Here is a 72,089-nt window from a genome sequence, read left to right as displayed (position 1 = left end):
TGGGGCAGCCCCACAGAACAAGCCTTGTTCCATCTTCAAAACACTAGGGATGGGGGAGATTTCACCAGAACCCCATGGGCATGGGAGCACTTACAGACCCTCTACTGCAGCATGGAATCTTTCTTCTATGTATTTTTTTTTTAACTTTGTGTGATATTTTTCTTCATAGACCACAATAATAACAGTTGTGTGAGCTTCTAGAGACTGTCTGGCCAAGTGTGTGACATGCAGTTGGTGTTAACTAATAGCTGATGAGCAGATAAGTCAAGATGCTCAGCTCCTAAAAAATAAGAGACACAGTGTGAAGGCAGTGGGGAAAAGTGGTTTAGAAACAAATTCCGAACATCCAGGCTGGGGAGGGGTGGGGGACAGAGGAGAGGAGGACTAGAAAGCGAAGGCTAGGCATGTCCATCCTCTCTACTAAGCCCTTTTCATTAGGTTTATCCACACAGAGCTCATGTTGCCCACTTGAGTAGATACTGATCATGGATTTTGGGCCACTGGAAATACACAACTCAATATCATTCATTAACTGAACACACTGGGTAAGAAAAACACAGGATATTGGGGATTCCTTGGAAAAACAGAGTTTTGCCTGTAGTGCCCACACACAGCCCATTTCCAAGAACGGCCCTGGTCCCATGTCCAGAGTGCAGACCCACAGTCTGAGACTCTGAGGGCGGTTGCCACAGGTGGGTGTGTTGACAAATCATGGCTGCTTGAGAACATTGGGAGATCTTGCTACAGACGTCCGTGGGTCCTTACCTTGGGAACGCTGGACACAGCGCACACAGCCCACCAACCCCAGACCCCTGGTGGTATCACGCTGTAAGCACAGAACTCTTACTCGCCTTATAATCCTCTCCATAATCCTCTCCAGTTCTCAAAACACATCATCAGCTTGATTTTCTCCTCGGCTGTGCCAGCATGAGCCAACCTGTTTCTTCCTACACCGTCTGGGCCTTCGGGCCCTACCAGGTGGCACCACTGCAGAGGGGCAGTATTGAATGGGACACGTAGGTATGTGGTTACCTGCCCAAGGGAGGGTGGCTGACCATCTGGGACACTATGCCCAGGCACACTCCCTGCCACACAGGCTGGCCCTGAGCCATGGCATTTAGGCCAAGGGGAAGGCCCCTGGCTGGCATTTGTCACACGTCTCCCCTTGTCTAATGTGCAGAATTCAGGAAATACTTTTTGAAGGCAGGATTGCCATGTAGCCAGCTGTCCGCCAGGGTTCATCCCAGGGCCCAACCCCACTGTGTGCTTCTTTACAGCTCATCATAAACCGGTCAGGACAAAAGGAGTTGCCAGCGGGGGACGCGAGCCGGGGCCTAAATGACTGGCAGCGAGCCGGGACTCACACTGGATTGCAGCCTGATTAGGCTTGCGGGGCCCGAGGGGATGAGAGTTAGCTGGGGCGGTGGAAGCGGCTTCCCTGCCACTGCCGTCGTCTCAGGTGTCAGTGTCTGGTGCCTGAGCACCAGTTCACAGTTTCTTTACAACCACGGGGTGGGAGTTCTGGAGGGCTGCCTGGGGAAGCAGCTCAACCACAAGAACGGGCAGCCCAGAGGGCAGGTGGGGACTTAGCTTGCCTGATAGAATTCTTTGTAGAAAATTCCTTTATAGAACTATAGTTTTCCTTAAAAATTTTGTTCTTCTTGAATTAGATGTTCTTCTTAAAAATACAGAAATAGGCCAGGCATGGTGGCTCAGGCTTGTAATCCCAGTAATTTGGGAGGCCTAGGCAGGCGGATCAGGAGGTCAGTAGTTCAAGACCAGCCTGGCCAACATAGTGAAACCCTGACTCTACTAAAAATACAGAAAGATTAGCTGAGCATGGTGGCGGGCACCTGTAGTCCAAGCTACTCGGGAGGCTGAGGCAGGAGAATCTCTTGAAGCTTGGAGGCAGAGGTTGCAGTGAGCTGAGATCTTGCCACTGAACTCCAGCCTGGGAGACAGTGGGAGACTCCATCTCAAAAACAAGACAAAACAAAACAAAATACAGAATAGTATATAGGTGCATCCAGTAAAAAAAGGATACATGCCCCTTTCCTCTGAGAAATTTAATTATCTAGAGAAGAGTTTGATGTCTCTCTCTCTCCCTAGATATATATTTATACACACACACAATGAGCCTATATTTTATATGTATGCATGTCTATATATACATGTATCTATTTATATTCATTTATACATATGCATACGATTTTTCATACGTTATTTTTATTCAAAACTTAAGCAATAACCTTCAATGCTTGTCTTTACAAGATGTTCTCCCTTCATCATATCAAATACCTTTCCAGTCTGTCTTTCTATGGCTTTCCAGCAAATCCTTTCCAAAGACGGTGGAGAAGTTTCCAGCAGGAGCAGCTGCTGAGAGACCCACACTGCACATACAGGCCTTGCCGCCCGCTGAGCGAGAAGAAGCGGCACAGTGGCTTCTCAAGGGACCACTGAAAAGTGGCGGTCATTGCACCGTAGCTGGAAACGAAGGGGGAAAATGCCTCAGTCTCACCTGCTGACACTCGCTGAAATTTTAGAAGCCACGTGCTGCGATAGCGGCTGGAGCGAAGGGACTGCAAATAGGTCACGTCACCCAGGAGGGCATTATCTCGCTTGAGGACAAAGTTCAAATTGTACGGATGTTTGTGGTCGTGGGAGCAAAGGCACAAAATTTTCTTTGGAGATTTTTGGACATAATTTACTGTCACTGTGTCTTTATCTGTATAAACAAAAATAATTGATAGAAAAAATACCTAGAAAATTCCAGCAGCATCAGCACTTTCTGCCCCTCATCCAGGCACAGGAGACAAAGAGGTACTGGGCCCTCAGCTGTCCAATCACAGCCCAGCTTTCTTGGCTGTCCAATCACAGCCGTACTTGGCACTCAGCCGTCCAATCACAGGCCGGCTTCCTTGGCTGTCAAGTCACAGTCGTACTTGGCTCTCAGCTGTCCAATCATAGCCTGGCTTCCTCCACTGCTCACTGCACTCAGCTGGATCTTTTCCACCCAAAGAGCCACTTGCTCCAGTTTGCGGGGCTGGCGGAAAAGGCTGCTGAGCTGCAGACCTGGTGAGGTGCTGCTCTGTCACCCGTGTGTAGATGCGGTGTGGACAGCGTGTGTACCTGCCCATACTCCCTATCATCCCATCTCTGCTCTAATTTTGGGGTTGCACTTCTATCCATGGGAATTTGAATTGCATTCTCTGTTTTGCTTAGTTGTTCACTGTCTGTTTCCTCCACAAGAACTAGGCTTCTGTGAGAATGGAGACCCCCGGCCCTTTTATCAGTGTGGTACCCCAGTACCTTAGGAAGCATACCTCGCCCAGGGTAGACGCTCAATAAATAGTGTGGACGACTATAGAAGTGGGTGCTGTATCCCAGGCTGCAGAGGGCTCATGGGAAAGGAAAAGCACCTATGAACTTGGAAAACAAAAAGGGTGTGTGTGTGCATGCGTGTGTGCATGTGTGAGAGTGTGTGTGCACAGTGCACACGAGTGTGTTCTGAACCAGGACCTCCATGATCCCCCTGACTATGAGAGTGGGACAGGCCAAATTCTCTGTACTCGGGCTCACCTAGCGTTGCCGCCCTGATAAAGAGTGGAAGACGGTGATCAATCACAGAGCTGCTGCTCTCCGTCACTCTGGTGCAAAATGAGGGTGCCTTAGCCCAATCAGATGCTGTTGTTCAGGGGCCCTGCAGGCCCTTGACGGTCTTGGCTGGGTGGTCAGGCCACTCACATGTCCCAGGTGGAGACGTGGGCTGAGAAAAAGACCCAGAATCCCAGGACATCACCAGCAGCTTCAATCACGTGGTGGAGGCTGGGAGGATTCACAAATGGTGTGAGGATGGGAGTATTTCCAGCCAGCCTTGCTTTCCAGACCCCTCAATGGGTCTGCCCTCTCTGATAAGTAATGGAATTTAGCTAAGGGTCTTGGCTGAGGGCCTGACACAGCCAACTTGCCCCAAAGCTTTTTCTCTGATTGGCTCTCTGGGTTCGCCTTGGCCGAGGAAGGAGCCGGAGCCCTGAATGCCGGCTCAGCTCAGGAGGTGGCCTGTCTAGCCAGGGGAAGGCAGAGTGGTCAGCCCCTGCCAAGATTTAAGATGCTTTGGAACATTTGCTAAGAGAAACCACTTTCTCAAGCCATAGTTGTGCTAATACAAATTGTTCTTCCCTTAAACACACACACACACAGCATGAGTGCATTTATTTCCAAAGTGTGAAATTCCGTAAAGTAGAGAAGAACTCGTTCTACTCCCTGTAGATACCTTCATCTTTATGCGGATAAAATGGTATAAGATACATTCGAATTTATTTGGTGTTGCTTTTATTAACAAAGATTTCAGATGTAAATGTCAAGAAAATTGACATTAATTTGCTTACACGAGTACATTCCTTAAAAAAGTAAACCATTGAGTAGACTTCCCTTATATTAATCTTTGACTTTTTAGCCAGAAGTTTGCTGGTTTAAAACGTGATTCTACAGCACGAAGAACGCATGGCGCCTGCGGTGAACCCAGTGGTAGCAAAACAGTGCCATCTAGTGGCTGGTGAAGCCTCGGTTCTCCAGAACACGCATGCTCTGAGCTTTGTAGCACCCAGGGTATCTGTCATTTTAACGTCCAATGAGTGACCTGCAGATTCGAGCAGATCCACAGAATCACTTCATTTCTCAAGCTGATAGAGCCCAGATGTTAATTTTAAGGATTGAAGTGGCTATTGACACCTTTTAAATCCTTTACACGTACATGTCTTTGGCCTTTGGGAGGTCAGCCCTGGGCCAGGTCATGGCTCCAGTACACACACACACAGCTCATAACCCCAAAACCAGCTCTGAGAGCCAAACCAGCTCTGGGTTTCTAGAGATTGCATTCTCTTCCCTCAGGCAACTCCACGTCTGGGGGAATGTGTAGGCTGCGGGAAGGCAGCCTTAGGGGTCAGATAAGATAAGAGCGTCCCTTTGTTTATGACGAGACCACTGGGGGACCATGTCTAAGACCTGCCCTGGTCACAGGAACACTGAGGGGTGCTAGAAGCTACCTCCTCTAAGAGAAGCACTTTATTCTACTACAGAGCAAAGGCAGAGAGTGAAATATACTGGTCATTTTTTTAAAATCCCTTTGAACATAGATTAAAAGGAGGAACTGGGAGGAAAGGGGAGAAAAAGCAGATGTTAACTGAAGCCATGGTTTCAGAAATTCAATCCCAGTAGAAGTGCTGGAGGGACAGGGAGGGTGTGGCTCGGAAGGAGGGAAACAGACCAGGTTTATTTGTGCACAAAGGGAAGCTCCTCAGGAGACACAGGCTGGTGAAGGGAAGGGGAAGAGCAGCCTCTGGAAACAGCCCCCAGAGCCAGAGAGCGAGTCCTAGAGGATGGGGCTGGTGAGTTGAAGAAACCAAGGGAGAAAGACCAGCAGACAGTGCAATAAAACATCAGGAATGTCTTCTTTTTTTTTTTTTTGAGACAGAGTCTCGCTCCGTCGCCCAGGCTGGAGTGCAGTGGTGCGATCTCGGCTCACTGCCAGCTCCGCCTCCCGGGTTCGCGCCATTCTCCTGCCTCAGCCTGCAGAGTAGCTGGGACTACAGGCACCCGCCACCGTGCCCGGCTAATTTTTTGTATTTTTTAGTAGAGACAGGGTTTCACCGTGTTAGCCAGGACGGTCTCAATCCTCTGACCTCGTGATCCGCCCGCCTCGGCCTCCCAAAGTGCTGGGATTACAGGTGTGAGCCACCGCACCCAGCCAGGAAGGTCTTCTAATACCAAAATACAGGTCATCCGTGGGAATTAATGACAGGCCAGAATTGAAGTAAACTAAAGTGTTGCCAAAAAATAAAAATAAGGTCCAAGTTGATTGATTGATAACATGGTTAGTATGAAGAAGTCCACGTTATGCTAATTTCTTTACGTATTATTCCAATTTGTATTGTCTCTGAAAGTCAAAATATCATCTTAGTCAATTAACATTTATTGGTGATAACATTTATTGGTGAAGTTGAACCATATATGTATCTTGAAGTTAACATTTTTGCTATATATCAGGTGCTCGCGCCAGGCTCTGCTGAGCTCTGAGGTGCTTGGTGCTGGCTGGCCGTGTTTTCCACAAGGAGATGCATGAAAGGGTTTTGGAGGAAGGTCATTCGGGAGAGAAGGAAGCTGGGGCAGTGTGTGTGGCCGCTGGCCGGAGGGTGTGTATTCTGGGTGGTGTTGAAAATGACACAGATGAGGGCTTAGGGTGGGAACCCTGAGATTCCCACAAATCCCATCTAAGGCCCCGAGGGGTGTCAGAGGCCCAAAGAGGCAAGACTGTGTGTCTAAGAGATGCTGATGAGGCGAGATGAAGGGTCCTCTCGGAGGTGAGCATGGCTCACATGAGACCCTCTTCCCTTCAGGAGAGACTTCACCATTCTGGCTTTATCTGGCAAACACTTGGGGCTTAGAAAATGGAAAAAGCAAACCCACAAACAAAGTACAGGCCAATGTTTCTGAGATAAGAGACCTGGCTGCTGTCCCTGCACTGAGGATAAAGATCGCGGACGGAACACTCCAGCCACGTCCTTTCTTGCCTGCCTGGTGGGTTGCCTATCATAGGACAGCTGAAAATCACCTTTGAACAAACCCACACTGTTGGATTTCAGGAACCGTGTTTCACAGTCCTTTCTGCTGCCCCAGTAATGCAGATGGACCTAGTGAAGCTCTTCACCAAAATGCGTGTGTACTTGGCCCAGCGCCACGCTCTGGCTTGTCGGGATCAAGGCCTGGAGGCTGGAAGGGGTAGACTGGACCCGAGGCCAGGCCAGGGCATTGCTTAACAGAACAAATACTGATTTAATGGAGGGGAGACAAACAGCAACTCACTTTGGTGTTTTTGGCAGTGCAGAATTATAAGCTAGTGGCATGTCACGTCGCTGTAGGACTCTTAGCTACGTTACCAATAAGCGTCACACAGCATTTGTTTAAACTGTCCCCTGGATGTGTGGCAGAGCCGGTGTTTTACTGAGCTCCCCATATGCACATCCCATTACCAGAGGTGCACAGTGACTTATCTGAACTTACATGAATTTTAAAATGTATTTACACATTAAATGAAAAGGAGAACACTAGGACAAATATCCCCACAATATTCCATACGATAATTCTCTAAATGCTCCCAATGAATGTGATCATTCATATTTGGTTTTTGTTCTTCCTGAGCTATGTGAATAGTGGACTTAACTCTCCTTTTCCTCATATGGACACATGGTACTCTCAGGGAAAGTCTTGTTGAATAGTGCAAACAAAGTTACCTAAGGTCAAACAAAGAGTATGAAAGTCCAAGTCCGGTGAATGACTGGAATAAAGACTCCCTTTAATAAGGGATGCTAATTTAAATTGAAATTATTTCTGTCTTTCTGTACAGGAAAAAGTAACTTTTTTCATAAATAAACCAAATTGGCTCGGCATGATGGCTCACGCCTGTAATCCCACCACTTTGGGAGGCTGAACCAGGCAGATCACCTAAGCTCAGGAGTTCGAGACCAGCCTGGCCAACATGGTAAAACCTCATCTCTACTAAAAATACAAAAATTAGCCAGGTGTGGTGGCACATGCCTGTAGTCCCACTACTCGAGAGGCTGAGGCTGGAGGATCACTTGAACCCGGGAGGCAGAGGTTGCAGTGTGCTGAGATCACGTCATTGCACTGCAGCCTGGGTGACAGAGCAAGACTGTCTCAAAAAAGAAAATGTTGGGGAAAATATTTTCACATACTTCAGAAGCTGTTGTGGACTTTATACTCACAATCGTCATGTATGAGTGGCATTTTGGTACCGCATTCCTGCATTCCTGGTGGGCTGGCTCTCCATGCAGCACAGCACACACACAAGGTCTCTGTTCTCTATTTTTTGAAAAAGTTGGCAATTTTATGTAGCTTTGGCTACATCTCAAGAACAGCTCTCCTCATTTTTGTTTTTCTAAATAGCAAGTTAGATTTCTAATTTTATTCTCCCCAAATGTGTGCTTTCTTTTAAGAAAACATGTGGGATGTAATCCCAGCACTTTGGGAGGCCGAGGCGGGTGGATCTCCTGAGGTCAGGAGTTCAAGACCAGCTTGGCCAACGTGGCGAAACCCCGTCTCTACTAAAAACACAAAAAATTAGCCAAGTGTGGTGGCAGGCACCTGCAATCCGAGCTACTCCAGAAGCTGAGGCACAAGAATTGCTTGAACCTGGGAGGTGGAGGTTGCAATGAGCCAAGATCATGCCACTACACTCTAGCCTGGGTGAGAGAGCAAGACTTTGTCTCACAAAAAAAAAAAAAAAAAAAAAAACAAAGAAAAAAGAAAAAGAAAAAGTGTAGGCCAGGCACGGTGGCTCGAGCCTGTAATCGCAGCACTTTGGGAGGCCAAGGCAGGCATATTACCTGAGGTCGGGAGTTTAAGACCAGCCGGACCAACATGGAGAAACTCTGTCTCTACTAAAAATACAAAATTAGCCAGATGTGGTGGTGCATGCCTGTAATCCCAGCTACTCAGGTGGCTGAGGCAGGAGAATCACTTGAACCCCAGAAGCAGAGGTTGCAGTGAGCCGAGATAGTGCCATTGCACTCCAGCCTGGGCAACAAGAGTGAAACTCCATCTCAAAAATAAGTAAAATAAAAAGAAAATACGTGGGATACGTACTTTCCTAATTAACGACACTGAATAAAACCCAATGCATTTTGTCTTTGCCTTTCAGTCATCACTGCTCAATTTAAAGACTGATCATTACAGTCTCCCACATAGAAGCAGGTCAGAGGACTTCACCATTCAAGCCCCTCTTTCCTGGGGCAGAATTGAGGAAGCCGGGGTCACTGTCCCACTGGGCTCCAGCAATCTCCAGGCCTCTGCAAGGGAAGAGCTATGCCAGGCACTCCTCTCTGCTTATTCCCTCGGACAGCTAGTGAAAGATGGGTGCCGTTGCCATGGCAACCCTTCCCCGCCAATGCGCTGCTATGAAGATACAGAATGTCTAGTCTAAAAATACTCTTTTGCCCTGACTTCTCTTCAATGCCCCATTCACTTAACTGTCTTCTTTAACCAAACAACATTGTTGGGCTTCTCATCCACATCCCAGTGTTTGAGGACGGGAGCCACATCCTGGTCTCTTTAACCCTGGGCCACCTGGAAGAGAAGGCAGGCAGGCCAGGCTGAGAGCAATGCTCTGTCTTTTTAAATACAGCTTTTATTTTGAAATAGTTGTAGATTTACGGAAAAGTTGCAAATGTAGTACAGAGAGTCCCCTTGAAAGGTACCAACCTATAGACCCAACGCATTTACCCCGTAGGCCCTGTGCCAGCTTCCCCAAATGCTGAGCATCTCACAGAGCCACGGCACATTCGTACAGCTAGGAAGTAACGCTGCCGTGTGACAGTCAGTGGGGGGACAGCCTTTATTTGGGTTCCTCCAGGTTTCCCACGAGGGTTCTTTTTTCTGTGCCAGGATCCTGTCCTGGATTCCCTGTTGGACTCAGTCATTGTATCTTCTGGCTGCTCTGTGACAGCTTTTCATTTTGCTTGTTTTTCATGACCTGGACCCTTTTGAAGAGCACTGTAGTTTGTAGGCTGTTCCTTAATTTTGGCCTGTTTGCTGTTTTCTCATGATTAGGCTGGGGCTGTGGGTTTGCGGAGGACAGCTCCCTGGTGAGGCGCTTTCTTGTCCCGTCATATGGCGGATACAGGAGAGGGACAGGCCTCCTCACCAGCGATGTTAACCTTGATCCCGTGGGCACTGTGGTGCCGGCCACATCTCTCCACTGCAAACCCACCGCCTTCCCTTTCCACACGCGGTTCTGCGGGAGCCAGTGCCCAGGGAGCCAGCAGTCAAGAAGAGGGCAGCTAATCTCCACCCTGAGGAATGTCTATGTGTACACTGTAATTCTTCCATAAAAATACCTGTCCCTTCTCCCCGATGTATTTATTACTCAATCATTGATCTGCATCAGCATGGGCTCGTATATTTACTTTACACTTTGGGTCACCATCCAACGCCACATTATTTCTTTATTAAGATGGTAAGACACGGGGCTTATTCTAGCCCCCACTGCGTAGCTGTCACTCCTTTCTCTGGCAGCCAGAAGCCTGGTTCCCACTAGGTATGACCGCTTCCTTATGTGTTCAATCTTCTACACGTGTACAGCCATTTCAGAATTGTTGAAATACCGTTTTCAGTCTACTTTCCTTTTTAAAAAATGTCTTTCCCCACTATGTCCTTAGCTGTGGGTAGTTCCACACAGTTCAAAACAATACATGCATTGTTTTCTTTATGTTTGAATTAACATAGGAACCAAATCTTGAGTAATTCCCTGAAAAGCCTGACTTTAGTTATGACTGGCATTGGCCTTTCCTCCCCTAGCCTGGGCTGCTGTCATTCACACATGTGGCTTCCCCTTTCCCGAGTGGGCGAATGGTTCCCCCCATTCCTCCTCCTTGTTTTCTTGAAGGCAGTTCCAGCAGCATCGTCTGGGTCCTAGGCGTCTCCCTCTGTGGGTGTGGACCCTGCTTCTGTGGGTAGAGTCGTGTTAGGAGACAGGCAGGAGTGAGGGTGTCACCTCTGTCTGGGGCCACACCCATCTTATTCGGCCTCCTCAGTTCTGTCGTGTGGCCAAGGGGCAGCCTGCTTTCCAGCCACCTTCTGGGTCCCAAGTTCTCCAGGCTGGGGACACTACTGTCTCCCAAACACATCCAGGCAATTTTGAACACAAGTATGTGAGCTAGCAGACAGTCTAACTCTTTCTCTCTTTGCTGTGGATCTCCCCTTTAGGGCCAGATTTTGGAACCAGACTCTGACAATGTGAAGTTCTTCATGTGACACATATGAAGCATTGAGGGCCCAGGAAGTTTAAGTTCATGAAAAACCTCAGAGGGCTGAGCAGCACATGTCTGCTTAGGAAGAAGCTGAGCTGGCCTTGAACCAACCAGAACTTGATGAAGGGAGATGAGTCCCTTTCTTGGAGGACAGCAATTTCTAATCTTGGCAGCAAAATCTAAATTTCATCTTGAAATCTTTGAAAGATACCAACCCATATTCCCAAAAAGTTAGCTTAAAATTAGAGTTGCCTATATTACTAGAATATTTATAATCTGGATCCATTGGCTCTGGTTGTCCGACCTGCCTGGAGTGCAGCCGGCAGCTTTTAGCCATTGAACGTGGCGTGGTCTACCACTTGTAGCCATGGTGTCTCAACTTGCATTTTCTTCCCTAAACCTTGGTTTGGGATCCAGTGCTAAGAGTCACCCTCAAAAAAAAGACAAGAGGTGTTTAGAATAGTCTTAGAAGCCACAGCTAAATCTAAATTTGGTTACTTGATTCTCCTTGGGCTGTTGCTTTTATTAACGTGGACACTACACTGTGGGACAAGAAGGGCGCCTTCTCCTGAGGGTTCCAAAGAGCTTCTTGTTTCTTGAATGTTCATAAGCTGTTTACAATGTGAATCTTAGGGCTCTAAGCGGGGGCTCCCTGGCTGAAAGCACATATCTGTGTTGGTCCTCAGCAGTAGAGGAATATTCATAATGTGAGTTGTTTTGTATAAAACCAATTAACAAACGCTGGGACCAGCTGCTTTTCATCACTTTCTTTATATCCAGAGAAAAGCTTTTTTTTTTTTTTTTTAAAAAAAAAAAGCACCTCTCTGGATGAGAATGGAACATCCCTGGGGCCTGGTTCACAGGATATCTGTAACCGTGCTGTTGAAAGGAGAAGGCCCGCCCCCAGGAAGGCAAGCGCCTGTGTTCCAGGGTGTTTATCTGACACTTTCCTTCTTGGAGGGAATCCCTCTCTCACTGACATCATCTGTTTGTCTGGGAGAGACCGGACTTCATCCCCCCGAGGCCCTGCTAGCTTGGGACGTGGCTTCCCAGGCTGTGTTTCACAGCGCTTGTCATTGCCCTCCCTGTAGCCACAGCCGGACAGGTGCCCTCGCCAAGCACAGGCAGTGCTGTGCCTCCCTGCACACAGCATCATCTCTAGGACTAAGGAGGGGTGGGCAGAGCTTGTCTTTGGGAAGATGGTTTGCACTGAGCCAGGTGCCATAGAGTTTACAAAATTAAATGAAATCCTCCCTGCCTCAAGGACCCCAGGGCTCGCAGTCTGGAATCCTCTTGGGAACCGCATGCTTCTGCCCCTGGTTTCAGCCCCTGAGTGCAGTCACCACACACCCTGGCCCACCAGAGCTTGGTCTGCTCCTGACCCTGTTCCTGCCCCTGCTCCCTCTGCCCACTTGGCCTCAGCCTGTGGAGGGTTTTCCTGAGTCTGTGTGGCCGGCCGCCTAGGGGGAGTCCCAAAAGGGGCCACTGCATTTAAATCACAAGCAAGAGGCTGCTTCTCCTGCGATCCCTCGCTGGGGGGCTGTGCCTGCCTATGGGGGCCCCTAGGCCTTGAGTGGCCTGCAGGGACCCCCCACGTGTGCTGGTGCTGGGTTCTGAGTTACTGCCGTGGGTGGAGCCCTTCCCACTGGGTGTCTAAAGGGTGAAGGCGCGAAGCTGTGGGGTGGAGATTGCAGCAAGCTCAGGTTGCCCAGAGTGGACGCTCATCTTCCCGCATGGGGGGTGCACAGGGCCTCGTCCCCAGTCTTCTAGGCCCTGGTGCTACCTCAGACGCGGCTACTCTGTGTGCTGTAGCCTGGCTTGTGTGGGCAGAAGGGGCTGGAATGACCCGGCTCTTCAGTGCTGTTGGGGCCATTCCTCCCCCACATCCTCTCTCCTGTGCTTTGAAACGTCGGAGACGGGGAAGGGAGGAGGAGAGGAAAGGATGGCACTCACCTGGCCTGCTTCTGGGCTAGGGGAACGCTACATGAGAGGGGCTTGAGGGAACAGTGTAAAGCCCTGGAGGGGACAAGGGGACCGCCCACCATGCAGGGGACTTCCTGGTGGGAAGAAGGCAGGCACGTGGGGAGGAGCCCGCCACGCCCAGGAGGTGAAGGGGGTCCTTGGTGGAGGAGGGCTGAGGATGCACTGGATGCTCTGGAGGGTCCCTTGTCGGTCCAGGTGTGGCCACTGCCCGGCCATCTCTAGCTGTTCTCATCCAGGTATCTCAAAATGTGACTGCACAGCAAATAGGACAGAAACATTAACTTGCCTTCACTTACAAGTATTGATCCAGACCGCGTGAGTCAGCCTGGGCTGCCAAAACAAGTACCACAGATGGGACGGCTTACACCACAGACCTGTCCCACAGGACATGGGGCAGCTTACACCACAGACCTATCCCACAGGGCTGGAGGCTGGAACTCGCAAGCCTGAAAGACCAGACAGGGCCCCCCCGAAGGCTTCATTCAACATAACCACCTCTGTAAAGCCCCTGTCTCCAAACACTGCCACATCCTGAGGAACTGGGGGCTAGGACTTAACTCGGTGAATTTGGGGAGATAGGAATCAGCCCGTGGCATAGACTTAGGTCATTTCTCCCCAAACCTTAAGGCAACCATCTGAGGGGTCTTTAACACCCCCCCAAGGCTCACTTAATAGACATTAGACCTTTCTTGGAGGCACAGGTAGGAGTCCCTTGACGTGGAAGCTGTGCTTAGGGAACAGACTTTGCTCTTAAAGTCTCCAAATGGGAATGAAACTCCCACCCAGCAGTGATTTTGCTGACTCTGCTGCAGTGATCTGAAAATTTGGAGGTGAAGATCTCTTCTCTGCTAAGGTTCGGTATACATATCTGACGACATTCCCTAAGGGAAAGGATGAGTGTCTTTACCCGTGTGATTGTTACCTGCATTTGCTGTTGCTTTTGGAGGCTGGTAGGCAGCCACAACTCACCTCAGGCGAGCTTCATCTCCGGGCTGTGTGCCCCTTGTCTGCAGAGTGAGGGGAGGGGCTGAGACTCCTCCCAGGGCCGGGGTCTCCTGGGTTCTGCTTCACACGGGGATGATGACTCTCACCTGCTGGGCATGCCACTGACTTGCCACTGACAAGCCACATCCACAGTGTGAAATCCCTGTTTTTTTGTTTGTTTGTTTCTGATTTTGTTGAGAAAATGGGGCAGTGGGAAAGCTGTGCTCTTTTCATGAACAGGGTCACTGTGGGGCCCATGGCAGAGCTCTCCCTCCGCTCTCTCCTCCGCAGCTCTCTACGGCGTTCTGTTTGAGAAGCGCAAGGAAGCTGCCTTTGCCAATTACCGCCTGTGGGAGGCCCTGGGCTTCGTCACTGCCTTCGGGTACAGCACATTTTTGTGCTTGCGCGTCAAGCTCTACATTCTGCTGGGGGTCCTGAGCCTGACCATGGCGGCGTATGGGCCTGTGGAGTGCATGGAGTCCCAGAACCCGATGAGACCCCACGCTCCAGGACAGGCGAACCAGGCAGAGGATGAAGAAATACAAACAAAAATGTGAGAACAGCGAGGTCCGAGGAGGATGAACTCAGAAAGCACCAGCCAGAGAGTTTTCTTAGAAGATGCCTCAGGACATAGAGCGGCTCCTCATCACCACCTCAGCACAATTTGGCCATTCTGAAGAGATCATATTATTTCACTCTTTATGTATTTTTTCTATTCTAACAAATTTTTAGTCCACCATCTTATCAACAGAGATCAAGTGTATACATGAAGGTATCAGTTAATTTAATTTTAGATACAAAAGAAAAAGGTCTAACGTACAATCAGCCAATTAGAATTTGCCTGAAATCATAGATTCACCCTAGTTTTATTGCTGTAGTTGTTTTTAAGAATTGGAAGCCTGCTTAAAAAATGAAGTCGAATCCCATAATTTTACAAATGGGCAAACTTTTAAACTTCTAACTCTACTTGGATTAAAACCTCATACATTTTACAAAGGGGTCCTGACAAGTCAGTTGACCCAACTTCACAGAGTCAGGGGGTGACAAAGCCAGACTGGGGCTGAGGATTCCTGAAACGTGTAGGGTCTGTGTTTCTAAATAAAGACAGTTATTTAACGGACTCATCTCCTGCCTGAGTACTGTTGTGCTAAATACTCACATGGACACACACATACGCTTCATCACATCAGTGCTTTAGTGTGCTGTGGCCTTCTCAGACCTTCCAGAGCATTTCAGATGGAGATGCTACACGTGTCTTTTAACATGGAAAATGGTGCCGGGCATGGGTTGGGTGATATTTGCCCGTCTCACAGTCATCGTCTGGTCCCTTGGCACCTGGTCTCCTCTCTCCCTTGTTCTTCCTAGCAGCGCTGCCACCTGCCCATCTCCAAGGCTTCTTTCTTGTCCAATGTGCTCTGGTCCTCTGTCCCTCCCCAGCCCTTCCCAGACCCTTCCCTCCCCAGCACCCTTTCCAACACCCCTCTTCACTGGCCCCCTTCAGTCCTCCACCCACACCTCCCTCCCGGACCCTCCCCAGCATGTGTGCCTGGAGCTTTGTTTCTCTTTTGTTCCTTTAACCTTAAGCTGCTTCCTTCTCCTTCCCCTTCCCCTTCCTCTTCGTCCCCTTCCTCTTTGGTTCACACTGAGGCTTCCTCTAGACATTCTAGGTCCTGTCTGTGGCTCTCCCACCTGCATGTTGTTGTTCATTTATTGTTTGTACGAGCATCTCCTCCTCCTGGAACTTCAACTTTCTAGCATCTAGTACACAGCACTAGCAGGTGCTTCATATGTGTGGAAGGAAATGGGCCTCTCCGTGAAATTTCAAATGCTTCCTTCACTCACCCTCATTCATTAGGCCACTGGCCACCTCTGACCATGGCAGGCGGAGCAAATGCCACCCGGCCCTGGCCCCTTTCTCCTTCCAGTCAGTGACAGCCAGTGCCCAGACAGACGATGATCAAAGGCAGAGAAAAGTACAGCTGCCACAAGCTAATGCTTCCTGGCCTCTTGAATGTCACCTCTCAAGCTGCCCCACGCCGAGCTGCGCATTTTCTCTCACCTGTTAGAATTCCCCCAATAGCCAGTGTCTCTGACCACCAGCAGCCTTCTTCTTGTCACCCAGGCTCACATGCCCTTCATGTGGGACGTGCTGCCCTCTCCCCAGCCTGACTGATCAGGGAGCAGGCCCTGCCATCCCTCCTCCTGTCTTTGGATCCTCCGCCTCTGTTCCATCCCCTCACAGTTGCTTCCTGGTTGACTGTCCTCCATGCAGGGCTTGTCCTCTCCTCCATCTGGGCTATCAAGAGAGGGATTTTGCTAAAGCACAGGACACTTCACCCTCCAGCGTCCATCTAAAAAGCACAATCTTACCCCCTGGCCGGGACAGTCCAGGCCTCTGTGAGTTAATCCCAGCTGCCTCTCTAGCCTTCTGTCCATTTCACCAGACTTCTGTATCCAATGCTTCTGTTAAATACTGAAGTCCTTCCCTTGTGGGCCCTTCGCTCATGCTGTTCCTGTGTCTCTATCCAAACCACGTTTATCCTCCCAGACCCAATGGAATGCCGTTAACTCTTTGCAGGCTTCAACCATCTTCCTAAAGCTGGGCCTCTGCACTCTCTAATCCCTGCCCTGCTTTGCCCTCCCCTTTCCCGCCATGCGCCATGGGCTGCCTGGCGCCATCCCTGTCTGTGGGATCCATGGCCGTCTTGCCCAGCTCCATGCCTGTTTGTGGGATCCATGATGGTCTTTGAAGCTCGCACAATAGGGTCACGTCAAAAGGAGTCAAGACTGGCTAGGGTATTTGTGTAGAGGGAGTTCATCGAGGGTGAGGTGACATGTCACATCCCCTCCATTTGGAGGTCTAGGATTTTGTGAATTGATGATGGGCACTCCTGGTGCTCCTCAGGATAAGTCTTATTTGGAACTGGTCTTTGGTTTCTCAGTCTGCTCAGAGCATTTTGAACCCTGTAGACCCTAAGTCAGTAGGAACTCCTTAGACCTTCGGGGGTAGTGAGGCCTTTGCAGAATGCCTTGGAGACAATGAACTAGGCCTGCTCGTGAGGTGTGGGAGGCACTAAGGAGTGAGTCCTGGGCCTGAGGCTGGAGGGGAGGACCCAGAGCTGAGAGGAGTTGGGGAGTGCGTGTGCACGTGTCCAAACCAGTGTGCGTCTGTGTGGCTCCAGCCGGCCATTCAGAAGTGAGGTGGAGCAGGGCAGCCTCTCCAAGTGCTCCTAGGACAGAGAGCTTGCTAGTTTAGAAGAGCCCAGTTGAGGTTGCAGGATCAACAGAATTCTGTGTGCAGTCCCTGGGTTCAGAGCCCAAGACAGAGGGGAGTGTGAGAAGCAATCTTGATTGTTATTTTAATTGTTTTAAAGGAAGGCTGGGAGCAGCCCTCATCGATCTTCTACCCTGGACGTTTCCTAGTGCTTGGGTGGCTACTAGACATGGGAGTGAGCTGCAGAGTGGACTGACCTGGCTTAAAAGAGGGTGGGAGTGGCCAGTGCTGTTGTGGGAGGTACTCAGTCTCTGAGACTGGATTTCAATGCTGGGAATCCCCTGGCCCATGGGTATCTTTCTGACAGTTTGTGGTAGACACTCAAACATGAGGAGCATGTAGAGAGGCCCCATCTTGAACTCCAGGCTCCAAGACCAACCTTACCCCAGGGACAGGGAGCAAGGATTTATTTCCATTTCAGAAGTGAGGTGGAGCAGGGCAGCCTCTCCAAGTGCTCCTGGGACAGAGAGCTTGCTAGTTTAGAGAGGCCACTTCAGGTTGCAGGATCATCATAATTCTGCTCAGAGACTGAGCCATGATCGTGTTCTGCTGCTGCTGCTGCTTACAGGAAAGTGCCAGGCTCTGTGTGACAGGAGCCCAAGCCTCCTCTGAGTCACTGGAGGGATTCAATTGAGCTTGACAGAGGGTCTGTGTGACAGGAGCCCGAGCCTCCTCTGAGTCACTGGAGGGGTTCCATCAAGCTCGACGGAGGGTCTGGTTGTTGGGAGCAGCCAGCTGGAGCTACGCAGACGTCCTCAACACACAGCACTACCCCACTGCTATGCACCTGACCAGCAGCTTATCTGGACAGCCAGGCTCTCCCTGAAGGTTGCCAGTGGCATTGGAGACTTTTCTGATTTCTTCATCCTTTGTGTTTTGGAACTGAAGCATTTGTGGCTGTGCCCAAGTGCCCTGGTGAGAGCCGAGAGAAAGAGAGCAAACCAGATTCTTATCTCTTCCTGGTCCCGGGGGGAAGGATGTATGGCTGGGTCCCTGGGTCATATCAGTATTGCCAGCCCAGCATGTGCTTAGTTGGAAAGTTAAACAGTAATGGGACTTCAAAGCAAATTTTTGGTTTTTTGGGTCTCCAGATAGCATTGATTTCAATCGGATCACCTAACACTACAGAAAAAATAGTTTCTCTCTCCAGTTTTTGCATGACTGCTAATGCATCCAGGTTACTTTGATCACAAAACCTTTCTAACCAGTTTCCAGGTTAAGGGTCCAATTTATGAAACTCTTAATAGGAGCCTCACTTTCCATTGTGTCAAAGCAAATTAGTTAACCTCACTCTTTTTTAGTATTCAGTGTGTAAAATGGGAATATTCCTACTTCACAAAGAAAAATTAAAATAGTGTGTATCATAAAATGCTATCAAGATCTATACAACGGAACAATAAGAACAGCCATCCCCTAGACTGAGCTTAAAATGCAGTGCTTTTCTGTCAATCCCTGAACTGCAGTGTGCTCTTCTAAGCTTTCATAACATTTCATTCATCAGTCTTAAGTTTCCATGGCCCAACTCCCAGGACTCAGAGACAAATACGCCCTGTTTTTACTTGATCAGAGATTTAATGAAGGCAACAATTTTAAAAAATATAATGTATGCCACAATATATTACACAAAATTTTCTAAAAACTAAAGATCTATTTATAAGAAAGCCCTTAAATATAGAAATGAAAACATTAAGACCATATAATGAAGAGACAGGGAGGGTGCCGCTGACCCAGGCCTATGGCTGCTCTGCAGTAGCCATCACATTCTAAGATTAGCCCTGAGCTTGCTGGCAGCCACGGCAGAAAAATAAATGCAAATTATAAAATAGTCAGTTTTGATAAAAAGAGGCCTGCCAGCATCAAGAAAGAGATTTGTTTTCTAGGTCCCAAAATGTAAGGGGATTTTCATGTGGGTCCCTAGCCAAAAAACATGGAGCGAGTGTAGTGGACACTCTTCTCTGATGGGTTGTTATGGCTGTTTGGTGATTGTGATCTTTGATAACAGCAATGATCTCATTGGAACGTCATTCTCTGAACGTGTGTGAGCAAGGTCTGTAATGAGACCAGGAGTGTGCACCCTCCTGAGATGAGAGCCGTCCACGCCTGGGCTTGGGGTCTCTGTAGCACCCGCCTAGCCTGGGTCTGTTTAGTCAGTGAGTCATCGCTACCTTACCCCAGTGAAAGCCATGATGCCGAGATAGGTAACCCACAGGAGAGCTCCAGAGCACTGAGGTGTCTGGCCTTTGTCAAGGTACCTGAGTCTGTTCCAGCTTCATGGCCAAATAACAAACAGACATTACTTGTTTGTCCCAAGTTCATTTCCAGGCCCAAGTAAAAACTACCTGAGTCCCCAGGGCCCCACTCCAGTCCCTCTGGAATGTTCTTTCTCTCCGAAGTTCCCGGCCCACCTTCTCCTAGCGTCCCGAGGGCAGATCACACCAGCTGAAAGAAGATCTGAGTCTAGGGAAGGAATCAGGAAACTTGTCTTCCTTCCTCCTTCCCCCTTTCCTCCCATGGGGTCAGCACCCTGGAAGGCAGGAAATCCAGAAGGAAGCACGTGTGTGGTGGGAATGGTGCTTGAGAGAGCTGTGGGTGCCACGGGGCCAGCCACGCTCCTTCCCCCAAGACCGCCTGCCCAGGCCACTGCAGGGCCAGACCATCACACAAAGGAGCAGCGGCTGGAGACGTGGTGCCCTGGTGGACAGGGGCTGTCACCGTGGCCTCAAGGAACGTGCGTGGACAGAGAACAGTCTCCTATGGGGAAAGACAGATGCCGCCGTGGGTTTCCCCTGGTGACTATAAAGCCTCGATCCTACCCATGTTGCAAATGTCCCACTCTCTGCTCCCTCCTGTGCCTGACTCACTATCCCTGTCCGGAGTGCATCGGTCTGACTCGCAACGCGACACTCCCTCCCTGAGTCCCTGACTCCCTCCCTTTCCTTAGTCATTCTGTTTGCAAAAATAAGACAAAACAAAAATCTACAGAGGTGTTCGACCAGACTGCTTTGGAAGGTAAAGTCTCACACCGGGAACGCAAAGCAAGTTATTTATCTCCCATGATGCCTCCGTCTGCCTGTCCTGATGCGTGTGGGCAATAGGAAGCCTCCTTCCTTAGGAAATAGTTCTTTCCTGCCCATTGCTGGCAGTGCAGGGTTTGCTTCATCTCCAGCCATGGCCTAAAAGGGCACCAATGACAGGGTAGGCCTTTGAAAATATGGCCCTGAAACCCAGAGGGTTTACCTGTTCAACTTGGAAGTGTGCCCGTGGGCACCAATGTGTGTGTGGGCACATCCGATGAGCTGCACAGTCCACACACTCAGCTCCGAGGAGCGCACAGCGGCCTTGAAGAGAAGCAGATTCAGGAACATCACATTCAATACTGAGCCATGCATCTCACTCCGCCTCCAAGTGCAGGAGAAAGCCCCACCCATCATGCCTGTCCCTCCTTCCCAGGCCTTCCCGCCAGGCCAGCCCCCTTTGAGGGCCCTCCCCTCACTCCTCCCTCACCTGCCCAGTCCTGCAGAAGACAATTGTGATTTCTGTTTTTGCAGCAACCTTTCCTGAGACCTCATCTGTCTGTTCGACTTCCATCCTTAACCCTGACAAATTCCAAGCAGGTCTCAACCTCATCATGCAAGAAAATTATCTAATAAGCAAATTAGGATATTTATTCATCCATCCAACAAATATGTACTTAATGTGAAGCATTTGCTAAGTGCCACACATTGACTTAGATATAGTGAATCAAGCAGGCATTAAACAGCAATGTTTTGTTCTCAGTAAGTTTCTATTCTACAGAAAAAAATGTAAAATCGGTTTGTGGGCGGCCAGAGGAAGGAAGAGCAATGGAATAGGGTGAGGGCTTGAGGACAGGCACGGGGCAGCTGTGTGCAGGGCGGAAACGCCGCTTCCTCTGACAAGGTGGTGGGAGAGGCTGGAGCACCCAGTGGGAAAGCCAGGGAGGTAAAGGGGGGCTGGGGTCTGAGAGGAGGCCCACGGAGGGGACCCAGATCGCACAGGGCCCAGCACCGAGGTAAGGCCCTTAAGCTTTATTCTGAGCCACATGGGAACCCATATCCATTTCCTGGGCTGTCGTAACAAAGCACCACAAATTTGGGTGGCAAAAACAGCAGGAATTCGTTCATTTTCTCACAGCTTAGAGGCCAGAAGTCTATCAAGATGGCAGTAGGGCCAGACCCTTCTGAAAACCCTAAGGGAGGGTCCTTCCTGGCTCTTCAGCTTCCGGAGCTGTGGGCCATCCCCAGTGTTCCTTGGCCCGTAGATGGACCACTCCAATCTCTGCCACCATCTCCATGCGGCCTCTTCCTCATGTGTCTGTATCTTTGCTCATCCTTCTCCTCTCTGTGTCTCTGTGTCTAGTTCCTCTAAGAAGAGGAAATTCATGTCACTGGTGTCCATAGAAGGACACCAGTTGTATTGGATTAACCACATCTGCAACAGCCCCATTTCCAAAGGTCACACTCTGAGGTTCTGGGAAGACATGAATTTTGGGGGACACTGTTGATCCCAGTACAGAAGCCACTGGAAGGCCTTGATCAGAGGAGTGGCATGAAGTGACTTCTTTATAAAAAGATCGTTCTGGCTACAAGATGGAGAAGACACCATCAGCCCAGGAGTAAGACAAAAGGCTAAGTTAAGAAGCTCTCAAATCGCCCCAGCAAGAAACAACAGCAGCTTGTACCAGTGTGGTCATGGTGGCAGGATAGGTGCTGAGAAGTCAGATTTTGGATGTTCTTTAAAGGCAGAGTCTAGGGAGAGGCCAGTGTAGAGAAAGACAGTCAAGGAAAGCTCCAGGCCTTTGGCCTAACAAAGACCTGGAAGAATGAATTGGTCATTTACTCAGACTGAGGAAGCCTCAGAGAGTAGCAGGTTTGTGGGGTAAAAAAATCAAGGTTTGGTTCTGGGTAAGTTAATTTCTACATGTGAGCAGACATTCAAGTGGTTTTGTTGAGGGGCAGTTAGATCCATAGGACTGGCATCAACTGGAGATTCCATCTGGAGAGATAGGAAATTGGAAGTCAGGAGACCAGCTGTGATGAGTGAAGATGGAGGAGAGCAAAGCATGGTCATCGGAATCCTTGGGCCTTCCCGGCTTTAGAGGTCCAGAAGACGGGGAGGAGCCAGAAACACAACCAGTGAGATAAACGAAGACCCAAGAGTTTGTGCTAGCCCAGGGCCCAGCTAGAGGTGATCCCGGAAAGATTGACTTGGCGACAGCGTCGGTTGCTGCTGGAGTGTCTGCTTAGACACGAACTGAGGGCGAATCATGGGTCTAGCAGGGATCATGTCACTGGTGTCCACGGCCAGAGCAGCTCAATGGAGTTTTGGGGATGAAGACCTGAATCAAATGGCCTAAAGAGACCAGATAAAAAGTGTGGCTGATGAGGGTGCCTGGCCCCTCCTGGAGGGTTTCCCAGAAAGGAGGCAGCAGCTGGAGTGCAATGTGGAGGTCAAGGGTCCTGACCCAGGGAGAAATTTGGGGATTGGGAAGGACTGGGCATTACAATCATTGTAGCTCAAATTACTCACATGATATTTACGAAGAACACTAGAATAATCATGCAGGTTAGTGGCTTGTTCGAGCCACACGGCTGGCTTGTGGAAGACATAGGACTGGAATCTGCTTTCATAACTGCTGGCCCAGATGCTTTTCTACTAAGACGCTAGTTAATAGTAATAACTCCAAATGCTCTTCTTCACCTGCAATGTGTGCACTTGAGTTTTGAAACTTGTTATTGAATTATAACACAGATACAGAAAATACACAATTCCTCCCCACCCTTATCCTTCGGGACACAGTCCAAGACCCCCAGTAGATGCCTGAAACCACAGAGAGTACCAAGCCCTGTATGCACTATGATATTTCTCAGCCATGCACCCCTATGACAAAGTTTAGTTTAAAAACTAGGCAGGATAGATCTGGCAAGATGGCCGAATAGGAACAGCTCTGGTCTGCAGCTCCCAGTGAGACCAATGCAGAAGGTGAGTGATTTCTGCATTTCCAACTTAGGTACCCTGTTCATCTCATTGGGGCTGGTTAGGCAGTGGGTGTAGCCCACAGAGGGTGAGCGGAAACATGGTGGGGTGTCACCTCACCCAGAAAGTGCAAGGAGTGGGGGGCCTCCCTATCCCAGCCAAGGGAAGCCATGAGGGACTGTGTTACTGGTCCAGATACTATGCTTCTCCCATGGCTTTTGTAATCCGCAGGCCAGGAAACTCCCTTGTGTGTCTGCACCACCAGAGCCTTGGGTTCCAAGCACAAAAATGGGCAGCTGTTCAGGCAGACACTGAACTAGCTGCAGGAGGTTTTTTTTTTCATACCCCAGTGGCAATTGGAACCTCAGTGAGATAGAACTGTTCACTCCCCTGGAAAGGGGGCTGAAGCCAGGGAGCCAAGTGGTCTCATTTAGTGGGTCCCACTCCCACAGAGCCCAGCAAGCTAAGAACCACTGGCTTCAAATTCTCGCTGGCAGCACAGCAGTGTGAAGTTGACCTAGGACATTGGAGCTTGGTGTGGGGAAGGGCATCCGCCATTACTGAGGCTTCAGGAGGTGGTTTTCCCCTCACAGTGCTAACAACTGAGTGGAACTCAACACAGTGCAGCAAAGTGGCTGTGGCCAGACTGCCTCTCTAGGTTGCTCTTCACTGGGTAGGGCATCTCTTAAAGAAAGGCAGCAGTCTCAGTCAGGGATTTATAGATAAAACTCTCATCTCCCTGGGACAGAGCAACTGGAAGAAGGGGTGGCTGTGGGCGTGGCTTCAGCGGACTTAAACGTTCCTGCCTGCTGGCTCTGAAGAAAGCAGCAGATCCTGACAAGGAGGTTCTCCAAGCACAGTGCTCGAGCTCCACTAAGGGACAGACTGCCTCCTCAAGTGGGTTCCTGACCCTCATGCCTCCTGACTGGGAGAGACCTCCCGACAGTGGTTGACAGACACCTCATACAGGAGAGCTCTGGCTGGCATCAGGCCGGTGCCCCTCTGGGATGAAGCTTCCAGAGGAAGGAGCAGGCAGCAATCTTTGCTATTCTGCAGCCTGTGCTGGTGATACCCAGGCAAAGGGGGACTGGAGTGGACCTCCAGCAAATTGCAGCAGACCTGCAGAAGAGGAGTCTGACTGTTAGAAGAAAAACTAACAAACAGAAAGCAACAACAACTTCAACACAAAAACTCCATCCGAAAGTCATCAGCCTCAAAGATCAAAGGTAGATAAATCCATGAAGATGAGAAAAAACAGAACAAAAATGCTGAAAATTCCAAAAACCAGAATGCCTCTCTTCTTCTCCCAATGATCACACTTCCTCTTCAGCAAGGGCACAAAACTGGATGGAGAATGAGTTTGACTAACTGACAGAAGTAGGCTTCAGTAGGTGGATAATAACAAACTCCTCTGAGCTAAAGGTTCATGTTCTATCCCAATGCAAGGAAACTAAGAACCTTCACAAAAGGTTACACGAACTGCTAATTAAAATAACCAGTTTAGAGAGGAACATAAATGACCTGATGGAGCTGAAAAACACAGCATGAGAACTTCATGAAGCATACACAAGTATCAATAGCTGAATTGATCAAACAGAAGAAAGGATATCAGAGATTGAAGATCAACTTAATAAAATAAGGCCAGAAGACAAGATTAGAGAAAAGAATGAAAAGGAACAAAAAAAGCCTCCAAGAAATATGGGACTACATGAACAGATCAAGCCCACAATTAATTGGGGTCCCTGAAAGTGATGGGGAGAATGGAACCAAGTTGGAAAACACACTTCAAGATATGATCCAGGAGAACTTCCCCAACCTAGCAAGACAGGCAAACATTCACATTCAGAAAATACAAAAAACACCACTAAGATACTCCTCGAGAAGAGCAACAACAAAACACATAATTGTCAGATTCTCCAAATTTGAAACAAAGGAAAAAATATTAAGGGCAGCCAGAGAGAAAAGTCAGGTTACCTACAAAGGGAAGCCCATCAGACTAACAGTGGATATCTCTGCAGAAACCATACAAGCCAGAAAAGAGTGGGGGCCAATATTCAACATTCTTAAAGAAAAGAATTTTCAACCCATAATTTCATATCCAGCCAAACTAAGTTTCATAATGAATAAAATCCTTTACAGACAAGCAAATGCTGAGGGATTTTGTCACCACCAGGCCTGCCTTACAAGAGCTCCTGAAGGAAGCACTAAATATGGAAAGAAAAAACCATTAGCAGCCACTGCAAAAAACACACCAAAATATAAAGACCAACGACACCAGAACAAATTGCATCAACTAATGTGCAAAATAACCAGCTAACATCATGATGACAGGATCAAATTCACACATAACAATATTAACCTTAAAAGTAAATGGGCTAAATGCTCCAATTAAAAGACACAGACTGGCAAATTGGATAAAGAGTCAAGACCCATCAGTGTGCTGTATTCAGGAGACACATCTCACATGCAAAGAAGTGTGAGATAATAAAGGGATGGAGGAATATTTACCAAGCCAATGGAAAGCAAAAAAAGCAGGGTTCCAATCCTAGTCTCTGATAAAACAGACTTTAAACTAACAAAGATCAAAAAAGACAAAGAAAGGCATTAGATAATGGTAAAGGGATCAATGCAACAAGAAGAGCTAACTATCGTAAATATATATGAACCCAATACAGGGGCACCCAGATTTATAAAGCAAATTCTTAGAGAAATACAAACAGACATAGACTCCCAAACAAAAATAGTGGGAAACTTTAACACCTCATTGTCAATATTAGGCAGATCAATGAGACAGAAAATTAACAAGGATATTCAGGACTTGAACTCAGCTCGGGATGAAGCAGACTTAATAGACATCTATGGAACTCTGCACCCCAAATCAACAGAATATACATTCTTCTCAGCACCACAGAGCATTTATTCTAAAATCAACTGCATAATTGGAAGTAAAAAACTCTTTAGCAAATGCAAAAGAACTGAAATCATAGCAAACAGCCTCTTAAACCACAGTGCAATCAAATTAGAACTCAGGATTAAGAAACTCACTCAAAACCTCACAACTACATGGAAATTGAACAACGTGCTCCTAAATGACTACTGGGTAAATAATAAAATTAAGGCAGAAATAACAAAGTTCTTTGAAACAAATGAGAACAAAGAGACAACGTACAAGAATCTATGGGACACAGCTAAAGCAGTGTTATGAGAAAAATTTATAATACTAAATGCCCACATCAGAAAGCAGGAAGGATCTAAAATTGACACACTAACATCACAATTAAAGGAACTAGAGAAGCAAGAGCAAAATATTCAAAAGCTAGCAGAAGACAAGAAATAACTAAGATTAGAGCAGAACTGAAGGAGAGAGAGACAAGAAAAACCCTTAAAAAATCAATGAATCCAGGAGCGGGTTTTTTGAAAAGATTAACAAAATAGACCACTAGCCAGACTGGGAAAGAAGAAAAGACAGAAGAATGAAATAGACACAATAAAAAATGATAAAGGGGATATCACCACTGATCCTTAGATAATATTATAAACACCTCTACACAAATAAACTAGAAAATCTAGAAGAAATCGATAAATTCCTGGACACATACATCCTCCCAAGGCTAAACCAGGAAGAATTTGAATCTATAAATAGACCAATAACAAGTTCTGAAAATGAGGCAGTAATTAATAGCCTACCAACCAAAAAAAGCCCAGGACCAGACAGATTCACAGCTGAATTCTACCAGAGGTACAAAGAGGAACTGGTACCATTCCTTCTGAAACTATTCCAAACAATAGAAAAAGAGAGACTCCTCCCTAACTAATTTTATGAGGCCAGCATCATCCTGATTCTAAAAGCTGACAGAGACACAACAAAAAAAGAAAATTTCAGGCCAATATCCCTGATGAACATCAATGCAAAAACCCTCAATAAAATATTGGCAAACTGAATCCAGTAGCATATCAAAAAGCTTATTCACCATGATCAAGTGGGCTTTATCGCTGGGATACAAGACTGGTTTAACATTCGCAAATCAATAAATGTCATCCAGCATATAAACAGAATGAATGACAAAAACCACATGATTATCTCAATAGATGCAGAAAAGGCCTTTGATAAAATTCAACACCCCTTCATGCTAGAAACTCTTAATAAATAGTATTGATGGACCATATCTCAAAATAATAAGAGCTATTTATAACAAACCCATAGCCAATATCATAGTGAATGGGCAAAAGCTGGAAGCATTCCCTTTGAAAACTGGCACAAGAAAAGGATGCTCTCTCTCACCACTCCTATTCAACATAGTATTGGAAGTTCTGGCTAGAGCAATCAGGCAAGAGAAAGAAATAAAGGGTATTCAAATAGGAAGAGAGGAAGTCAAATTGTCTCTGTTTGCAGATGACATGATTGCATATTTAGAAAACCCCACTGTCTCAGCCCAAAAACTTCTTAAGCTGATAAACAAATTCAGCAAAGCCTCAGGATACAAAATCAATGTGCAAAAATCACGAGCATTCCTACACACCAATAATGGACACGCAGAGAGCTAAATCATAAGTGAACTCCCATTCAAAATTGCTATGAAGAAAATAAACACCTAGGAATCCAACTTACAAGGGATGTGAAGGACCTCTTCAAGGAGAACTACAAACCACTGCTCAAAGAAATAAGAGAGGACACAAAGAAATGGAAAAAAATTCCATTCTCATGGGTAGGAAAAATCAATATCGTGAAAATGGCCATACTGCACAAAGTGATTTATAGATTCAATGCTATTCCCATCAAGCTACCATTGACTTTCTTCACAGAACTAAAAACAATTTTAAATTTAATATGGAACCAAAAAAGAGCCCGTATAGCCAAGACAATCCTAAGCAAAAAGAACAAAGCTGGAGGCATCATGCTACCTGACTTCAAACTATACTGCAAGGCTACAGTAACCAAAACAGCATGATACTGGTACCAAAACAGATATATAGACCAATGGAACAGAACAGAGGCATCAGATTTAACACCACAGATCTACAACCATCTGATCTTTGACAAACCTGCCAAAAACAAGCAATGTGGAAAGGATTCTCTATTTAATAAACGTTGCTGGGAAAACTGGCTAGCCATATGCAGAAAACAGAAACTGGATCCCTTCCTTACACCATATACAAAAATTAACTCCAGATGGATTAAAGACTTAAATATAAAACCCAAAAGAATAAAAACCCTAGAAGAAAACCTAGGCAGTACCATTCAGGACATAAGCATGGGCAAAGACTTTATGATGAAAACACCAAAAGCAATTGCAACAAAAGCCAGAATTGACAAATGGGATCTAATCAAACTAAAGAGCTTCTGCTCAGCAAAAGAAGCTATCATCAGAGTGAACAGGCAACCTATAGAATACTAGAAAATTTTTGCAATCTATCCATCTGGCAAAGGTCTAATATCAAGTATTTACAAGGAACATAAACAAATTTACAAGAAAAAAACAACCCCATCAAAAAGTGGGTGAAGGATATGAACAGACACTTCTCAAAAGGAGACATTTATGTGGTCAAGAAACATGAAAAAAAGCTCATCATCGCTGGTTATTAGAGAAATGCAAATCAAAACCACAATGAGATATCTCATTTGCCATTGCCAGTTAGAAAGGTGCTCATTAAAATGTCTGGAAACAACAGGTGCTGGCAAGGATTCAGAGAAATAGGAACGCTTTTACACTATTGGTGAGAGTGTAAATTAGTTCAACCATTGTGGAAGACAGTGTGGCAATTCCTCAAGGATCTAGAACCAGAAATATCATTTGACCCAGCAATGGGTTATTGGGTATATACCCAAAAAGTTATAAATTATTCTACTATACAGGCACATGCACACAAAGGCCCATTGCCAAGCCTTTCTATGTCTGATAACCCGGAATTGCATGGAGAACTCAAGCCAAAGATGGGAGAGGGGCCCCATGCATGCTTCTGTCCCAGGACCAGCCCTTTCTGAAGAGCACAGGGGCTGGGGTCACTAGGAGCAGTGGTATGCATTGGGACCGCTGGGGGCACCTGGTTGTTAGTCCTTAATGTTTATTGCAGCACTATGTACAATAGCAAAGACTTGGGACCAACCCAAATGTCCATCAGTTATACACTGGATAAAGAAAATGTGGCATATATTCACCATGGAATACTATGCAACCATAAAAAAATGGGTTAATGTCCTTTGCAGGGACATGAATGAAGTTGGAAACCATCATCCTTAGCAAACTAACACAGGAAAAGAAAACCAAATACTGCATGTTTTCACTCATAAGTGGGAGTTGAACAAGGAGAACACATGGACACAGGGAGGGGAACTTCACACTAGGGCTTGTCTGGAGGTAGGGGGAAAGGGGAGGGAGAGCATTAGGACAAATACCTAATGCATGCGGGGCTTAAAACCTAGATGATGGGTTGATGAGTGCAGCAAACCACCATGGCACATGTATAGCTATGTAAAAAACCTGCACGTCCAGCACACGTATCCCAGAACTTAAAGTAAAATAATAAATAATAAATAATAAAAAACTAGGCATAGTAAGAGGTTAACAATAAAACTGATAATAAAATGGAACAATTATAACAATACACGGTGATAAGAGTTAAGTGACTGTGGTCTCTCTCGGCCTTACAATATCTTATTCTGCTGCACTTATGTGTATTCAGACCACAGAAAGCAAAACCATGAATTAGGGGGGCACTACCGTGCACATGTAGAGATTGAAGCATTTTACACAGAACACACTTATGTAACCAGCACCCAGACCAAGTCATGGAACACGAGGAGCACCAGCCGAGACCCTGGGGACCCATCGCCACCACTTCCCCAAGGCAACAGCTTCCAAAACTGGAGGCTCATTTTATGCACTTAATTCAATGTGTCTGTGTCTTGATTAGCATTTATTATGAAAGTATCATGTTCTTTATAGTCCTTCAAACGGTACTGAAGTAGAGATGGTAGTAAAAGTCCATTCTCAGCTAATATTTACTATCTCCCCCAGTGAATCAGGTACTGTGCTCGTTGTGGGGTTATTAAGGAATGCTAACTGGAAAAATATCTAGGGTTTGGCTACCAGCTTGGGAAGATCTTTGGGAAGCACAGAAGACCGCCCCCCGTGAGTTCCCTTAAGCCACGCTGTTTTTTAGTCTTTCTCTCTCAGTGGTTTTTCTTCCATCAACCACCTGGGATGCGAGTCTTGATGCTCACTGGAGGGATAGGATAGGGGTGTCATAAAATGGAGAAAATTCTACATATTGGTATAGAGTTTTCTTGCACTTTGCCAAAATTATAGATGTAAACATCATAATGAATCTAACCTCCTCTTGATTCCACAGGAGGGCACGTAAAATAAGTGTCTTCTGTTGCCAACAGTGGGAAGCCGGGGATAGATTTATGCCATAATAGTGGGCATTTGTGAGGTCCACACAACAGAACATAGACAGCCCCCAAGCACGTTGACTGCAGCATGAAGCCAGGGCAGGAGGAGACGCTGGACCAACACTGTGGTGGGATCCAGCCCTCCTCTGGGTTGGGTCTCTGACATCAAAGTCCAGAATCTGTTTGGTCAGTCCCTAAGAGGTGCAAAGCCCATCTCCAAGCCTTTCTATGTCCAGTAACCAGGAGTCACATGGAGAACTGAAGCCAAGGAGAGAACTGAGCCCCATGTGAAATCAGGGAAATAATCAAAAGGAACAACAAATGGTTTGGGGGAATGTGTTTGCTTCTAGTGCTCACTTCAGAAAAAAAATACATTTTTATAAAAAATGCACACCGCATATTTTTCTTGCTGAAGTGCCCTTAGCAGTCTCCTCTTGTCTTGATAGCTTTGCCCTTCTTCTGCCAGATACCCAAGCAGAGAGTCAGCATGAAGTCTCGGAGGTGCAGGTGTAACACCTCCAGTGGAAGGGACAGATGAAACATGGTTGAGTAAATGCAGGATTTACAAATCGCCACACCAGTGATCTGAGCCCAGGTGCTCTTGCTTGTGCCGGGATTGCCTTCCCTGGGAGTGCAGGAAACCCAGATAAAATAACCCCACCCCCCCACCCTTCCTCACACGCTCAGGAAGACAGTCCTGGTGGAAGAACCTCATTTCATTTCATTTTTAGAAAATTTACCACAACATGTGCTGGGAGGAAAACAATAAATAACTAACAGTGTATGAACATGTCAAACGGAAAAAGAAAAATGCCTTTCAGATTATGTATTATGAATTACTGGGTTTTTTGTTTTTGTTTTTGTTTTTTGAGATGGAGTCTTGCTCTGTCACCCAGGCTGGAGTGCAGTGGCGTGATCTCAGCTCACTGCAAGCTCCGCCTCCCGGGTTCACACTATTCTCCTTCCTCAGCCCCCCAAGCAGCTGTGACCACAGGTGCCCACCACCACGCCTGGCTAATTTTTTGTATTTTTAGTAAAGACGGGGTTTCACCATGTTGGCCAGGCTGCTCTCGATCTCCTGACCTCATGACCTACCTGCATTTGCAGATAAGGAAATTAGCCATGTTTCCCTGTGCTTGACAGAACTTGGGCAACATCTTCAGTGGCTTGTTGTGCAGTTTTATAGAGTTATGAGAAGCAACTGATTGTTTCTGGAAGATGATGGTGACGCCTGTAATTGAATAGATGGCAATAAAGCATTCAAATGTCATCCACAGAGGCAGCCACTTGCCGGACCCAACACAGCCTGAGGGTAGGGAGTCTACCCCTCTGAGATGCCAGGCAAGGCCTCTTCAGTTCCTGCAGTGCTAAACCGCAGGGATGGCGGGCACATGGTGGGAGCTGGAGGGAGGGGTCCAACTGGAATCTCTGGTGCAAACGTGGCTTAAACAAAAAGATACACATTCCTTTTGGAAACTCAACTGTTTTTGTGTAGAAATAAAATATTTTAAGATTCCATGTGGGTAAAGTGACACGAGACTCCAGGAAGAATAGGCGCCTCCCCACCAGGCACCCACCAGGCCTGCCCCCAGTGCATTGCCCTGGGAGGCCTCAGGCATGGGGACTGGCAAGAGGCCTGCTGGGGCGGAGAGAGAACTCTGAAGCTTGGAGGAGGAAGGAAGGTGTGATGAAGCCTGGGTCCGTGTCCCTAAGGGGTCCTGACGCTCTGGGCTCCGCCCTGAGTCTATGACTGGCCTCCCCTTTGTGAGGAGAGCAGGCCCTGCATCATCGGGCAACCAGCGCTCCCTCCAGCCTCCGCTCATTTCAGCTGGGCACTGCAGCTGCTGCACAGAGACCCACAGAAGCCACCCTCAGAACCAGCGCCTGATGAGAAGAACCACATAAACTGGTTCCGAGGCTGGCCTCTGTGGGTCTCTGTGCAGCAGCGGCAGCGCCCAGCTGAAATGAGTGGAGGCTGGATGGAGCGCTGGTTGCCGATGATGCAGGGCCTGCTCTCCTCACAAAGGGGAGGCCAGTCATAGACTCAGGGCGGAGCCCAGAGCGTCAGGACCCCTTAGGGACACGGACCCAGGCTTCATCACACCTTCCTTCCTCCTCCAAGCTTCAGAGTTCTCTCTCCGCCCCAGCAGGCCTCTTGCCAGTCCCGATGCCAGGCCCAGACCTGTGTTCCTCCACACAAAGCCAGGCACTGGGGTAAGCCTAGAAGGCGACACGCAGGATGGGAGGGTGGCCCGGAGCACGCCTCTGCCCCAGGACCAGCCCCTTCCCGAGAGCACAGGGGCTGGGGTTGCTAGGAGCAGTGAGTGTGCATTGGGACCCCCGGGGGCAATTGGTAGTCAGCCCTTCATACTCCTTCAAAGGAAAAGCAGTCCGGGGTTGTATGAAGTCACATACTTTTCAATCCAAAAAGTTTGTATGGAGTCCAGTGCCTTCTGAGTGCTGAGGTGCCAGTTATATAAGAGTGCACGAAGCAGATCCAATTCTGAGACTAAAGTTACCAAAGGAGGGGAGTGTAAGTTAAATGCATCCCATAGTGGGTACAGGAAATTCAACTGAATTCAACGAAAAGCAATTGAATGGCCGCTGTGTTCCGGGAACTGTGACAGATGCTAGGGTTATGAGACTGAATGGGATCATCTATGAAACACACATGGCTGTAATTTAGGGCTGAGCATAATTGTTTCCACAGGGTAAGTGTGAAGTGGTATGGACCCCACAGGGGGAAAAGAAAATCCCCCCAGTTGGGGAAAGGAAGGGCTTCAAGCGGGAGTGGGCATTTATGCTGGGCTGTCTGTGCTTTAAGCATTGAATGTGCTAACAAGGTAAAATGTGAACAAAAAGCGTGGACTCCCAGATAGTTTTGCAAGCTCTCTTGGACGGAAGAAAGCACCAAAACTAGGAGCTGTTGCCTAAGGAGGCTGCTGGTCCCTGGGAGTCATTCTCTCCTACTGTATCCTGTTGTCCATCAGTCTTCTGGGAAAACCAGTGGGCCCTGATCTAGGGATCAGGATTCCCACAGTAATGGAATACATTGTTTTTGGCTGACTTCCTTGCTGTGGGACCCCATACACCCGGGAATATCATCAAGGTATGGGAAAGAAGGGCCCTTTCTTCCTTCCTATGCCAGAAGAGGCTATAGCCAGGGCTGAACCAGACTGAAAGAGTTCATTAAACTCCATAATTATAATAATAACCTACTAATATTTTGACTGTGGCAGCTAGAAAATCAGGTGGCTCATGCTCATTGAATGCTGTCCATGCCCTGATGACATTGACTGGTGTTCTAACCCTTGAAGAGGGAAGAGCTGTGCTGGCTTCAAAGTGTCTGTCTGTTGGCTGCATGGTGGAAGATGCCATATGTGTTTCCTTGTTCTAATTCACCTACATTGCCTGCTGTTGTAAGCTGTGATGTGATAATGACTCTGTTGAGTCTCCAGGATCTCAGAGTTTATGTCCTCTGAGCTTGGGACTGGGTCCTTCACCAGTGATCGTGAGATTCTGGGCAGGGCCTTCCCTACCTATGGAAACAGGCACAAGGGCCTGCACTGTCTGGGCGTGCACTCCCACCTCCCTTCCAGGATACTGGTTGGGGGAATAGCTCAGATGTGCTCTAGTTTCCTTCTGGCAGCTTCTATGTGAAGGTCTGACCACACTCTCCTGGGATTCCCAGTCAGGGACTCTTTCTATAGTAGGCCTCATTGACAAAAGAGCCACTTTCAGTGTCTGCAGTTCAAAGGGCTCAACCCTCTCTGTGGCCCCCAACCTTGTTAAGGACCTGCTCACAGAACCCCTCCCAGGGACCACACCTGAAACACAGGCTCCCACCTCAGGAAGCTTTTGGCAATGCAAGTTGGAGATCATGACGTTGCTGATATAATCAGAAAGTTCCTTGGTAGTTTACATATTATTAGCAAAATCACACTTGTACCCACTTCAGAGACAATCATGACTCAACAGTGTGACTTCCCAGTGAGGCTGAAAACCCTCACTGAGGCCCTGAAAGCCCAAATACAGTTTTTCGACATTTTGAGATTATGTTGAATGACTTGTTTTCAGATAAAGCTTGTAGGCCCGGAGAGCTGTTTTAGTTGGGCTGTTCTGTCTATGCTCAAGACTGGGTTGGTTAAATTGACAGGTGTTCCAGATTCTGCCCCAAATAAGTGGCAAATATTGTTAGATAATTCATAATTTCACATTATATTTTTGTTCTAATATATTTGTATATTTGTATAGTACATTTGGATCATATTACACGCTTTGCCTTCTTAATCTGAGTACTGTGAACTTAATTTTATCTTCTCTAGATAATTTAAATTATTGAGTTTAAGCTTTGGCTAAAGCTGGGTTCCTGTCCCTAAGGGATCCTGATGCTGTGGGCCCCGCCCTGAGCCCATGACTGGCCTCTCCTTTGTGAGGAGATAGGCCCTGCATCATCAGGCAACCAGCACTTCCTCCAGCCTCCGCGCATTTCAACTGGGTTCTGTAGCTGCTACACAGAGATCCATGGAAGCCACCCTCGCAACCAATGCCTGATGAAAAGGCTGCTGGATGCTTTCAGGGCCTAGCCAGGACCCAGCCTCTGCAATCAAGTGCCCCAGACCACTGTGGTTTTATGTTATTTGTATCTTTCATGAATTTTATTATGCTAGCAGTCATTCTTGTCGGGTTCTAGCACCATCTCACCAATTTCCTACTAGCACATCTGATGTATTATAGGCTAGAAGTCCAAATATCCAAAGGCATATTTTATATTATATAAATGATCGTGTATATATATACACCCAGATGTGATACACACACATGTACATGCAACACACACACTGATTTAAGCACTGAGTGTAAAAGTGTAGGACTCACTCTATTTGGTAAAATGTCAGGTTTTGTGATGTTTGTTTTCACCGGGAGTAGATATTCCACCGAATTTTGGGTTCAGAGCCAAGAGGGTTAAGTCAGCCATAAACCTCCTTGGCTTCTGACCTAAATAACAGATGTTGTAACAATGGAGGAAGAATTTTTAGGCAGATATGAGCAATGGAATGGGAATTGTGTGTCTACTACTTGCACTCAGTATGGTTTTTCAATGGTTGAAATGAAAACAATGTACTGGCTGGGCAAGGTGGCTAATGCCTGTAATCCTAGCACTTTAGGAGGCCGAGGCAGTTGGATTACCTGAGGTCAGGAGTTTGAGAACAGCCTGACTGACATGGTGATACCCCGCCTCTATTAAAAATACAAAAGAAAAAATTAGCCAGGCATGGTGATGCACACCTGTAACCCAAGCTAGCTGGGAGGCTGAGGCAGCAGAATCGCTTGAACCAGGGAGGGGGAGGTTGCAGTGAGCGGAGTGTGCCACTGCACTCCAGTGCGGGGGACAAAAGTGAAAATCCATCTCACACACACACACACACACACACATACACACAAAGAAAACAATATACAATATGTTTTATTTTATTAATGTAAAGGAAAAGATCTAGACTCTTGTGCCCCTCCCTCCCCGCACTTTGGTGTGTTGGTTCATTCATTTATTCCACAAACATGAGGGAACCATTTCCAGGAACATAGATTAAAAGGACACCTGTGGCCTTGTATTTCAGCCAGCAAGGCAGCCAATGGACATTTCCCAAATCACACAGGCCCCAGGACCAAAAAGTGCAGTGAGGGAGAGCGTTTGGAATGGAGGCTCAGCCAGAGACCCGGGAGGGCAGCACGGGCATTTCCATGATCCCTTCTGCAGTGCACAACACTGCAGGGCTCAACAGCACCCAGTAGGGAAAGCCTGCAGCTCAGCTCATCGTCAGCCAGACCCAGTTCCTCCCTGGGTGTGCTGGGAGAACACAGGGTGAGGTCGTGGTGCACCAGTGCCCTTCCTGTTCCTGCACGAGTTCGCCTTCCAAGAGCTACTCAATACAAATGAGTGTCATTTTCCGTTTATTTTCATTATTTTATTTTATTAACTGAAAAATAATTGTATATATTCATAGGGTACCTAGTGAAGTTTTGTTACATATATTGTATAGTGATTTGATCAGAGTAATTAACATATCTATTGTCTCAAATATTTATCATTTCCTGTGGTGGGGGTGTTTAATATCCTCCTTCCAGCTATTTGAAACTATTATATATTACACTACTGTTAACCCTGGTCACCCTGCAGTGGCATAGAACTCTAGGACTCCTTCCTCCTGTGTGGATGTGACTTTGTGTGCTTTAACATATGTCTCCCTATGCCCCCTCCTCCTAACCTTCCCAGCCTCTAGTATCCTCTGTTGTGCTTGTTACTTCAATTAGATTCACTGTTTTTTTAGCTTCCACATAAGAGTAAGAACATTCGGTGTTTAACTTTCTGTTCTCAGCTTATTTCACTTACATAATGTTCTCCAGTTCCATCCCTAATGCCATGAATGACAGGATTTTATTCTGCTTTGTGGCTGAATAGTGTTAAAGTGAACTAAATATGGCCTGAGAAGGGCTCTGTACTTCTATATTTGAGTCCTTCTGGATGAATCGTAACCCAACTTAACAGGTGGACAAGATTGAAACCCCAACTTAGTAGTATGCACCTGTAACAATCACTGAGTCTTGGCCAATCCCTGCAGCCGTACTTCAACCACTCATACAGTGCTGAGTGTTCAAACCGTGTTCAAATAAGGCAAACAGCAACCTGTAACCAGTCCAGCTGTTTCTGTACCTCACTCCCGATTTCTATATGTCACTTTACTTTTTATATCTCTAAATTTGTTCTGACGATGAGGCACCTCTGGAGTCTCTCTGAATCTGCTGTGATTCTGGGGGCTGTACGACTCATGAATCATTCACTGCTCATTAAACTATTTTAAATTTAATTTGGCTGAAGTATTTCATTGTTAAAAGAAAACCCTTAGATAAATTAAATTTAACAGAGTTTAACTAAGCAAGAACTCTTCACAAATTTGGCAGTCCCCAAACCAGAACAGGTTCAAAGACCCCACACTGTCTCTAGGTGGGCGAGAATTCATGGAGAGAAAAAGGAAAGTGAGGCGCGGAAAATGGAAGTGAGGTACAGAACCTGCTGGTTGTTACAACATGGCGTTTGCATTTTTTGAACACAGTTTCAGCAGTTGGCTGCCTGTGATTGGCTGATTAGTAGTGTTCTAATCACTACTTGGTGATTAGTACAACAGTAAGTTATAGTCTGTTTACCCTCCCATTAGCTGACAGCTCACTGTCTACGAAGAATCCTTTAGACCCAACTTATAAAGAGGCAGTGTTAGGCTAAACTCAATTTAATAGAGTAGATACCACATTTCCTGTATCCAGTAACACAACAGTGAACCCAGAGAAAAGACGATGGTGAACCCAGAGATAATTCAACAGTGAACTCAAAAAAATAAAAATAAAAAGTGACAGTGAACCCAGAGAATAGAGGATGGGGCACCCAGAGAAAATGTGACAGTGAACCCAAAGAATTGACAACAATAAATGCAGAGAAAAGATGAAGGTGGACGCAGAAAAAAGACAACGGTGAACCCAGAGAAAACATGACAGTGCACCCGACAAAATACGACAGTGAACCGAGAAAACAGACAGTGAACCCGATGAAAAGACGATGGTGAACCCAGAGAAAAGATGACGGTGAACCAACAGAAAATACAATAGTGAACCCAGAAACAATATGACAATGAGTCCAGAGAAAAGACAACAGTGCACCCCAAAAAAAGACGATGGTGAACCAAGAAAAAATTTGACAGTGAGCCCAGAGAAAAGATGACAGTGAACCCAGAGAAAAGACAAAGGTGCACTCAGAGAAAATACAACAACCAACCCAGAGAAACAACGATGAGGAACCCAGAGAAAAGACAACGGTGCACCCAGAGAAAAGACAATGGTGAACAGAGAGAAAAAACAACAAAATGCAGAGAAAAGATGACAGTGAACCCAGAGAAAAGACGACGGTGCACCAACAGAAAATACAAGAGTGAACCCAGAGAAAAGACGATGGTGAACCCAGAGAAAATACATTACACCCAGAGAAAATATGGCAGTGAACCTCAAAAAAAGACGATGGTGCACCCAGAGAAAAGACGATGGTACACACAGAGAAAAGTCGATGGTGCACACAGAGAAAAGTCGATGGTGCACACAGAGAAAAGTCGACAGTGCACCCAGAGAAGGGATGACGGTGCACTGAGAGAAAAGATGACAGTGCACCCAGAGAAAATACAAAAGTGAACCCAGAAAAAATATGACAATGAACCGAGAGGAAATACAAGAGTGGACCTAGAGAAAAGATGACAGTGCACCCAGAGAAAAGACGATGGCAAAACCAGAGAAAAGGCAACAGTGAAACCAGAGAAAAGATGAAAATAAACCAAAACAAAAGACGATGGTGAACCCAGAGAAAAGATGACAGTGAACCCAGAGAAAAGACAACAGGGCACCAAGGGAAAAGACGACAGTGAGACCAGAGAAAAGATGACAGCAAACAAGGAGAAAACACCACAATGAACAAAGAGAAAAGATGATGGTGAACCCGGAGAAAAGACAACAGTGAAACGATACAAATTCAACAGGGAAACAAAAGAAAAGGTGGTGAATGCAGAGAAATAGAGAACCCAGAGAAAAGAGGATGGTGAAACCAGAGAAAAACGATGGTTCACTGAGAAAAGGGATGACAGTGAACTCAGAAATAATACAACAGAGAAATGCAGAGAAAGATGATGGCACACCCAAAGAAAAGAAGACAGGGATCCCGAAGAAAAGTTGATAGTGAACATGGAGAAAAGATGAGAGTGAACCCAGAGGAAAGATGACAGTGAATCCAGAGAAAAGACAACAGTGAACCCAGAAAAAAGACAATGGTGAACTGAGAGAAAAAAAGACAGTGAACTCAGAGAAAAGACAATGGTGCATCAAGAGAAAAGAAGACAGTGCACGTGGAAAAAAGATGACGGTGAAACGAGAGAAAAGATGACAGTGAACCCATAGAAAAGACGACGATGAACCCAGAGAAAAGACAACGGTGAACCCAGAGAAAAGATGACATAGAGAATAGACGACGGTGAACACAGAAAAAAAGACTAAAGTGAACACAGAGAAATAACAACAGTGATCCCAAAGACAAAAGTGAAACCAGAGAAAAGCCTACAGTGCACGCAGAGAAAAGACGATGGTGAACCCAGAAAAAATACGAAGGTGAAACCAGAGAAAAGATAACAGGGAACCCAGAGAAAGGATAACGGTTCACCCAGAGAAAATACAAGAGTGAACCCAGAGAAAAGACGATAATGAACCAAGAGAAATGACGAGAGTGAACCCAGAGAAAAGAAGACAGTTTACCCAGAGAAAAGACAATGGTTCACCCAAGAAAAGACAAGAGTGAACCAACAGAAAAGACGATGATGCACACAGAGAAAAGATGACAGTGCACACAGAGAAAAGACAACAGTGAACACAGAGAAAACATGACAGAGCACCCAGGAAAAGACGACAGTGAACCCAGAGAAAAGACAACTGTGCACCCAGAGAAATGACAGTAAGCCCAGAAAAAATACAACAGAGAAACAAAGAGAAAGATAGTTAATCTAGAGAAAAGATGACAGTGAACCCAGAGAAAATAAGACAGTGAGTCCAGAGAAGGGACAATGGAGAACCAAAGACAAGACAAAAGTGAAACCAAAGAAAAGGCAACAGTGCACCCAGAGAAAAGATGACAGTGCACCCAGAGAAAATACAACAGTGAATCCAGAGAAAATACAAGAGTGAACCCAGAGCACTCCCTGGGCAAAGTCAATTAAAAACCATCTAGAAAGGATTCACCATTCTAGATGCCATTAAAAACATTCATGATTCATGGGAGGAGAAACAATATCAACATTAACAGGAGTTTAGAAGTTGATTTCATTCCTCATGAATGATTTTGAGGGGTTCAAGCCTTCAGTGCAGGAAGTAACTGTAGATGAGGTGGAAATAATTAAAGAGCTAGAATTAGAAGTGGGGCCTAAAAATGTGACTGAATTGCTGCAATCTCAGGATAAAATTTGAACAGATTAGGAGTGGCTTCTTATGACTGAGCAAAGAAAGGGGTTTCTTGAGATAGAATTGACTCCTGGTGAAGATGCTGTGAACATTATTGATATGACAACAAATGATTTAGAATATTCCATAAACTTAATTGATGAGGCAGTGGGTAGGGTTTGAGGGGATTGACTCCAATTTTAAAAGAAGTTGCACTGTGGGTAAAATGCTATCAAACAGCATCGCATGCTACAGAGAAACCTTTCATGAGAGGAAGATTCAATCAATGCAGTAAACTTCATTGTGGTCTTATTTCAGATATTGCCACAGTCACCCCAGCCTTCAGCAACCTCCACCCTGATCAGTCAGCAGCCATCAACATCCAGGCAAGGCCCTCCACCAGCAAAACCATTATAACTTACTGAGGGCTCAGATGATCATTAGCGTTTTTTAAAGCAATACAGTATTTTTAAATTAAGATATGTTCATGTTTGAGACATAATGCTATTATACACTTAATAGACTACAGTATAATACAAACCAAACTTTTATAGGCACTGGGGAAACAAAATATTTGTGTGACTTGCTCTGTTGCAATATGAGCTTTATTGTGGTGGCCGGGAACCAAATCCACAGTATCCCCAAGGCCTGTCTGTAAGGTGAGGCAGCAGCCCAGGAGCTGGTGCAGCCTGCTAGGTGCTCTGTGTTCCCAGCAAGCAAGGACACTTGGGAAGTGATACAAAGACAGAAAAGTTTTGGTCATTTGAGAATCAACTCATAATAAAAAATAAATAATGAAATATGGTTAATTGAAGTAAGTTGATTACAAATTGAAAATGATATTCAGAAGAAAAAAGTTATATACAAAGATGGTATATGTGTACAAAGATGGTATATGATACAAAAGAATATAATGACACATTTAATTTTATTCCTTTTAATAAATGATGAATGTAGTTTTATTCCTTCCATTGCCTACTTCTAAAGTATAGATATAAACTTGTGTCTATCTGCAGATGCAGATAAGAAACCTGGGAAACCACAAGAAAGCCAAGTAACCTGGGAAAAAATGGGCATTAAGCCACGAGCAAAAAATAACAGTCGATCCTGTTGGTGACACCTGACAGCAGAGATGGCTGAGGACCTCCAAGCGTAAGTCCAGAGAGCTGCCCTGCAGCCCCACCCTGCCTTTCCAGGATGAGCCTTCTCCAGGAAGCCACTGCTTATTCGGAAAGTGAAGAATGCCTGTGTTTCCAACACCAACCCCAGCTCTGCTGACGTCTCAGAACGGCAGGACCACGCGTGACTGAACACGTGTGGTTGAGTCTCAGGGGAGACTCAAATATACAAGGCGAGAAGCCAGGCAGGGCCAGCGTCTCCCTCAGGCACATGAGGGCCCACAATACTTTTAGGAACACACAAAAATGTTTTAATTTCTCTTAAAAATCAGAAGGAAACAAATGAACTCTTAGGTATAAGAAAATGTTTCAATATACACGATTGGTATGTTCACCTTTATACAAATGCAGTAACGAAACTTAAGTGTTTAAACTTTTTAATGGAAAAAAGATCCCACAAAGGCAATGAAAGTCACGATGTGGCCTGATCCCAGGTTGCAAAAAACTAAAACTTTTGTGAACAACGTTCATTAGAAATGCAAGAGTTCTAATGTAGCATGTCAAGTTTAACCATAAAAGGTTGAGTACGATGTCCAGTAGCTTGAGTTTAAAATGCCGGAGGAGGAATAACCAGTGAGTAACACAAGTCCCGCTGTCACACCCACACCCACCGCAAGACGAACCACAGGATTTCTGTTTTTCTCTTTAAAGCAGGGAAAGAAGTAAAAACGACGACAAAATAAAATTGTAGTAATGATTCTCGGAAAGTATAAAAGTTAGTATGGAATAATGAGGAAATGGTTAATGCTGTAGAGTAGGTTCAAAGTGGAGGTAAGAAGTAGGTGATAATCTGAATTGTTTGGTTGTGTCTCTTGTATAAAGTGTTTGTTCAAAAGAATCAGCCATGCTAAACCTATAATTGCAGTATTCATTAAGACAATTTAATTAGAATCAATCTCTAAGTGCTCAAGCAAAGGTTGTTTCAAAGGTGAATTTGATAAACTGAGAATCAAACAGAGTCCTCATTTTTGGGCGTCAGCCTCCATGTTGAAATCCCTTTCACTTTAACACCAATAATCAGAGTTCACCAGGCCCCTCTCCATGTTCTCACCTCTTCGTTTGCTCCAGAGCCTCTGAGGCTCCACTCTCCACTTTAGCTGCTGGGGAACGAAGGTGAAGGTGACTGAGCTCCATCCTCAATGTGTTCTCTAGATGGGGACAGGCAGGTCTCCAGGTCATTGGGATACAGTGTGAGGAGGACCAGAGGGGTGCAGGGTTCAGGGAGCACTTGGGGGCCTTAGTCTGGGGGTGGGGCAGGGTGAGCCAAGGAAGGTTTGCAGAAGGAACAATGAGTCGGAGGAAGCAGGATTGACCTAAGGGAGGGCCTTCTGCTTGATGTCGGCCATGGGGAGCAGGAGAGAAGGGGCGGGAGGGGCTGCGCCTGATGGCCATGAAACTTGGGGGCCCATGCTCTGAGAGGGACCTGTGCTCCTTAGGAAAACATGGAGCCCCCCAGGACTCCCCGCTCAGAGAGAGGAGGGCCCCACCCGAGACTCCCTTCAGGAGCAGCACCTGGGTGGAATGGACGGGACGACTCTGTCCTGGTCCCTTCTCATCCATCCCCACAGCATCCCTGAGCCATGCAGGGGATGAAGTGTCACCCACTTAGGGAAAAGGAAGCGGGGGACAGCTGAGGGTTTTTTCCAAGGTGGCAGTAGACAGTGGCTCAGATGGGTGTGACTCACCTCATCTTCCAGCCCTTTATACTCTGTTGTTTTATGATTGTCTTAATGCTACCTTTTTGACCAAGTAAACATGCTTGTGTACAATTTTCAAATAAATGTTTGCAAATAGGTGGATAGAGACCCCCCTCCTCAATATTAATGTAATAAATACAATCAGATCGTACATGTAATGAGAAGCCTTCAGGAGATTGTTAAGAACTAAAAGTAAATTCTGGCTTTTTGTAAATCAGTATGAAATGTTGTTTTAATAAGCTTGTACTGATTTCCAATATTGCAGAATGTATATTCCACGAAGGGCTTCCCGCCGAATGCGCACACTGAATTAGTCTTATTTGGATGACAGATTTTACACCCGTCACTACTGGAGGGTGTACTGCAGATGATATTTAATGAAAACTTCCAGTCAGGCAGGTGATCTGATGCCTGAGCACAGCTTCCTGATAAAATTCCATGTTTGTTTCTTCCCCGATCTCCCCCAGATAATGAGAAGTGCATTTTTTCAGTACAGCCGTGTATCGTTTTGTTTGCTTCAGTGACAATTTTTAGTATAAGCTGATTCAAAACAATCAAAGCAATAGGCAAGTCCATTTTTTCAGCCAAACTCAAAGTGGCTTTTTAATAATGGATTTATTTTGCCAGTTATGCCTGACAAACAGCCTCCCATTGCTTTAGCATTCATCTGAAAACAAAAGGCCTCGATCCACTGTAATCATAGTAGAATTCCGTTTTTTTCCTTCAAAGCCAGATAGCACATGGCTCTAGAGTTACTGTAAATAGCATTACCAAAATATTGAGGGCTACGATGATGTATGCACAATATTGTTTAAGGTTAAAATAATCCCTGGCACTAAAATATGGTATTTTATTTCATAAAAACATGAATACATACTGGAAAAAGATTAAATAACTATGCATCTTCTGATAAGATTTTCAAGAAATTATCTCTTTCCAAAATCATGTTTGGGGGCATCTACATTTCAGTATAAAAATTAGGTGAATGCCAATCTGCTTTTGTATTTCTAGGTGGCCTGCAAAACAACAAAAGAAGTAAGTAACTGGTTATTATTTTTATATTGGGATTAAAAAAATCTCGAGTTTCAGGAGGTGACATGCTCCCCAGGCCGCGAGAGGCCATGATAACTGCACTATTGGAGCCCTGACTCGGACGCCCCTTGGGTGTCCTTGGAGTGACTAGAATTGTCTCCCTCTTGTCCCAGCGAGGATAGGGGTGTCGGTGACCAGAGGGGAACCGGCCAGGCTGAGCTTCTGTAATTCTGGAGGAATGAGCCGCGCCTGGGGTGACCACACAGGGAAGAGGGGCTCAGCGCTTTGTGAATCAGCTGGTCCAAGGGCACTTGCTCTGCAGAGACCTCCTGGTCCATCACAAGGCAGAAATGGCCCCTGTGATGATCAGAGAGGGTGCAGCCTTGCTGGGGGCACTGGAAATCGTTCTTCTGTGAGCCTCCTGTTCTCTGACGGGTGCTGCTCTAACCAAGTTTCCTAAATAGAGGAGAGAATGTCTTTTCCTTTGCAATTTCTAGATGACTTGGGTAGTCCTAAAGTTTTGGTGGCTCTCCAAGATCATTTAGGGCAGCTAATATGTTATTAGTTTTTCTCCGTTTTAGCAAAAATCTGCAATTGGCATTTCCCATGTGACACTGCGTGTTGAGGGCTCATCTGCTTCTCGTCCAGGACGACGTTTCCAGCTTCATCTTTGATCTTAACCCTCCCGGAGGCATGCTTGGTTTCCTGACAGCCGCTGCAATACAGTCTTGATGGTGCCACCCGGGTACTCCCTCTTCTTGAACTGGGCTGTGTGGATTTCTTTCTGCCCGTTGCTGAGCACAATGTTTTGTCGCCATTCCTGAGAAGAGAAACACATGGTAAGGCGGCCTGCGCCAGGGCCAATGCTGCCAGTGTGGAGGCCAGTGGGGTGTGGGGGAGCACAGAATAATGCCCCCACCAGGGTCTGGAGCCCTCCTTCCAAATCTCGTTACATGAGGGTGCAGAAGGCCACGGGAAGGGGCAGGAAAGGCGCACAGGGGCTCAGGGAATCGGCAGAAACTCGCTGTGGGTGACAGAGGGCAGGTGGGGAGGGCCAGGAGGCAGGGCGGGAGGTCAGCCGTGTCTGCTCACCTGCAGGCTGAAGCCTGTGCTGACAGCTGGCTCTGATGGTGAGAGGGATGGCAGGGTTGACACAGGGAGTGACAGGGACACATGTTGAATCATTTCAGAAAAGTGGCCCCGGAGGTGACAGGGAAGATTCTGACTGCTGTGAGGAAGCTGGGGGAGTCTATTGTAATTGCCCAGGGGAGAAATGGTGAGAGCAGGAGACCTCAGACCTCAGAGAAAGGGTGGAGGCGGGGCAGCGAGGAGACACAGCCCACAGCGCTCGGTGTTCACTTTGATATCAGGAAAGAAAGGGAAGGTGTAAAACAACTTCCCACACTCTCGCTCAAGCAGCTGGGTGGATCTTTACTTTCTGCACAAACTAGCATTGAAATAGCAGCTCTGATGAGCTCTTCCTTGGTGTGCTTTAAACATTTGCTTGCACATGTTCTGCAATAGACTCCGGCTTCTAGACCACGTGGTCTGAGGTGGGCACTGAAGACTGGAGTGATTTTTACGGTTATAATTCAAACGCAGCTAACGTCAGTGAAGTGAATACCTGAAAGTCCATTTGAAACCCACGGTCTCTGTAAAGGGATTCAAATCAAGGCCATAAGACAAAACTTCTAGAGTCAATGACATTATTTTCTATTTTTTTATACAAGCACTTAAATGTTTGCAAAAATCTAAATTAATATTTAGATTAATTTATTATCTAAATATTTATCTAAATATCTAAAATAATTAATGGAAATTATTAAATACACAAACAAAAACTGGGGATGTTTTGAATTCGCGTTGTCTGACTTTACTGACTTTTTCCACCCTTACGATTGTCCCATCAGGAAATAAGGTCTCTTCCTGTCCATCCTTGAGACGTTTCACTGTCCCGTCGGGAAACACGATTTCTTTAGAGCCATTGGGGTAGAACTTTTCTGCAGAATGCAGTTTTTCAGTGTATGTTACATTGAATCTGTTTAGAAACATGTTCTATCCAAATAATCTATAAAATATTCATGAGATTTATAGAGAGTATTTTCTTTTCTTTTCTTTTTTTTTGAGACAGAGTCTCACTCTGTCGCCCAGGCTGGAGTGCAGTGGCAAGATCTCAGCTCACTGCAAGCTCCACCTCCCGGGTTCACGCCATTCTCCTGCCTCAGCCTCCCGAGTAGCTGGGACTACAGGCACCTGCCACCACGCCCGGCTAATGTTTTGTATTTTTAGTAGAGACGGGGTTTCATCCTGTGTTAGCCAGGCTGGTCTTGATCTCTCTACCTCCTGATCCGCCCGCCAATGCCTCCCAAAGTGCTGGGATTACAGGCGTGAGCTACAGAGAGTATTTTCTAATCATCTGGCTTTATAACTAGGGTTGCCAGGTATAATACAAAATGGCCAGTGAAGTTTGAATTTTAGATAAATGATGAATAATTTATTATTATTATTATTATTATTTGAGACAGAGTCTCACTCTGTTGCCCAGGCTGGAGTGCAATGGCACGATCTCGGCTCACTGCAACCTCCACCTCCCCAGTTCAAGCGATTCTCCTGCCTCAGCCTCCTGAGTAGCTGGAATTACAGGCATGCGTCACCACGTCTGGCTAATTTTTGTATTTTTAGTACAGACAGGGTTTCACCATGTTTTCCAGGCTGCTCTCAGACTCCTGACTTCAGATGATCTGCCTGCTTCGGCCTCCTAGGGTGCTGGGATTACAAGCGTGAGCCACTACACCCGGCCAAATGATGAATAATTTTTAACATAAGTATATTTCAAATATTGCATGGAACATACTTTTATACCAAAAATTACTGTTGTTTATCTGATATTTCAAATTCAGTGAGGGACTTGAAACTTTATTTGTTAAATCTGGCAATCCTACTTATAATAAAGTTTAAGGACTTCAATACTATATGAAAACACTCAAGAAGAAAAACTGTGTGAACATCTGAGTGCACATTTGCTGTGTTTCACTGTTTCAACCAGGATGTAAACAACATACACACCTATCTTTGCAAATTCAGTAAATTTCTATTTCTAAACCAGGACACTTGTGTCACTTAGCTGCTTAAATCTATTTTGTGGTGATCTGCTCTACTATGGGCTGAAGGCTGTGCCCTCCCCGAATCCCTATGTTGAAACCTAATCCCCAAAGCCATGGTGTTGGGAGATGAGGCCTTTGGGCTGTGACGTGGCCATGAGGGTGGGGCCCCGTGAACGGGATTAGCGCCTTTACTAAAGGGACCCCAGAGAGCTATCTCGCCCCTTCCACCATGTGAGTTGCAATGAGAAGATGTCGTCTGTGAACCAGGCAGCAGCCCTCACCAGACAGTGAAGCTGCCAGCACCTTCATTATGGACTTCCAACCCCAACACCATTGTTGACAAGCCAGCCAGTCTATGGCATTTTGCTATGGCAGCCTGAACAGGATAAGGCACACTCCATAAAGAACCGGTATTCAACATGCATTTTTGTACCTGCTCTTATCATTTTTTATTTATACTTGAACAACTTGCTCTAGGCAGAATGATCTCGGTCTCATTAAAGCACAAAATGTAGATTCTCCCAACTTTGCTCAAGTGATCTCCGTGGCTGAAAGTTTCCTTTCCCTCCCATGCGCCGTCTGACTCCCTGAGTCCCTATGTTTGAGGTCAAAGCTCCATTATCAACCCCACAGTCGGTGCCCTCTGCTTCTGAATGCTTTTGACTCTTGCTATGGGGTAAACATTCAACTTTACATTTTCATATTGATTTGCAGTTTTCAGCTGGATAATAAATTGTAGGAAAGAGCCATAATTCACCCTCTACAGTATTCTCCAGGGATGAATAACAGTGATTTTCACCTTGTACTGGAGACAGAACCCTTGGACGCTGAGGTACTTGCTGTGGAGCCTGCTGAAATACTGCTGCACTGCGTCTATTTCTTTATAGGAACAGGAATGAGATTACAGTGCCTGCATGTGGGGTACATTCACAGCTGCTTGACGTGTTTGTGAAAAAAAGAAAAGCTGCCAAATTAAACTTAATTGATGAGTTTCCATTTGTTCTTTTTTTTATTGAGACGGAGTCTCCCTGTGTCACCCAGGCCAGAGTGCAGTGGTGTGATCTCAGCTCACTGCAGCCTCCACCTCCCAGGTTCAAGCGATTTTCCTGCCTCAGCCTCTGGATAGCTGGGATTACAGGCATGCACCACCACACCTGGCTAATTTTTGTATTTTTAGTAGAGACAGGGTTTCACCATGTTGGCCAAGCTGGTCTCGAACTCCTGACCTCAAGTGATTTGCCCGCCTCAGCCTCCCAAAGTGCTGGGATTACAAGCGTGAACCACCACGCACGGCCTCCATTTGCTTCTTTTTTAGTGTGTGTGTGTATGTGTGTGTGTGTGTATTTAGAGACAAGGCCTCGCTCTGTCACCCAGGCTGGAGTGCAGTGGTGTGATCGTGGCTCACTGCAGCCTCAGACTCAGAGCTTGAGTGATCCTCCTGTCTCAGCCTCCCAAGTAGCTAGGACTATAAGAGCATGCCACGATGCCCAGCTAATATTTTATTTTTTGTAGGAACAGGGTCTTGTTATGTTTCCCAGGTGGTCTCTAACTCCTGGCCTCAAGAGACCCTCCCGCTGTGGCCTCTCAAAGCACCAGGATAACTAGTGTGAGCACCATGCCCAGCCCACAAACTATATTTAAGAAAAATGAATACAGTGAAGAACCTGACAACTGAGGAAAAATTCTACCCCTTAAAATAATTTTTAGCACAAAATGGTAAAAGATTGTTTCCCGGTTGTATATTAATGGAACACCCTGGAGAAACTGGGGGCTCTTCTTTGGGTCAACAGCTGAGAGCACCTGAATTCACTCCCTGCCTGGTACATATCAATGCACGACTCTTGGCTGATTTGTATGAATGTATAAGCACCATGCATGTCACACACAAGTGCACCTGTAAAATGGGAGGAGTGGAAACAATGGGACTTCTGTTTCACTCTGTTCCTGAAATATCAGCCGTAGGCAGAACTGTTGAACGTGTGATAAATATATCCAAGAACAGTAACAGAACTTAGAATTCCTGCTGGAAAATTAGCTGATCAGAGACCTTCTACATGGACCAGCTGAGAGTCAAAGTTTTAGGCCTTTTAAACAAAAATAAAATACAGACTTATAAATACTTTTCTTTTTCAAAAGACTGGTGTTAATAATCGCTCAGCATGGCCTTTGCAAACTAGCAAGTGTAATTTTTCTTTTTTTTTTTTTAAGTATTTATTGATCATTCTTGGGTGTTTCTCGGAGAGGGGGATGTGGCAGGGTCATAGGATAATAGTGGAGAGAAGGTCAGCAGATAAACACGTGAACAAAGGTCTCTGGTTTTCCTAGGCAGAGGTCCCTGCGGCCTTCCGCAGTGTTTGTGTCCCTGTGTACTTGAGATTAGGGAGTGATGATGACTCTTAAAGAGCATGCTGCCTTCAAGCATCTGTTTAACAAAGCACATCTTGCACCGCCCTTAATCCATTTAACCCTGAGTTGACACAGCACGTGTTTCAGAGAGCATGGGGCTGGGGGCAAGGCCATAGATCAACAGCATCCCAAGGCAGAAGAATTTCTCCTAGTACAGAACAAAATGGAGTCTCCTATGCCTACTTCTTTCTACACAGACACAGTAACAATCTGATCTCTCTTTCTTTTCCCCAAATTTCCCCCTTTTCTTTTCAACAAAACCGCCATCGTCATCATGGCCCGTTCTCGTTGGTTGCTGTCTCTTCGGAGCTGTTGGGTACACCTCCCAGACAGGGTGGCCTGGCAGAGGCGCTCCTCACTTCCCAGACGGGGCGGCCAGGCAGAGACGCTCCTCACCTCCCAGACGGGGCGGCCGGGCAGAGACGCTCCTCACCTCCCAGACGGGGCGGCCGGGCAGAGGCGCTCCTCACCTCCCAGACGGGGCGGCCGGGCAGAGGCGCTCCTCACTTCCCAGACGGGGCGGCCGGGCAGAGACGCTCCTCAGTTACCAGACAGGGCGGCCGGGCAGAGGCGCTCACTTCCTAGATGGGGCAGCAGGGCAGAGGCGCTCCTCACTTCTCAGACGGGGCGGCCGGGCAGAGGCGCTCCTCACCTCTCAGACGGGGCGGCCGGGCAGAGGCGCTCCTCACTTCTCAGACGGGGCGGCCGGGCAGAGGTGCTCCTCACTTCTCAGATGGGGAGGCCGGGCAGAGACGCTCCTCACCTCCCAGACGGGGAGGCCGGGCAGAGGCGCTCCTCACTTCCTCCCAGACGGGGCGGCCAGGCAGAGGCGCTCCTCACTTCCCAGACGGGGCGGCCGGGCAGAAACACTCCTCAGTTACCAGACGGGGCGGCCGGGCAGAGGCGCTCCTCATCTCCCAGACGGGGCGGCCGGGCAGAAACACTCCTCAGTTACCAGACGGGGCGGCCGGGCAGAGGTGCTCCTCACTTCCCAGACGGGACGGCCGGGCAGAGGCGCTCCTCAGTTACCAGACGGGGCGGCCGGGCAGAGGCGCTCCTCACTTCCCAGACGGGGCGGCCGGGCAGAAACACTCCTCAGTTACCAGACGGGGCGGCCGGGCAGAGGCGCTCCTCATCTCCCAGACGGGGCGGCCGGGCAGAAACACTCCTCAGTTACCAGACGGGGCGGCCGGGCAGAGGTGCTCCTCACTTCCCAGACGGGACGGCCGGGCAGAGGCGCTCCTCGCTTCCTAGACGGGGTGGCGGCGCGGCAGAGGCTGTAATCTTAGCACTTTGGGAGGCCAAGGCAGGCGGCTGGGAGGTGGAGGTTGTAGCGAGCCGAGATCACGCCACTGCACTCCAGCCTGGGTAACATTGAGCATTGAGTGAGCGAGACTCCTTCTGCAATCCCAGCACCTCGGGAGGCCGAGGCGGGCAGATCACTCGAGGCCAGGAGCTGGAGACCAGCCCGGTCAACACAGCGAAACCCCGTCTCCACCAAAAATACAAAAACCAGTCAGGCGTGGCGGCGCGCGCCTGCAATCCCAGGCACTGGGCAGACTGAGGCAGGAGAATCACAGGAGCCCGAGGCAGGGAGGTTGCAGCAAGCTGAGATCACGGCAGTACAGTCCAGCCTCGGCAACAGAGGGAGACCAAAGAAAGAAGTAGAGGGAGACAGAAGAAAGAAGGAGAGGGAGACTGAAGAAAGAAGGAGGGAGAGGAAGAGGGAGAAAGTGTAATTTTTCTTTGTCGAATGTTTGCTGGAGGCCACTCAAGAAAACAATTGCTCTAGTGCCCACTTTGCTGCTACGTGCCCAGTCAGAGCCTAAATGACAGCTTGTGAAGGCAAAAATTCTAACAAGACACACAGCTGCACTGGCTGAAATAGTAGGACAAAAAGAAAAAGGGTTGGGAGCCAGGAACTCGTAGGACAACGTGAGTCTCAGCAGCCTCAAGGGCCGGTCTGGAGGTCCGTTGTATCACGGAGGAGCAGATGCCCCACAGCGGCCTTGATTCTGCCCTGGCAATGGGGCAGATCAGACATCCCACCCACACATCCACTACAAATACTGAGGAATGCTCAAGCAAATCACAAAATCCCTGGGAAATGAGCATGCAAGTTCATGGAAGGGGCCACAAATCCCAGAGGGTGCTGGAACGCAGACTCGAACCCGACCTGCGGCTGCCCTGGTGATCTCTGCAGTCTCCAGGAGGTTTGGCCCTTAGTCGCTCTGCTGGGATAGGATGAAGGGCTTTGTCTGGGAACTTAAAGAGGACACTCTCTGAAGGTTAGAGCCCCAAGGAAAGAGGGAACTAGAAAATATCTCCCTGTCGGCAGATGGAGAGCACCAAGGAGTGTTGCTGTCTCTCTCTGAGCTCTTTCCAAAGAATGTGTCACTACAGGGTGACCCTCATTTACCCTTAGCAATTGCAGCTCTGCTACCTGTACCTGGGACACCTTAAACTAAGAAGCTAACGTGAAGTGATCCCAGGCTGGTCGTGCCCTGGGACACCTGGCAGAAGAAAACACAAAGCTTTCTGGATACTATCTCCCAGACTGGGCCCCATAGGATTGCCACCAACACAAGTTGCCAGCACAAATATAAAATAGGTGAGGGGGCGCAACACCATGAGGAAGTGCCAGAAGTATTGGAAGCAGAGACAAGCTAGCAGCAGCCAGTGCCACGTGGAGCTCCGACACGGCAAGCGTGGTGCTACCAGAAACTGATGACAAGGCAAATGTTTGTAGAATATTTTAAAAATTAAAGTGGGAAATTAAAAATGAAAGAGAAAAAATTCTTGGTGGATTTGAAAATGAACAAATGAAATGAATATAGTCTTCACAATTAAAGCTAAAATGATGTATTAAATAGTACATAATACTCAGCTGAAGAGAAAACTGAGGAAATAGATAAATAATTTACACAGATGATAACAAGAAAATATAATATGTGAAGACAGAAAGACGCTAGAATGAGGCGGTGTCATGCACCTATAATTGGAGGTGGAGGAAAGGTAAGATTGATAGAATATTTAAAAAATTAAAGTACGAAATTATAAATGAAAGAGAGAAAAAATTCTTGGTGGATTTGAAAAAGAACAAATGAAATCAATACAATCTTCAAAATTAAAGCTAAATGATATATTAAATAGCACATAATATTCAGCTGAAGAGAAAACTGAGAAAGTAGATAAATAATTTACCCAGATGACAACAAGAAAATATAACATGTGAAGAGGGAAAGAGGCTAGAATGAGGTGGTGTAATGCAGCTATAATTGGAGGTAGAGGAAGAGAAAGAATGGAGGAAAGGTAAGATTGGTAAAGATAATAGTTCTAAATTTCTCTGAACTCGATAGTGTTCCCAGATAAAATATAGGACACCCAGTTAAATCTGAATTTTCACATAAACTACAAATGACTTTTTAGTGTAAGTATGTCCCACATACCACATGGTACATACTCATAACAAAAAAAAATCATTTATTGTTTACCTGAAATTCAAATTCAGCTGGGCATCCTGCATTTTTATTTGCTAAATCTGGTAACCCAAGCTTATGAAAGACACAGTGATTATATCTAAGACGCACAACAGGCTGGCTGCATTGGCTCACTCCTGTAATCCCAGGACTTTGGGAGGCCAAGGTAGGCGGATCACCTGAGCCATCCCGGCTAATACAGTGAAACTCCATCTCTACTGAAAATACAAAAAATTAGCTAGGCATGGTGGCACACACCTGTAATCCCAGCTACTTGGGAGGCTGAGGCAGAAGAATCCCTTGAACCAGGGAGGAGGAAGTTGCAGTGAGCCGAGATCATGCCACTGCACTCCAGCCTGGGCGATACAGCAAGACTCCATCTCAAAAAAAAAAAAAAGAAAATGCAAAACAAATCCCCAATACAATGAACAAGGTTAAATCCATACCTAGACATATCATAATGTAACTGGTAACAGAAGAGTTCTTAAAACTCCTTCTTCGAAGGAAGAAATTAGACCACCATCAGATCCTCCAGCAGACACCGTGTGGGACTGGAATAAAGTCATCAACACGCTGAGAAAAATCACTGTCATTCCACTGCTCAAGACTCTCCAATGGCTTCTCCACAACGCTCTACACAGCCTGGTCCTGGCACTTTGACCTCATCTCCTCTACCCCTGCCACACCGGCCTCCTTGCTCTTCCTCAGACACACCACACACTTTTCACGGCTCTTTCTCACTCCAGAATGTTCTTCCTGACACGCACACAGCTCCCTCTCTCACATCACTCATGGCTCCCTGAAATATCCCGCTTCAGTGAGGCCCTCCTCAACGGCCTGCAGATGGCCCCCTAGGGCAGCAGCCCAGCACTCTCCCTCTCTGCTTTCTACCCTCTTGTTTTTCTCTGTAGCTTTTCATAGAGACTGATTTTTATATTGATTTTTATTTTTACCTGATTATTTTATGCTTCCCTCCAATAAAATGTCATGAATAAGAACTTTTCACAAATTTGCTCACTGCTGAAGCCCTAGCCCTAAAACAATGCCTGCCACAGGGTGGCCATGTAACAGCTATGGGATGAGGGGTCAGAAGGTGCATCGGGACGAGCGACCACTCATGAACAAGGCAAAACAAAGGACATTTTCAGATGAGCCAAAAGTGTTGATTGCCCCCATCTCTTCATGCTCATCAAGTAGAAGGAAATTGTGCCAAGAAGAAAGGCCCAAAATACAAGAAAGAAGAACCCCAAATTCTGCATAAATTTAAAAAGTTTAAACTGGCTGCATAAACTCCATGGTAATAATCATAACTAATACTGGAGGTGAAATCAACTTAGAGTAAAAATCCTGGCAGAAGCCAACACAATGGCATGAAAGATCAGGGAAGAGAATTTGAACTAAAAGACTCTTGGTTTGGTTGTAGAGGACGGTACGGATACTGATACATTTTCAGTTTATGCAATAAAACCTCAGGTTAAAAGGAAAGTTATTTTCTGATTATATATTTTTCTTAATGTCTGTTTCTTATAAGATCACATTTAAAGGTAAAGATTTAGAAATAGCAAAAGAAAGAATAGAAACAGATATACCAGGCATATATTAACTAACTGAAAGAAAGCTGCTGTACCTATTAGATTTAATAGACTTAAAGCAGAAAGCATTAAAGGTATAAAAATATGTGTCACTGGTTAAGGCTTTTTAAAAAGAAACCAATTCATAAGAAAGAGAAAAACTACAAATAAATATTAGCAAATTCATAACCAAAGTAGGAATTTTTTTTTTTTTTGAGATGGAGTCTTGCTCTGCATCCAGGCCTGAGTGCAGTGGCGCAATATGGGATCACTGCAACCTCTGCCTCCCGGGTTCAAGTGATTGTCCAACCTCAGCCTCCTGAGTAGCTGGGATTACAGGTGCGGGCCACCACATCCGGCTAACTTTTGTATATTTCGTAGAGACAGAGTTTCACCATGTTGGCCAGGCTGATCTCGAACTCCTGACCTCAGGTGATCCGCCCACCTTGGCCCACCAAAGTGCTGGGATTACAGGCATGAGCCACCGTGCCCAGCCCAAACTGGGATATTTTTAACACAGTTCTCTCATTATCTAATGCAGTGGTCCCCAACGTTTTTGGCACTAGGGACAAGTTTCGTGGAAGACAATTTTTCCATAGACTGGCATGGGTGTGGGTTGTGGGAATGTTGGATGATTCAAGTGCACTAAATTTACTGTGTACTTTATTTCTATTATTATTACATTGTAATGAAATAATTATACAACTCACCACAATGTAGAACAAGTAGGAGGCCTGAGCAATGGCGTGACCTCGGCTCACTGCAACCTCCACCTCCCAGGTTGAAGTGATTCTCCTGCCTCAGCGTCCCAAGTAGCTAAGATTACAGGCACCTGCCACTACACCTGGCTAATTTTTTGTATTTTATTTTTAGAAGAGATGGGGTTTCACTATGCTGGCCAGGCTGGTCTCAAACTCCTCACCTTGCTGTCAGCCTGCCTTGGCCTCCCAAAGTGCTGGGATTACAGGTGTGAGCCACTGTGCCCAGCCGCCCTGAGCTTTTTTCCCTGCAACTAGAGGGTCTCATCTGGGGCTGAAGGGAGACAGTGACAGATCATCAGGCATTAGATTCTCACAAGGAGCACGCAACCTAGATCCCTTGCGTGTGCGCTTCACAGTAGGGTTTGCACTCCTATGAGGATCAAATGCTGCCACTGTTCTGAAGGCTGCGGAGCTCAGGTATACTGGATCCATGGGGAGCGGCTGTAAATACAGATAAAGCTTCCCTGGCTTGCCGTCCGCTCACCTCCTGCTGTGCAGCCCAGTTCCCAAGAGACCCAGGGGTTACCCAGAGGACGGCATTTTAGAGTCCAGGCGAGACTTCGGGAAAGAATGTGGTGGCTTTTAGGACAATGAGCTGACCGCGCTGTGCAAATAAGTAACACCCATTTATCTCGGTTGTTGCTCGAGCCATGTAGCCAGGCCCACCCAGAAAAGCTGAAACACAAGCCCCCGACTGAGGTCTGACGGCGTTTACAGAGGCGTCCAGACCTGGGTGCACTTACACACCTGCACGGAAGCCGCGAGCTCACAGCTCTTGGATAAGAACCAGGAAAACATGCATTAAGCAGGGTAAGCCCCAAATTATCTGGACAGCTGCTGCTGTGGGGAACTTGCCTACAGGGCTCAAGTATCTGCTAACCTGCGAGTCCCCACACCTCTCCACAATCACATGCAAAGGCACCTACCCACGTGGGTTCCTGGTGACGTCACTCACCTGTCTGCTTGTTAGGAAACTGCACAACTTCCAAACCATCAGCGTAGGTCGTGTGCATCGTCTGAGCATTTGCATGATAGTAAATCTGTAAGCACCAGAAACACCTATGTTGGGAGGCAGTCTGTGTTATCATTTTGAACCTGGATTTAATCTAGTAAAGTCCTTCCTGCGGGTGGGTAAAAGCACCATCCCAGCAGGTGGGAGTGGGCTGACCTTGTCCATGGGCACCCTCCACAGCAAGTGGGCATGGGGAAAGGGCTTGTCACCCAAGCCCAAAAGTCAAGACATTGTGGCTCTAGGCTCGTGGGAGAGAGGACTGGACCGAGGTGGAGTTCCCTGTCCTTCACCTGGTGGGCTCTGAGCTAGAGTTTGCTGGGGCTGGCAGCCTTGGGGGCCTGCAGGAGGTCCAGGTCCAGCATAGTGAATATGAGTGAGGAGCCCCAAGACCCAAACCCCACAGCTCGTAGACCAAGAGTCTCCCAGCAGCTCCAAAAAACGGAAACACTCCCTGGGTTGTGCCTCTTGAATTGTCATGTTACCGTGAAGTTTCCCATCATTGTGACCCCCTCTGTTTTCCAACAAAGTGGGGAAAAGAAGAGGGGAAGGAGCTGCTTTGGAAGAGGACAGTCATCCGGGAGGGGAGGGGACGTTCCTTAAGGTCAAGCGAGCCTTTACTATAAGTAGGGAAGGGGAATTATTAAAAAATTAAGGGTCCAGAACTAGAAAACCGTGGGATGTACATGTTTGTTTTGAAGTGGGACCACGGAGGACAGGCATCCACTCTCTCCTGGGCTCTGGGACCCCGGTGTGTCACTGCATGTCTGCCATCTATCATGGCAAGAGCATCACTGCCCGTCAAAGAAAGGCTGACAGAAGGCAGGAGAGAATAGGAGAGGTGACTTATTGAGAAAAACCGTGGCACTGAAGTCGAAGGGACTATTTCTGTGCCATTATTTTAAAGGCATTTTTCTCACATGGGGGAAATTTGTCCAAATGTCAGAAGAAACTCACAAATTCTCAATTCTGCATCATTCCAATAATCATCAAGTCCAAGCTCAGGCTCCTCGCTGGGGTCAGGGTTCCCTTTGGAGATCAGAGAGGTCTGAGGGGAACAGAGGTGCTCTCGGGAAACCTGGGGAGGTGCACACTCGCTGGCCTGCAGTGGCCATTCCCTCTGACCACGCAAAAGGTCAGAACAGGAGGATGTCCTTCCAAGGCCTGTGCCAGGCCCAGTTCTCTCCCGCTGACTCATCCTCACCACATCAATTCTTATATTGTCACACTCTTCCTCCCTACACACCCACATCTGGCTAAGAAACAACTATTTCCTTCTCCAAAGTGATGGAATCCTAGACCTCACAATGAAAGGCTGGGGCAGGCTATGAGATCAGTATCACAGATTCCTCCACTGGGCAGTGGCGTTTAACACAGGCCACCATCTAAAAGGGGTCATCCAAGCTCTCCTTGTTTGCATTTCCCTGCAAAAAAGGGAACATGCAAGTTAGTTCAGGTCAGTGGAAGAGCACGTGGTGGGCACACCACGCCTGTGTCCACACTTGGGGCTTCTAACATCCGCCCTCAGGAAGGATCAAGAGGCTTAGCTGGGATAAAATCACAGAGCCACAAGTAGGCGCCTCTCATTAAAGCAAGTAACACAAAAAACAGAGACGTGCTGTGCAGTCTTTCAGAACTCCTGGACCCTGTGCCTCTAAATTTGTACCCAAAGCTTGGCTAACAACAGGGAAACTGATCATTCTAAAGAAGGAAATGTTTAGAATACAATTTGGTAATGTGTGGGTACTAAGAGACTATTCTCAATGCACTACAAACCCTGCCCTGACCTCCCTTATCTCATCTTATTTACTATCTGTTTTGTAAATTACCCAAATTTTCTTAAGTTAGAATCAAGTTATACCCTGAATTATCTGGACAAAAATATTGCCACCCTGGAGACCTTGCCTAGAAGACCTCCAGATTGCTCAGCATCTGTGTTTTCCATACATGATCCCTGGACACACAGAGACATGTAGTTTCAACCAGGGGGCCACAGCATCCTCACAGCTCCTCAGCATCAAGTGGGCCCCCAGCTACTGTGATCTGTGGCTTTCTTCCACAAACACATCATCGGCTTTTACCAGTGACCGTCCTCAAGGTAACAGCAGCTGTCAGCTGCTGAGTGCTTGATGGGTGCCAAGCAATATATGCATGGCATAACTTTGGTCCTTGTAATAACCTACAGGGGGCTTTCCCAGCCTCAGAACTACTGACAGTTTAGGCAGGATAATTCTGTGGGGCTTGGTGGGCTTTCCTGGGCATTGGGATGTTTAGCAGCATCCCCGGGCCCCACTATCTAGATGCCAGTAGCACCCCCACCACCCCCAGTTGTGACAACCAAATATGTCTCCAGGCATTGTGAATGTCCTCAAGGCAGGGAGAATAATTGCCCCCAGTTGAGAACCAGACCTGGGAATATTTCCTGATTTTTTTGATGCAGAAATTGAGGCTTGATGAGATCAATTAATTGGCTGGTGTTGGTACAGCTGGTCTGGCAGAGCTGCGAGTCGGCCGAGCCTGTGAACCCCAAGCCTGTGCTTTCCGCTCCACCTGCGAGGTGGCTGCCGGGCACAGTGCCTCCTCCCAACTATAACAACCGTCTCCCTGGAACTCACCTCCGGCTTGTACTAGGGATTAGCTCCTGACTCTGCCTAACTCTGTTGCAATACTAATGCTAGTTCTACAATCAATGCACATGTACTAAGTGTTTACCATTGTGTTTCTAGAGAGTTCTGCAGAAGAGACATTATTTAATGGACTATGTTACTTAACTTTCATACCATCTTTTGAGTTAAGTCCTAATTATCAGCCACATTTTGCAGAGGCTTAGAAAAGCTGAAAACAATGACTGAACTCAGAGCCAGGAGGGGTGCTGGTGCACTCTTTTGTCACCGCGCAGATCGGAGGTTCTTGACAACAGGGTCTCACTTGCCTGAGCGCACCAAGGAAGCAGAACAGCCTGGCTCATAGACAGCCTCGCCCGACTCCACAGCCTGTGTTATGCCCGTTCCCCACCCCCCCACCCTGAACACCCAGAGGAAATGGGGTACAAATGTGTAAAATCATTCCTAATAACTGAGTTAGTTTTGATTTCTTTAAAAAAAAGACAGATTTTGTTTCAAAAAAGATCCATTGTACACACCACTCTCTGATCCAGTTTGATCTTCTTCACGTCACCATTAGCAAACCGGATGATGTGTTCTCACTCAGAGGTGGGAACTGAACAATGAGAACACTTGGACACAGGGTGGGGAACATCACACACCCGGGCCTGTCGTGGGGTGGGGGGAGGGAGGAGGGATAGCATTAGGAGATATACCTAATGTAAATGACGAGTTAATGGGAGCAGTGCACCAACATGGCACATGTGTACATATGTAACAAACCTGCACTTTGTGCACATGTACCCTAGAACTTAAAGTATAATCATAAATAAATAAATAAATAAATAAAAGAAAACCGGATGATGGTCTTCTTCTTATTCATGCTCGGCTCCTTCTGGCTGGCATCAGGGAAGGTGGTGATGGCACAATCTTCACTCAGTGCCCGTTCTACCTTTATGGAAACAGAAAAGCTCCAAGATGAAAAATGATGTAAAGCCTGATTATTGTGGTTTCATTATCTTTTCTTCAATTCAGAATTATCGTATGATTATCGCCTACATGGCATTCTCGACACTGGCTGTGATATTTCCCCCCAAATTGTACTGACTGAGTAGATCAGATCCAAATTCCCATCCCCGAATGTGGTTATCAGTAATGAATAAGTGCTGTGATCTGTCCCACAAACATCCGTCTTTCATAAGCTCGTGTCACACAGTGGCCATCAGTGTAGACCTTCCATGGCCGGTGACTGGGTGAGTTTAGAGTCCTGAGCCATAGGAATTGTGGTAATTACTGTGTGAAAATTACTCTTGGCACCTTTTTCTTTCCTTTTCATCCCATTCTCCTGACCTATACACTCCTACGGCCCATCCCAAAGATGTGTTGATTTTAATTAACTATCAGCAAATATTATATAACCTCATATGCATAATGCTGGACAAGGAATGTAGAAAGAATGTCTTTGTCTTCACATTGAAAATATTACTCATGTAAAGATTAGCAAAAGAAAATATCTGAGAGAAATAATCTCAAGATCTGGGGAGTTAAGATAAGTGCATGTGAAAATTCCAAATGGCAAAATGTGTTTTTGTTATTTATGTCACACTGTCACTCTTAACCATAGCTCAGAAATATAGGTGTTAATTCAGCTGAGAAAATACAAAGGGAATAAAAGCGAATGCTGGGCTTAAGCTGTCTTCAACCATCCACCAAACAAACCTTGACGGTGTGCGCCACCTGCTGGCCGGGACAACAGCCTCCTATTTGATGGGGTTTGAACCAAGATGACTCCACCTACTTCCAAACCAACTCGGTGAATGAAGCAGGGATGTGTTCAGTTCTGCATCCGAAGATGAATTTTTAACCAACACTAAAAAATCCAGCAACGTTTAAAGAATCAATTACTCTCAGAAGTAATAAAGCACAAATAATATTTTAAATGTTCCACATGAAAAGAATCATACAATCTATTTTGGAGTTTATATTATTAAAAGAAACAAAACACAAAAAAGGAAAGGACTTTGGCATATCCAATGCAAGATACACAAGAAGTAGAAACAAGACGAGTCATGAGGAGAGGAAAGTGCTGAAGACCTCAGAGGGAGGGTGGGGGAGCCAGGGACATGGGGGCAGGTAGAGGTGGGTGACCACTGGTTGTGGGGAGAAAGGAAGGATCGCGCTAGCAGAGGGCACAGCGCGTTACCTAGTTCTTGTGTCCTCATCTTTGCGGTTTCATGAGCTTGAGTAATTGGTTCCTCCATGCAAGTAGCCAAGGAGGAACATCACTTATGTCTCATGGACCTACCTATGGAGATGGCAAGATCAGGTGCTCAAATGATGCGGGTTTCCTTCTCCTCTGACAAACCACTACAACCACTGCGCTAAAGACAAAAGCATTTCAGTGAATTCAAACTGTTACTGCAAGTAGCATTCCCTGTTGTTCACTTATCCCAATGCTTTACCACTTGCAAGACATAAATTTGCCTTTACTGAGGCAGAGTTCACTCAGCAAAGCAAGCCTGAGGCCGACTCCCAGTTTCTAGCAGGCCAACAAGAGGAGCAAGATGAATGAACTGTTGAGCTGAAGAAGCGATGATGTGCTGCCCCAAGCAGGACTGGGTCTCCTTGGAGCTCACAAAACACTGTAGCTGCAGCCGCAGCCGGTGCCTCTTCTGACCCCTTCCTGAGTCAATGCCGACCACCGCCACCTTGATGCGTCCTTCCGGAACTGAGCTCTCCTCAAGGGCTAAAATGTGGTGGCTGGAAGATATTTGAGGCTATAGTTTTGGGGTTTTTTTAAGTATTTAATGCAAATCTTCCTCCTGAAAAGTCTATTGCTTTATATACTGGGAATAAACTGGCAGTCAACAATGGTAGAAATGTCTGGCCTCCAGGTCAGGGCCCCATGGCCTGTCTGGAGGGAGCGGCGTGCAGAGCTCCTGGAAATTCACTTGGAGAAACCGGACCGCCGGCAGTCATCTGCCTTGCCATTTGGATGTCGTTTTTCTTCCTGTACTTCCTCCTTTTTCATCTTAGTGTCCATGGCTTGTACTATTTCCAGGGAAGATGGTGGGTTTACAGGAAGATTCTGCAGAAAGTGTATAATCCTAGTCTCCCGTGGTCTCCATGAACACTGCAGTATGAGGCGGGAGAAATGCACCTTGCCCTGGCATTTTGCAGCCTCTGCCTCTAAGTCGGTGGGCGCGGCTGAGCCCCGGACAGTCAGCACCAGGACTTTGGACCATGTTTTGTGTTTTATTAAAGTGCTTATCTCCCACTTGTATGTTTGGTCTGCAGTCAGGGTGGCCACAATGACAACTGCCACATTTAACACCTGATAGAAACAACACACAGAGACACCACTTGCCGTGGCTGCAGCGCTCTTTCTAAATGCAGATCATTAGCCCGGAGGCTTCCAGGTGAACTCATTAGCTGGATCCTCAAACAAAATAAAATCCCAAGAAAAATGTTCCCACTCGTCCCCCTACTGAAGATGTCGGAGGCGGCAGAACAGAATGTGGGCTTTTCTTGGGAGAACAGAAAACAAGCGGGACCTGTGTTCTGAGACTTCCCCGCCAGGTGCCTACTTTTACATCATACGTAAGTTCACAGCCTGAATTTCCTGCCGTAGAGAAAATAATTTCATTTTATGGACTTCTTTTGTAAAATATAGCATGTTACAAGTGGGCCCCTAGCTAGGGCTTAGAAGTATGTTTGCTATTCTTGCCTTCGAGTCTGTTAATGTCAAATGAGAACTGTAAATCAAAATGATAAAAAATGAAACTTTGACTTGGGGAACTCTTAAGTCATAAAAAACATTAATCTTGTTTGACTATGTGCTAAATGAAACCAACTTAAATCTATAAAAAAAAGTCTGTGTTTGAAAGGCTGAACTTCAGGAAATAAAGAGACATTTGGAATCATCTTAATTTTCTGTTCTTGCTGAGAAGATGGGAAGATGCAACCATCTCGTGACACCCGCTCCGAATCTCACTTCCCCAGGAAGAAAAGGTCACCTTCTCATGTCTCCCTGAGGGGAACCGGGTGGGCCACCCTCGCAGAAGCCACTCAACCCACCTACCTGCAGCTCTGCAATGTTTGGGGAAGAACCGGCCAACTCGTCAGGTGGAACATGGCTGAGAAATCCGCCTTCAGAACTCTCAGAGACTGATGAACTTCTGTCTAAAAAGCAAAAAGTTAAATTTAAAGGGACAGTGCATATACATTGTGGAAATATCATTATCCTAATGCGATTGCTAAATCCAATTTAAGTGAATGGATGCACATGTTCTCTCTTGTTCATGAGATCACTATACACATGTCAGGTCAGTTCAACAACAAGTGATCCTGTAAGGAACATTAATTCTTTAATGAATACACTCAGTCAGTATTTCTTGGGCATCACTCTCTCTCGAGTGTTCTGATGGATCAGGTGATTCACGGATGGAAAGGCACTGCCTCGGCCCCGAAGCTGCTCATGGTCCTGCAGGAGCCAGACACGGGAGAGAAAAGCCAGATGCCTGTGCCATTGGCTTATGGGACCTATGAAGGGACAGGGGCCGTGGTGAAGGAGCATCACAGGCTTCCAGGAGAGCCAGGGATGGGGGGGGGTTCCCCAGGATGGCGTCACTGTCAGCTGAGATGATGCCTGGAGGTTGTGGAGGTTGTGGAAGACAAGGCCTCCAGTTCTGCCCGGCACCAGCAAGCAAACTAAAGTCTCGTCTGGGGGCCTGAAGAGGAGGGGGGCAGCAGGAACAAGGTGGCCAGGCTAGTGCAGACCTTATGGGAAGGGCTTCCCCACCCCGCAGAGGAGCGCAGAGGGGACTGTGAGGGCATGCAGGGCCTGGGGTGGTCTGAAGCAGATGATGGCACCGGCCTCACCTCTGTGAAGCTCCCTGCAGAGGCCATGAAGCAGCCTGGGGGGCAGGAGGCCCGGGGAGCAGACTGGGGAGGAAGACAGTGCTGGGCTCTGCCCTGCAGGGCCACACAGGCATGGGCCGAGGATGGGAAGGAGTCCAGGTGCCAGGCAGCCCAGGGCGAGTGGTGCCCACAGGGTTGGGCTGTGCTGTGCATAAGGACTACACCTGAGGCTCGGCCACCGCATGGGCTCCGTTTCGTTACCCAGACAGGTTCCTGAGGGGGTCGTGAAGCTGCTATGGTCATTTTCTGGCAGCGACATGAAGAAGGAGTTCTTTCCTGACTCACCCAGGGGCACTCTTGGCTCCTCCCGGTGGGACCCTCAATGCAGAAAGCACCCATAGCCACACAGACAGAGCTGGGGCTCGGGAAAAAGGCTTGGGCAGGTGCCGGATGAGAGGGCGCTCCATCAGGGTGGCAGCAACGCCACAGGCGGGCAAAGGAGAAAAGGGAACAAATCCCGTAAGTCCGCCCAGGCCCAGCCAGATGCCTTCAGCTGGGAGTGTGCTCAGGGGGAAGCGGCCGGTAGGATTCGGAACCTCCAGCCACGGCCCCTGGAGACCGGCATGTGGGCTGTGTGTGGGGTGGAGGGCCAGGGGTGTCAGCAAGACTCCCAAGTGAGGACCCAACAAGGGAATTGGACAAAAGGTGGTCAGAAATTAGGCAGCTCCATGAAGGACATGTCCTTGCTGTAGTAAGATGTTCTGCTCACGCGTATCCACAAGAAAGCCCCACATTTTACAGGAAGCATGGAAACAGTTAGGAGTCCCCAACCCTGCTCACCAGCTCCTCCAGCTGCTGCCATCTGCTCCTGCAGTGTGGCGGCCTGGGAAGCCTGCACTGGTGATTTTCTGCCACTGGAGTTTTGCAGACTTCCGGAAGATGGATGCATAACCTGGGGCAAAGACAGTCAGAGGCCCCCTTGTCACAAGGTCCCTGCAGCCAGCAATGCCTCGAGCCCAAAGGCTGGGAGCACGAAGCCATCTTCAGCCATCCACGATTTCCAGCAAGACCCCAGGGTTCACCCAACAGCCCTGCACTCAGCACTACAAGGTAGATCAATTCTTTTAAAGACTCTGCAGAAATATAACAATTACAGAGCTCGGGAAAGCAATTGATTTTTAAAACCCAATTCAAGTTTTTTGCTTTTTAAAACCCAATTCAATTTATTTGCTTTTATAGCATTAAAGACATGTCTGCAGAAATTCAAAGTTTTATCTATAGAAACATAATTAGGTTAATAAACTACTAGGTCTATTTTGAATAACAAGTTGAGTACTCTTATTAGACCTAAGTGGAACTTCATCTGAATCTGAATTTTCCATGTGGCCAGTGTAGAGTGACCCAGGTTTCCGAGGTCACCTTTCCGTCTTCAGACACCCCCCGTCTTTCTGCACCGGGACTCGGCCTTCCAGTGGGTGCTGGACTTCTGTCTTGACATCTCCCAGGAGGACTTTTCTCTCTACCTTCCTGTGGTGGTGTTTTCCCCGAGTTAATTCTTTCTGTCTTTAAACTCATTGGCTGAAAATAAATGTGGTTGCATTAGTAACCATCATATTATTTTAAAATATTAAGCAACACATCACACCAGCTGCCACAGAATCTAGAGGATTTTACCCCTGCTTCCTACAGAAGGACACACGAGGCATCCACACTCTCATTCCCCATTTTACAGCCACGCTCTTGAGGAATTCAGGGACAGTATGGCTGACATTGTAGAATAAAGTCAACAGTGAAATGAAGTAGTTGAAACTCAATTCAAAAATGCATAATAAAAATAATGTTCCACCTTATGTGCTATTTAAAAATTCATGGTTTTGATGCGTGGATAAAACACCCATTCAGTTATCTATTTACTCGTACGTTGCCCGGCATGCGTGTGATTAACTCAGGTCAATGAGGAAGCGTGAGAGAAGTCCGCATCTCACAGGAGGCTGGACCTATGCAGTCCGTCCTGGGACTTTCGATGTTTTGTGCTCATAGGATCTGAAAGGCTATTTTCCTACTTGTGACAAATGCTAGGAGTAGATTTCTGATCTTCCTTCAGGGAATAAAGTGTTATCTGCTCAGCAGTTGCTTTGGGAAAGAATGCGAGGAGATAAATCATCTTCAGGAGTTGGGGGGCAGTCTTCTCCATCCACATCAACCCAGTATCAGTTGCTGGCTGAGGACTCACGAGATTTGCTTCCTGAGTGTGAGGCTGACACAAAGCTGGGAAGGGAAGAGACACACTGGCCAGCAGAATGTTCTAAAGAGGAGCTAATTTTAACAAGGAAAAATGTGATGGAGACAAAATAGCATCCTGCACTGTGGCCCCCAAGCAAGCAGCGCAGCCCCCGTTCAGAGGAGTCCACGCTGACAAGCAGCAGGTGCAAGACCGCAGTGCAGAAACAGGGAGCGTGGGAGGCTGCGAGCCCCCAGACGCACGGGCCATGGCGCATGGCGAGAGTGCCATGCATATCACCTCCATGGGTGGCACCCACGGAAACAAAGCCCCCGAGTCCACTCGGCCCCAGCCAGACACTTGCTGCCGTGAGTGTGCTCAGAGGGAAGCAGCTGGGAGGACTTGGAATCTGCTCTACAGCAGGAAGTGCTGTGGTTTAGGATCTTGTTTGAAAGGCATGCACCCATGCCCTTGGAAAAACGCAAGACTCCAGGGAGCACCACGCTCACCCAGGGAGGTGAAACTGCCTGGTGAGAAGCTGATGGGATGTGTGTGTTTGCGTACAGAACCTCTGCTGCTCTTCACGATGATAAGCACGAAGGGTCACCTTTGGAGGAGCTAAGTTGTTAGATGACAGTCTTTGTCCCAGGAGAGTGGCACTCTGACTCTTGCGGCCAGGGTATTTGGGCATTGTCTCTTCATCAGCTGACAGAGGAGAAATTTTTCCAAAAGCAGGTTCCAATGCCTAAAAGACAAAATGTGGGGCAAATGTTCACATTTTCAAAGGTAAGATAAATTCAAATTTTAATACAATCCAAAATAATTGGAATGTCCTAGAAAAAATTAGGGTACAAGGTGGGGGGACTTGGCCTGGGTTTTTCCCCTAACATGTTGATAAGAACAGAAACCCTCACCCAACGTTTGTGAAGGAAGCTTTGTGGAGCCCATGTTTGCTTTGTATTTCTTATTGTAGTTCCTTGTTTCAGAATGATCACAGGATCCCAAAGGCTACAGAATGAACAATACCCAACATATCTTCCTTCGGGCTCATGTATGTGTCTTCAATGGAGAATGTGGTAACGGAGGAAGAAAATGTGATGCTCCTTCTAGTGTTGTCCCTACAACTTGTCTAAGATTCAAAATGCAAATTCCCAACTTCCCCTGTTATCAGCAGACTGACCTGGAACAGCGTGATCCTTCAGGTGGAAGGAGGTGTGTTAGGTCTGGAATGTTTAATTATTCACCGCTCTCCCCTCTGAGAAGGAGGAGGGAGTGAGAAGGGGAGAGGGTTGCTATGAATGAACCCTTAATACCAGATCCAGAGTGGCTCACCCACACAGCCGTGCCCGCGTTCCAAGGGTGCTCATGCCTCAGCCTTTTAGATACTCAGTCCCTAAAACTGCGACTACACACAGATACTCCTACGCAAATTTAAAGTGTGGAATTCACATATCCCATCCTTTCTTCAAATCAGGTATGCTCTTGTGAGCATAGATCCTCTTCCTATAAATAGCCCCATGGTGACCAGTACAATGCACAGAATCAAAAAAAAATTTGGAAATTCACCAAGCTCTAATCTCGAAATAAGAGAATGATCGTAACTGTAGGGAGTGTGAAGACTGAATGAGACTTCATTGACTCTTGGGGTTATTGTTACGGTTACATTTCGACCAACATACAATGACCTAAATGGGGCAGTAGATACTATTTTTTAGGAACTGGCATACAGTATATGCAGGGAAAAATCCCTGTGGGTCTTACAGGTTCTCCTCACAGAAGGTGGACAATCCCAGCCAGTATTTATGGCAATTTCTCCCTCTCTACCTCTGATGGAGGAACAGCCTGCCCGGCTTCCACTCTTCCTTCCGCAGAAGGACTGGGCGCTTTGCTGTGCTGAGAGGCTAAACCTGCTTTCCTTCTGAGGCAGCAGAAGCCATCTCCATGGAAACAAAGCTCTCGCAGAGCTCCCGAAGAGTGGGAATAACTTCCACGATTTCCCGTAATTTCTTGTAGAGGAATTTGTGGCTGTTCTTGCCATGCTGGGAGGACCGACCACAGAGCAGGCTCCTCTGGAATGTATTCCGTGGGTGCCTGTGTGTGTGTGCGTGTGTGTGCGTGTGTGTGTTGTAATCACTGTGTCGTATGGGAAATATTCTAAGTCCTGGAAGTACCGATTTAAAAGTTCACACAATAAGTGCAGATAGGAAATGTTGGTACTTTTCTTAACCCACTGAGAAATATCCCCACTTACATTTGGAGGGTGTTCACGTGGTTCCATGTGTCCTGACCTGTACGTATAATTTTAATGATTCAAGTTGTTTAGACCCACGTGCGGGAAACAGAGCCCAGACAAGGCGGTGATAACACTGGCCACATTCACACTCTCTTAGGCTCGGTCTTTGAGCCATGCGTTCAAACTCGAAAGCTCAGTGTTCTATAAAGGCAGGTGGGTGCTGGGAGGCACTGACTACTTCAGCATGAGAATGCTAGTTCTTCCTTTGGGATAGAGCAGGGCAGTGATATGGGACGGGCGCAGGAAAGTCCTGGGTAGAGAAGGGCAGGTCCCTGGCTAGGGCTCCACCCCCGGGCCTGTGCCCAGGGACCTAGGCATTTCTGCTTTCGTACCCAAATGTAGCATTTCCAAGACCACCCTGGCCCGCCACACTCCCATCTTGTGCCTGTGAAAACCCCGAGACCCTAGTGGGCAGAGACACAAGTGGCTGGCAGTGAGAGGAACACACTGGCAGATGCCAGCAAGCCATTGACTGGCAGAATGACAGGGAGATCGGTCAGGGCGGTCAAAGGAGAGCCCGGCCGCTGGGCTGCCCAACTCCAGGTGAAAACCACCTTCCCACTCCATCTCGGTTCTGGCTCCCCCGTCTGCTGAGAGCTACCATCACCCAGTAAAAAACTTGCACCCATCCTCCAAGCCCACGTGTGATCTGATTTTTCAGGTACACCAAGGCAGGAACCCAGGATACAGAAAGCCCTCTGTCCTAGTGATGTGCAGAGGGTCTAACTGAGCTGATAAACACAAGCTGCCTACAGATAGCTAAACTGAAAGAACGCCCTGTAACACACGCCCACTGGGGCTTCAGCTGTAAACATTCACCCCTAGACACTGCCATGGGGTTGGAGCCGCACAGCCTGCCCGTCTCTACGCTCCCCTAGAAGTTTGAGCTGTGGGACACTGAAGAAGCGAGCCACACCCCCATCACATACCCTGGGAGGGGGACAAGGGAACTTTTCCCGTTTCAACAGGTCTCTATCGCATTCTACACAGCTGTCCTAGAGAATGAACAGAAGGACACCGGGCCACTGAGCTGGCTCTGGAGTCACCCTGGGTTCAAATCCCAGCTCCGCATTCTCCAACCCATGGCCTTGATGGAGTTCGTAATAGGATCCATTTCACAGGGTCGTCGTAGAGAGTAAGACGGTGAAGCTCCCTACCTAGCCCGTGTAAACTCCACAGTAAGAGTTTGCTGCTGTTGTCCTGAGACATCATGGGATGTCTTAGAATTCTAGACGTGAGACGCGCAGCCTGGAGGCGGCTGTGCTTCTGTCTGCTGGAGCGCCTGGTGAGAGGCCTGATGTATTCAGTTCTTTAATCTTTACTTGTGGGAAATGGAGTTGATGGAAAGATAGCAAGCCCTCCCACCACCTGGAGCATGAGAGATACCACGTCACCCAGCAACAAAGCCCACATCTTTACGGGCATGCTATTTTTACACAATGCAAATGATACAAAAACACAAATGCGCTTTTGGTACCGGAGTGTGTGATTCTTGCCCCACGTGTGGGGATGCTGCAGGTTTCTTCCTGGCTTTCCACTGCTGCCGCTGCCGACCTCTCAGCTCTTCTCGGAGCTCCAGGTTCTGCTTCCTCAAGGCATCTATATGACTCTGGAGTTTTCTGTGAACATCAGCCCACAGCAACTCCTGTCTCCCAAGCTCTTGGTGGAGTCTGGTGATCTGCTGCTGTAATGACTGTTATTGGGAAGAGAACACCAGAAAACCTCTCAGACGCACAACCAGCACATTCATCTGCAAAATACTCAAGCCCTCTCTCATGTAAGACCAACATTATTTCTGGACAAAAAGACACCTGATGAGAAAAACAGGACAACCACAGCCTTTCTTTCTTTCTTTTTTTTAATTTTTATTTATTTATTTATTTATTTTTTGGCACTCTGTCACTCTGTCACCCAGGCTGGAGTGAAGTGGCATGATCTCACTTCACTGAAGCTTCAACTTCATGAGCTCAAGTGATCCTTCTGCCTCAGCCTCCGATGTAGCTGGGACTACAGGCATGCACAACCACACTTGGCTAATTTTTGCATTTTTAGTAGAGATGGGGTTTCACCATGTTGCCCAGACTGGTCTCAAACTCCTGGGCTCAAGCGATCCACCTGCCTTGGCCTCCCAAAGTGCTGGGATTACAGGCATAAGCTACCATGCCTGGCCACAGCTTTATTCTTATTAAGTAGTGTTTATTATGAGTTAGTCTACATGATATAACCAGATAAAGATGGTTAGTGAATCATGATTCTTTGTTAAAACACTACAGCAATAAGAGGCTGGCATTCTTTTTCCTTCCTGTTTTTCTTTTTCTTTTTTTTTTTTTTGGAGGCAGGGTCCTGCTCTGTTGCTCCGATTGGAGTGCAGTGGCACAATCTCAACTCACTGCAACCTCCACTTCCCAGGTTCAAGCAATTCTGGTGCCTCAGCATCCTGAGTAGCTGTGATTCCAGGTACATGCCACCACACCTGGCTAATTTTTGGATTTTTAGTAGAGACGAGGGTTTGCCATGTTGGCCAGGCTGGTCTCAAACACCGTGCTGGCATGGATGTATGGTTGACAGTTTAAAAATTATGGAAGCCACTGCATTTTCAACCTGACATGTTAGCCTTCCCCTGGCATCCTTCATTGGACCGTAGAGCCTCCAGCCTTGCTCTGAGAATAAGTGGGATCATGGTAGAGGTACAGCCCTGCACTGCGTGGCCCTGGCCACAGAGACTCATGGCACTTTCATGAGAGTAAGCACTGTCCAACAGGGCCCAGTGAGGAAGGTGGTTGCTGGGATGATGTGAGGCATGTCAACCTGATTTTCTTTAATAAAGTTTTTAAAGTCTGGTACCTTCTCCTGGATTAGAAGAGAAAAACTGGAATGTTAATATTTTCTTTAACTCCCTGTCCTGCCTCCCATCAACAAAGAGAGAAGGTTGCAGAGGAGAAAAGAGCCACGTGCCCCTCTGAGAGGAAGTTCAGCATCAGCGTCCCGGGGTGGCGCATTCCTACGGGGGTCTGGCGAGGGAAAGTCCAATGACAGGCCTCAGGGATAGGAATCAGGGTCCCGCCTGGTGGGACTAACTCTGTCCCCACAGAGGTCAGGTCACCGGCATCTCCCCGGCATTGCCGTCCTCCCTGGGGACCTCGGCGGCCGCAGCTGTCTTCTCCATGGCAGCCCCAGCTCCTGGGCATGGGTTCTCCGGGTGGGTGCCCTCCTTGGGCTCCCCAGTCTCAAGCTGACCCTCCAGCACCCTGGTTGGGAAGGGAAGAGCTACGGCAATACCTGAATGCAGCCCCCTACCCCGTCAGTGTGGGCTGAAGGCCCCAGCCTCAACCTAAGGGCGAGCAGGAACCACAGCCTCTCTTCTCCCCCAGGGTCCTGTACATATTCCCAAAGCTGAAGCTGACGAG

At 47.1% G+C, this 72,089-nt stretch overlaps 1 protein-coding gene and 1 pseudogene across 1 annotated transcript; both read right to left on the bottom strand.

The window, feature by feature from the left end:
- Positions 1-44,936: 44,936 nt before the first annotated feature.
- On the bottom strand, positions 44,937-61,530 carry LOC129039147 (centromere protein J-like; annotated as a pseudogene).
- A 725-nt stretch (positions 61,531-62,255) lies between these two features.
- LOC129039293 (T-complex protein 10A homolog 2-like) lies at positions 62,256-71,848 on the bottom strand. Its single transcript, XM_054492962.1, has 7 exons — positions 71,786-71,848; positions 70,160-70,375; positions 66,997-67,134; positions 65,588-65,746; positions 65,009-65,120; positions 63,390-63,490; positions 62,256-62,396 (listed from the first exon to the last, which is right to left on the bottom strand). The coding sequence occupies exons 1-7, from the start codon at positions 71,846-71,848 to the stop codon at positions 62,256-62,258; spliced, it is 930 nt and encodes a 309-aa protein (XP_054348937.1).
- Positions 71,849-72,089: the final 241 nt, after the last annotated feature.

Source organism: Pongo pygmaeus, chromosome 5 (genome assembly GCF_028885625.2).
Source record: "Pongo pygmaeus isolate AG05252 chromosome 5, NHGRI_mPonPyg2-v2.0_pri, whole genome shotgun sequence".
Lineage (NCBI taxonomy): Eukaryota > Metazoa > Chordata > Mammalia > Primates > Hominidae > Pongo > Pongo pygmaeus.
This window is presented reverse-complemented; position numbering and strand designations above follow the sequence as displayed.

Bases quoted from the DNA above. Each gene is read 5' to 3' on its own strand.
- LOC129039293 (XM_054492962.1), bottom strand. From the start codon at position 71,848: ATGGAGAAGACAGCTGCGGCCGCCGAGGTCCCCAGGGAGGACGGCAAT. The intron at 70,376-71,785 runs GTGACCTGACCT...TCCCAATAACAG, and splicing joins GCAATGCCGGGGAGATGCCG to TCATTACAGCAGCAGATCAC. The intron at 63,491-65,008 runs GTGAGCAGGGTT...TTTGCTTTTTAG, and splicing joins GGCAGCAGCTGGAGGAGCTG to ACAGAAGTTCATCAGTCTCT.